The sequence below is a fragment of the Lottia gigantea genome (genome assembly GCF_000327385.1).
Source record: "Lottia gigantea unplaced genomic scaffold LOTGIsca_53, whole genome shotgun sequence".
Taxonomy (NCBI): domain Eukaryota; kingdom Metazoa; phylum Mollusca; class Gastropoda; family Lottiidae; genus Lottia; species Lottia gigantea.
Genome location: NW_008709815.1, coordinates 748,142 through 820,230, shown reverse-complemented (window position 1 = coordinate 820,230; position 72,089 = coordinate 748,142). Strand labels below are relative to the sequence as shown.

Here is a 72,089-nt window from a genome sequence, read left to right as displayed (position 1 = left end):
TGACGTAATCTCACCAATTCTGACACAAAACAGTCGCATCTCTCTAAATTTATTCTTGATAAGTCATGTCTCGGAAATAAGCGTCTAAACCCCCCCCTGAAATGCTTCAACATGTATTGGGTGTTTGTTCACGTCGGACAACAATTATCGTTGACATTTTTTTTAGATATCTTTTAAAATCTTTTAAAAATTTTACGAGTCCTTAAAGGTGCCTCTCGTCTCCCTACAACTGTGTGTTTTAGCTGCTGGTCTGGTTGTATAGCCCTTTCCTTGAAGGGCTTAGAATCTTAATTTTCAAATTGCTTTTACGTCGAAGCTGCTCTCATGCTAATTTGGAACAGTAGGTAGGTAGGTAGGTATAGAATAGGGACAGAATATTAGACTATATCAAGACGGTCCCAATACTCCGAGACGGATCAACCTAACAACGTTTCATTGAATTTTGAGCTATGAAGCAACCTTTGGTGTATATTCAAGAGACCTACAACTATTGGGTATTTGTATATTGAATAATAAATTGATTTGGTCGACTGGAAAGTCACAAAATATCATCAAATCTTCTCTCCTAGACATATTACCATCTCTATAGTGTCATTGTAAGTCAAGTTAAGTCTAGATCTTATCAGTAGATATCAGTCCAAACTTTATCAAGTTGTGGTGTACAGACAGAATTTGTAATTGGAAGAAGAGATCCAGAATTGAATATGATGATGCGCTTTGCTCTCTTAGCATAAAGGTGTGATTTTACTGTTACAAGAATATTACGCGACAAGGGCAACAAATTCTAAACTTTAAACAGATGCGAAACAAACTTTGGACGGATGCGAAATAACAGATAACCACTGAAGGTCCCCTGACAATTGGGAAATGTGTCTGTCTTCATTAGCCCAGTCAAGATTCATTTAGAAATCTGTAACCACCAAGATTATAGCATTGTAGATTGTTTCCGATATCAGAGAAACACTCATTGCGACGTTGTGGTTGCAAGATATAGGGAAATTTAATAACTATTGTAACACCTCTCAGTTTCGAGTATCTGGCGAATTTTCCAATAAAAATCTTGTGCTATACTTGGTTGAAACCGATACTTAGTTGGATGTTTTCCAGACGCTCTGTAATGAAATAATTGAATAAATATTGTAACAGAGAAAAACAAATAGCACAGAACAGGCAATTCATCAATCGGTTAATTGAGATAAAATGACTTGGTTTAACAGATATTCCACACGTCAGACGATGAGCATGTCCGAAAATTCCCTGGAAGTCAATTAGCATTTGCTACTCATGTTAGTATTTATAGCCCTTCTTATACGCGTACGTTGCTGCCGCGTAACCTCTGGCTCTCCGTAGGTTCGTCTGCCCATCCAAATCTTTTTGTAGTCACTGCAGTCATATGCCCCACATTTTCCTCCTTAAGTTAGTCGATCTGACGGATCAACGCCACCAAGAAACTTTGAATTTTCGTTGATGAATAAACATGTCAAAAAGAACATCGTCTTAACGTTTGCGAGTAGGGCAGTGAATTACTATGTAGTATGTTTGCTGATTGTAAGGCCTCATTCCCGTGGCAGGTAGTTTGAAGATTCTATATAGTAGACTAGGTTCTCGTAGGTGAAGCAACGATAAACATTTAAATATCAAAGAGTAGTCAAGCATTCAAAATATTATACCCGCTCCAAGTCGTTGTCACATCGCACTACTATCGTACGGAAGTACTTAGACATTTATAAATGATGATGAACGAATCTTCGTAACAAAGTATAAGGTCAACCACCGGTTCCACTCTTGTCTAACTTCCGAGTTTAATCACACCACTCGACACTTCATATAATTTTACATTAATCTTCGGATCTTTTATGATTTCGAGTGGTAACTTAAGTAGTGACATTTACTCAAAATACATGTATAACTATCAGCCTGCATCAATATCTTCTCGTCGTCTACGCGTAGTCGTAGCAGCCTGCATAGGGCCCCGTGCACTTCAAGCGACAGTTAGAAATCAAAAGAGAGTAGGCCTATGCTAATGCTGCTGTCTTCGCAAAAAGTCTCTCATTGCACATTACATGGCGTTATCTGTCTTAGTTAGCACAATTTAATGCAATTGAGTTGGACGTAAAACTGTATTCATTTCCCTTCATCTCACTTAGGCGCTCAACCCGGATGCATATACGTACAGGGTAGTGATTGCAAGAGTTGATGAATGAATGTTTGTCGTGTTAAATTGGTTGAAATGAAGAGATATTTTGATTGAATTGTCTATAGTGTGGATATAATATGTTTTATATATAGGAAACTGTAGTTTTATATTTAGTCATTTGTCTACAGGTTATTGATCGGAGTCCTTATAAAGTTGTTCAATCTTCTTAATGCCTGTGTGATTGTCATGCTTGTTCTTATATTGGTTTACTTTCAGTACAATCACAATGAAACGCCAATGAAATCCCATAAAAGATGTTCTGGTTAAGTGGTCATTTATAGAACCATGTTCGGATTCAAGCCACCGCTTCTCAAATATCGATGGACTTCTGTCGAGATTGTTTGAAAATGGTAATTTTACATTCCGGTGGAATTTTGAGAAACCGGAACTCGCCAGTGCACATTGTACTGGGGTAGAACGACAATGCTTTGACAGTATCTTTGGTCATTAAATGTCTGTTCTTGGTATATTATATGCTTTATATATTATATAAATACGGTATAAATTTTGCCAAACAACGCAATAATATTCACTTTGATGCGAACATTTGATGGTTTTTCTTGAATGATTTGAATAGTAAATCGACACTCGTGTCGGACATTCATTAGAATAACTACAGCTTGAACGTCTTGATTATACCATAATGGGCAGGAATACTGGCTCCCATCCATTTCCTGTTTAGACTGTTAACTGTTCTATATCCTTCCGAGCCGTAATTATAGTTCTGAACCTAACCATTTAGCAAGCTAGTCTAATATGTATCTCCTCATTATTCTGGCAAACCAATATGTTTCATGTAAACAATACGGTTAGATTGGACTATGATAAATGAGGCAATTTGATAAGTACTGTCTTTTCAGATTGATGATGGGTCAATTGGTGCTACAGCATATCACAAGGACAACTTATCCAGTGACGAGTAGGAGCCACAAGGTTTTTCAGAGAGATGTGAGAGTGTGTGTGTTTTGGGAGGGGTGAGGGGTATAGGAAATTCGTTCATAATTGTGTAAATAGATAAGTAATTTGAAAATTGAGGTGGGGGGTTGGGCTATTGATGAACAGGCCAGGACGGCAGCATTAACATATTCTGTTCGATTTCCAACGGTCCAGGTTCGATGTCATTAAGAGGTTACAATATATTGTAGGTCATTTTACATTGACCATGAATAATTAAATACCCTATTATCTACTGACATTATTGTGTAAACAGTTCTCCCTTGTGGTTAGAAAAACACTACAGGTTCAACAAATCTCGTACAAATCTCAACGACTTAATAAAGCGCTAAAATTCAGAAAAGTATCTGTCAAAACTTACAGTTCAAATGAATTATTGAATGTCTTAAGTGCTTCAGGTCGCTCTCGTGATAGAGGATCAAAGATCACTGAATAGTGTCTATGCAGTATACTGTGAAAATCCATTTGCCAAGAGAAAACTCAAGTGTTCTAGGCACAGGTGTTTGGTACGAATAACTAGAATTGCTATGTTAGTAATCTTCAGCTCTCGTCGTTGACTTTTCTACATACAACCCTCGTGTTCGTTTCATTTCGGACAATCGTCGTTAATCCAAGTCATTAATAAGATCTCCTTACGACGATGAAGCGTTTAAAACATCATCAACGACTTGTGTTTTGCCAAGAGGATCGAATACATGCTTTTAATTTAGAGTGATTTCTAAAGAAAAATCGTTCAAACAGCAGAAAACATTTGATATCTGATTTCTCACTGCTCAAACAAACTAATTCTATAGCTCAAGTTTCTCATCACAATACTATAATGATGTCTCAAGTTTCTCTACAGAGTTTTCAAGGAAATAAATAGATTCACATAACCTTTGGGCCAAATTGATTCTATTGCATAAAAAGGTTTATGTAGCAAAATACACGTCTTAATCTATTTTTGTGCAACTGAATTTCATAGCTGTAGGTATATGAGCTATATCGATGGATAGAAAGTCTTCTGACGGCACGATTTGTTTAATTATAGAATGGTTCAAAGTTCTTGATCATGGTTAGAATAACAAACGATTTTGTCACTTAAAGGATCTCGTATTACAGCACTGTATAGTATATGTTGAGAATAAAAGCATTGCCAGTCATATTCATTAAACAGAAGCAATATCTGTAAAACGAGCAATGTACTTGATCACGTTAGAAAGAACCTGCCCATCTCATACACATGTCCTTATATGTACTTACATATATGTATTTTGTGTATATATAGATTGTTAAATCGTGAGAGTTTGTACATCTTTTGTGGTCAATGTACTTGATCACAGCAGTCTGTGCATTTACTACACATGTACTTGTGTATTTGTTAAAAAGGTGGAGGTATCGTGTATTTTTTTTCTCATTCATTCATTATATTGTCCCCATGGTCTGAATGTTAGAAAGGACCATGTCCGTGTGTATTGGGCCTAATTCTGACCCATGTAAAATAAACAGTTTATAATTAGTATAGTCTTGTCTGCTACGCAGATGCACTTCAGTCTGTTCTGTAGAACAGAACACTTTACAGTAATTGCTGTGCTATTAAAGAATACTGCATATAAATAGCAATAAATGTCTTTCTGTAAATCTGTTCTGTATAACAAGAGCACTGTTTTGCAAAAAAAAGACGCACTAGTACTAGTATTCTTATCTGTATATAAATGCTATCATATTTTCATGTACAGATTATCAAAAGAACAGCATCTGAGTTGTCATATCTAACTAGAGGGTCATCTCGTATCTAAGTAGAGGGATATCACCAAAATGGCACCAAGACAAAAACTTCTGAGTTAATATTGAAGAGGTTTTCGGATGATTTCAGAAAGGAATTATAATTCAGTTCATTTAAATGAAACAGTCGATCACTCAAAATTCTTGATAGCCTTTATGAAATCAAACCGAGATAGACAAACAATTCTTAACGGGAAATTCCCATAGTCAAGAACTCTTCAATTCCTGGAGTGGCAAATAGTTCGATGGAAATAACGACGTCATTGGGTTCAGCAGAAGACAGAAAACAAACACTTGGATAACAGAAGTGGTTTTTGCTTCATATACCAGTGGAATTCGAAATGGTGAGAAACAATACACAGTTTGTATGCAGTCTTGAATAAATCTGATAATGGTCGAAATTCTAAGGTCTATTGGAAGGTTGATATTATGGTTTAACACTATTTTTACAACATCGTGCGGAGTCGTTCTTTCATAGTAGAAAGGCATAAAATCTGGACTGAACTAAGAGACTTAAGTACTGAAGAGTGATTTCTAAGTAACTGTTTCATTTATCTAAAAGAGCCAAAAACCGTTGAAACTGATCAACTGAAAATCAGTGATCTAAGAAGTTTACACGAACAAAATTTACAGGATATTACTTAATAGTGTAAACTCGAGATATACAAATACAAAAAGGTTATTGCCATTTAATTTTCTCATTGCAGTCGTGAAAGAAGGTCTTCTAGCTGTTCAGTTATTTTTGTAGGGATCTGATAATGGACACCTTTATGCAGGTGATGCGAGCAAAAGGTTTGTGGATCATAACATGCACTATCTGAATTTCTAAATTTCTTTCTTATTTCATTACAAGCTTTTAAGGTTAAATAACTGCAGAATGGCGTAAAACCCACTTCGTTTCATTAATGTAATCTATAATCATTATACCAGAATACAAATTCAATCATTGTATTTAATTATGTCTGAAGACATCTTGTTATAGACACAATATCTGTCTGGGAATCAGGAATAGTGCCAATGTTAGTCGCAGACAAAAGTCTGTTCCATTTAATAAGTGTTTACATTGAGCCATTTACAAGTGAATATTACAATCGGAAAACGATCGTGGTATCCTCAAGATCGACATAATCCAAATAGTCACATAACAATAGATATTCTCCATACAAATCAATCTATACTTTCGATAAAGACGGCCACAGAAGCCAAATATTTTGATCAACTGAAACGAATAACTGTAGGTAAAGGCGAAGCAGGATAAGATTGCTCTCGGAAAACCAAGTATGGTATGAACAATCCTGTTTGGCGATACATACCATACCACATACAAGACCATGTCTCCCGATCATGTAGATTTTCAATCTGAAACCAATACTGACAGGCGAATATGAGCTCACCTGAATGCATCCAAGAACAAAAGTTAACATGTTAATTCATGATAAAAAGTATAATATACCAGCATAATGAAAATATGTTCCGAATTCGTGTCGTAGATATACAAAATACGACAAAGTATAAACAATGATTTATTATGGTTATCGTCTGGCTTACCAAATTTAGCGAAACCAAATACCCTCCTCCCTGCAGTACGATTGATAATCGACAAATAACCAGTCCATGGCTAATAACACACATAATTCCTTAAGACAACAGACCGATTGTATTTGGAATTACATATATCAATACTGTAATCAGATTGGCTTTTCTCTCGAAAGCTCAACAACATAGAAATCCTATACTATCCCCCGCTTCGATTAGATTTCGGAATATTGAAGCATTGGTTGGTTGGTTGTTGGTAGAAGACAAGATAACGTCTGCTTCCAGCAGATGGTGATATCGAAGACCTGAAACGCGATTCAGACATTCAGGTAAATATTTGTTCCAAGTTTCTACCAGTGAACGGTTCCTGATAATGCTTACTGGTGTAACACTTGCCATGACAAACATGGTAATTGTGAAGAACGTTTAGGACTTAAAATATCGTAACTGACTTATTATGGTCGACATGAAATAAGGCTTCGTATACTTCGATAAGATAAGCAGTAAGATAAGAACAATTGTAAGAAACGCCCACGGAAAGCATGTATCAGATAAAATTATAATGGCCGACACAAAAATCGTCATTAAACTTATACTATTAGTAATAAATGAACCAATATTACCGTTGAGGAAGTAAACAGTAAGAAACGTCCCTTAAAAGCAAGCAAGAGATATTCAGTAGTCCATTAAGTGGGCTTCTGATGAATCCACAAAAGACAAAAAAAGTAATGTAAATTTTAACAGAAGCTCCACAGTGTAATGGTTGATCACCAGTTTACGGTCTTCCAGGCTATGATCAAGTACAGTGTAATTTTATTACGCCTATAATAGAGTGATAGTATCATAAACTTAGATCAAATGATTAGCGAGATTTCTATAGGCGTTAAACCAGATCCGAATTTTAAACCGCCTTAATACTGGGTCACAAGTTTATAAAACTCATACAATCTAGGTCAAATGTGTAAAACTCTGCTAACTTGTACAAACTGGGTCACGAGTGTATAAAACTCATGTATTAATAGGTCAAAGTGTAAAACTATGTTATGAGTGACAGTTATGTGTAAACATTGTAGTGGATATAAGTCAAAAGTGTAAAATTATGTTATAAGTGTGGGTTGTTAGTAAAAACTTGGTCACAAGTGTATATAACTCATATATAAACTAGGTCACAAGTGTAAAACTATAGTATGGGTGTCATATCCAAAAACAAGGTCACAGGTGTTAAATTCTACATTGGTTTTGTTCCAACTCATATATTATAAAGGTAAAACTGTTATTGTTATATTTATTATATTATGATAAACCTATTGTTATACGTCAAAATCATCAGCAGCTCAAAGAATGCCCGTGGTATTGGTCGCATACAACCAACAAATAGTTCAGAAGGGTAACAAATTTTATCGTTGAGACAGTTCTACCATTTGGGTAAAAATATTATTTTTGGTGGAGGATGTGTGCATTGAACTAATATTTTACCCCTGAGATTTGGAAAGAGACAACTGTAACAAGATAAGATAAAGTCTACAAGCGTTAAATGGCTTCTGCAAATTAGCTCCGGGGAGTTTTATTATTCCAAATGACACATAAACTAAGTCAGAAGTGCAAAATGTAATTAGTTTAAGGCATATAGATTAGGCAAATATTTCACCAATTTTATTGTATATTGTTAGGAGCCCTATGCGTAACAATTATCGTTAAAGTTCCAAAGTTTTCATGAAAAAATATTTCTTTGCCAAAAGACATTTTCTTTAAGCACTTCTAATTCAATCTGATTGATAGTACGAAATCGAACACATTTCGAATTTCGTGCTTGACTTGAATAATCATGGAAGCTCTGAAAGCTATTATCGGACTGACACAATACGAAATCGGTCAAATTTCGATTTCTATGCCTTTGATCTTTACAATCTGTAATTCTAAAGACAGAGGATCCAAAGTATTAATCAATGAGGTATATAGTCAAATAAAACAATTTTCTATCATGATTGATCAGGCTATGTTATTTCGACAGGAATCCAGTTTGACAGTTTTCTAGACAAGGACAATAACTCAAGGGTAAAACTATCGATTTCTTGTCTTAAATAATCTTTCGTTTTCAATCTAAGATTATATAGCCGTTATTTTTCTTATCAAAAACAAATATTCTAAATTTAAGCGTGGATAAAATTGTGACAGAGTAACACTGGTATATATTTAGATCATTAAACAATCTTTCTTTTGGAAAAGAAAAATAATCTTTTATGTTGGCTTTCTGTTCTTTCGTTCATTCATATTTTGGAACCAATGAATCAAGCTCAACGCACTAAACCAACGGTAGTTGCAGCTGATTGCAAAGGCTCTAACGAAATTCCTTCAGTGATACCCATGGACTAAAAATATCAGCCAAAACGTGTTTTGTCGTATGGCATGAAGATATCGGTCTTTTGTCCGCGAATTTCAAAGATAGCCATGGTATGCATCATGCCAACCCTCTTGTCCTAGGTCAAGAATTTCTACAACGTTTCGTATATACGCTCCTACACATATTTCATTGCTACTCCATCAGATTCTTTAGTCCCCTATTGTAAGTATTGGTACAAGCTAGTACATAATACACAATGTTTTATTACTATCCATTCATTAAAAAACTGATTACAAAAATAAATAGTAATGTAGTTTTCTATTGAATTCCTATTCTTATGAAAATTGAATCAAGTACAATCTAATCAGTTGTATTGTATCATTCATTTTACTCTTTGTGTACATTTTTATAATGGATTACCATATAGACAAGCTTCTAGTTCATTCAAATACGTAGTTAATAGTTTAGGTGGCGCTCGAGTGTGGAGTTCTGAATCGGCACACGTGGAACGCATTCTAAACCCCGTTCCCAACATTGTTTTATTGAACCGGATGAGTTCATGAATTACAAATGTGCAGAGCTCGCCAATCGATCGCCCCTTGGTCTAAACGTATCGTTGAGTATGGTATGCCACTCGTCTACGAATTCCCAGCCAAAACACGAGCTAAATTAGTTTTTCGGTTTTTAACGAATGAGGGAACCACAGAGTGATGTTTTTTCTTGGAATTTTCCACGATCTAAGACTGAACAAGAGATTCGAGCAAATGATCTCTTCGACTCATTTCTCTTAAATCGATTGAATGCCAATAAAAAACGGACTTTTCTCCAACAAAAATATTATCAGAATAACGCCATGCATTTTCAATGCTGTTTTGCTAGGGAGGAAAACAAAAATCAAACGGAAACAAATAAGAGCTAAACACGCTGAAGGTACTGAGATCTGATCAAAGCAAGTTCCGTAAAACATGAAAATTGTTTCAAACTCAAACAAGAAAGTTATATAAATGCAAATATTACCAAGAATAAAAAATGTTATTCATTGAACTAGAAACAGACGTGTAATTGGCACATTTCACTGATATTGATAATCGATAGCTCTCTGATCAGATTTATCGGAAATCGATAATGGTTATGGTCTAATCAGTGGCATCAGAAGTCAGGGTAAAAACCTGAACGATTAACCTTCTGTCTAAAATGTCTATCTCAATATATCATTGAAGATCAAGGCAGGATCCATTAAACCTCATAAACTGTCTGTATATAAAATTGGCTGTAGCATATTTGAAGGATTCTTCTGACCATAAAGATTCTGACATTTGCCTTTATAATGGTGATGTTTTGTGGTATACTTTAAAGAAATCAGAGCTGGTTATAAGAAATTTATACTATATCGATGGTAATAGGCTCAATATAAAACAATCAAAATAAGATTACAATTTCGTTCCTTTTTTGTTTTCTGATAATTTGCATCTCCAATTTAATCTAACAAGTTTTCTAACACAGTTGCATTCTTGTCGTGGCATTTTCAACCAGGCAAAGCGTGTTATGTGGAACCCGTAGAACGAAATGTGGGTAGCAAAACCCAAAGAGACTGTCATATTGCTCTGAATAATCATGCCCCCCCCCCCCCCTCCAAAAAAGACAATTGTCCCCCCCCCCCACCCCCTCTCTCCAATAAAGGCAATTCTCATCCACCTGTCACTAGAGGGTACCTTTGTATTACGTTAATAACATTGTGTTGAACAATAGGATAAAAGACCATATCGTAGAAATTCAATTAATGGCAGATTATAGCTTCAAGTTATATTAGATTGATATATAAAAAAATCGTCTCGTCGTTCTGATGGGTCTATGGATCGAGATGACCTGTTTTATAGTCAATATACGATCCATAAACCAGACGGGTACGGCTGTCCTAGTAAAACAGTTTTGTCAATGTGACGTCTGTGGTTCAATTCCACTAAAACTTAGTGATAAACCATATTTTGCGATTAGTGACGTCATCAAAGATTTAGATTTAATTGAATTATAGGAACCACAGACGTCTAATGGAAAATTCTAATGATGCGAATTGATACTATCAGTGTCCCCGATATACACAGAAAATTTAGAAAAACTCTTTACAGTCCCTTGCAAAATAATAAGGTATGGTATAAATATAATATAGGCGATATATCCAATTGTACACTGCATGGCGTTGACAGTCAACATTAGACAAACATCCAAACCATTCATTACCGGCTGTACAGAAACCCGTCATAGTATAAATCATAGACGCCAATGTATTATTCATTATTGATAAACGACAAACAGATAAGAACAAATTGCGTGCATTAAGACCTGTATAACAAATCAATCACTGTACAACGAGATGTGCAATTTGAACTAATTAGTACAGAATCGAACTGACGATTTCTAATTTTCCATACCACATTTACATAATTTGGATTAATAACGCCGAATATTTTCTGAATGTCTGCCCTGTCCTTATTCTAAGCCAAATAATAGATATACGCATCAATGTATCATCTGCAGGTTCATTTGAAATGTTCAGCGCCTCACGACTCTCCATAACTACTTTTTATCTGCGGCATCAGTTTCTACGGCTGGAAGCCATCTACCACCGACATCAGAATCTAAGGTCAATTTAAGGAGCAAAGTAGAGTTAACCGTCCAATAAACACGACTACTTAGAAATGAATAAGCCATTTACACAACCCGCCAATGCACAGAAAAATAAGGAAAAAATTTGGCGGCAGCAATTAGAAGTCATGCGACAAAACCACTCAAATGCACTTCATTGGATGAAATATAAGTTAAATCAATCACCAAGTACGAATCAATGACATTTCAATTTCGAAAATTACTGAGAATAATGATTCTATTACATGACTTAAATGATTATCATTCTATATCATCAACTACATACATATATATATGTTTTTAATGGCTTTCAGAAACTCGCTAACTGTAATCTGCAGACAGAGTTCTGATGACGATTGACATTAGGCAGGGACTAAAGTCAGAAAATATAGTTCTAAATATGGAATGATTTATGAGTTATACTCTTAATTCTTTCTTAGTTCTATTGAATTAGAAAACGCATACTAATCGAAACATACTCTCGAGAATATTTGACTCGAACTAGATATGTGAATCACTTACAAGACTTTAATAGGACATACAGTGGGACAATGAAAGAAAGAAACAGGTATATTTTACAAGGATCCTTTCAACCAACTGTCCTTAGACAAACCTCATTGCATTGATCGTTCCGGACTGACGGTATTCACTTACTGCCGGATCGTCTGAAATTACGATTGAAGATGGTATAATCTAGGTCATAGAATTTTCCAACGCCGACCGATATTAGAACCCACGACCACCATTCGCTCGACGTACCCAAGCTAAGGATGTCATGTAAAGAACACTAACCGACTGTGCTGAAGGACCGGTGCACAACCAGTCCTAGACAAGCGTACAGCTGGTCCATTTGATTGCCTGTTAATGTTTATTGGTGAACTAATATAGTCAGATCACTGAAAAAAGTCTTTTCGATACGTTAATCTGGATCCGATACTTCTTAAATTATATCCCGCCCCCCTGTGGCATCCTTGAAAAATGTATTGTATTAAAAAAACAGTAACGTTTACGCTGCATGCACATGTGTTTGAATTGGCGTTCACATAAGATTTAAATAATCAAGAACTAGCTTGAAGTACACTCAATTTCCTGATTTCATTTGTTCCATTCGGCTTCTACAACCAAAACTAATAAAATTCTTGTCAGAATATAATAGAAAGAGCATCATAATTTAATCAAATTGTTCCAACAATCTGACGTCTTGAGTTCAATATCTGATCTGTATGGAATGTTTTATTTACTCTGAAAGATATTAGTATTCTCTTACACTACAATGTGCTAGGGTCAAAAGAAAAAGCACGTGAAGTCGATCTCAATCTCTATTGACAAAAGCTTCAGTTCTGATGGCTATTTTGATTAAAACTCGTATCCAACACAAGTGATGGCTCGCTGATACCCTTTAGCGTCTTCGATTCATCAATATTCGCCACACGCTAATTTCTGCTGACAAGGAGACTTACTCATCCTTTTGCTTTCTAATTAAGTTGGACAGTTATTATTTACAATATCTAGTGAACTTCGGGCCAACCATAACTATTCATATTAAATGATTATGTGAAGATTGGTGTGGCCGTGGACAAGCAAATCGTGGAAGCAGGAATTGAGATTGAGCTATGTATAATAGATATCAGATATAATTTGCCACGTTTACTCTTTATCGACGTTAGCATAGGGGACAATTATTATCGCACTGAGTCTGTCATATTTAACGCTGCCGCTCAAGAAGCATACCGTAAAAATACCCACATATTCTAGGTCATTTTCGTTTAACCGACGCCAACTGCAGTAATTTGATGGAATTCTAACTTCAAGATCAAAGAGTAGTGATTGTTAAGAAAAACAAAACACGAATCAAGAGCTATATAGAGGAACATCATACATATCCTTTAATAATTTGATGGTGATAGGTCCTAACAATTAATATACTAAATTAATAGAAAAATATTAGACCCTTGAAAATGCTGATTATTCAAATCCTAAAACTGAGTATTGTCGATGCTCATTCTTCTGTAAGACGTAATATCACTCTTCGACTTGGTTTTTTCAACCCGGCACCTCTTCCGCAGAGTACCAATATAGCTAATATCGTTTATTCGTTTGTCGAAAATAAGACCTTTGGAATGGACTTAAACTGTAGTGTGGTGTGGTGTAGAAGCTACGGACTTGAGTTCTTAAACTGGGAAATTCAGTGTTCTATAAAAGTGATGGATGTGATCTCTTTAACGTCATATGACATGAAACAGAAGTCATACATAAAACAGGAAAAAAGTGCACTATTCATGAGGCCATATTAATTCTGTTTTCTGTCGAAGCTAGTGAAGGCTTAAGGCATTATGTAATAGTGTAATATATCCCTTCGGATATAACTGACATCATGGAAACTGACAAAGAGCGTTTGTTGCCAAATCGAGACATAAGAGGGTTTATTGAATATATTGGCAAAGCCGTTTTTCCCTTTTCCATTGCAGCAATTGTATGCCTGTGTTCAATCCCCTAAAGAAGCTATGGTAAATCATTCATTCTGACGCTTGGATAATCATGATAAAAATAAGCAAACGAATTATGCAACCGCAACATGCTAAGAAGCATTACATACTATATTATGAATCCCACAATGTAATAAGTCTCTAACATGCATATCTTCCGTATTAATTGCCTATTGTCGGACATCTGCACGAATTGTACTTCTCTATTCAAAGATCCGGAACTGTACCGGAAATATTTTTCTCACATTGAGGTAAATAATGACACGAGAGCATAAACATTCATTAGCACTACGGTTCTGCAATTTTTCTTTAAGCCTTAGAAATCTTGGAAGAGACAACAATTGCTTTTGATTTCGATTCTCCACATTAATTTCTATAAATGGACTGGGAAATAGGAATTAAACCAACCAGCCTTCACTTTCGTCATGGCAGTTCGTTTTCATTTATCGTAATCTGCTCTTAGCCCGTAGCTTTTCGTAGTGAACCACAAGATGAGCTGGAAGAACGTCTCGCTTAAGATACCCACTACAATAGTTTTAGTATCTTTACAATGCCTGTTAGATAAACCTAACTATCGCGGATCTGAAATCAGCGTTTTACAGGAACTTCCTGATCACAGCTGATAAACATTTCATAGCGGAAATGAACCATCTGTTAACATCTAATCATTATAAAACTATTATTGGTATATTTAAAGTCACAGGCAACATCAGTCGTTGGACAGGAAGGTGCATTCACAGCAATTCACAGTTTCATAATACTGATTTGAGTAGATCCACTTGCCAATATTTAAAGGGTCGTATCATCAGGTTATGAAGGCTACGTTATGTTGGTCGGCGTTATATTTTTCTCATGAAAGATACGTATTATATAAAAAATGTCCATGGCCTTGAATGCCCTTGTGGGGGAAGAAACAGTTAATTAAGAGGTATAATGATCTTTTTTAATGTTTGTAGCTTCTATAAAGTCTTTACTCCCGGTGTAGACGCATTTCTTCTAGTACCGTGTATGGCATTTATCGCACGTGCAGTGGCGTATTATGGGTAAGGGGGTTTCCAATTTATTTTACTTTCATTGCCAAAATCGCGTTAGATTTTCTAATCAGCCTTCCACGGTTGAAGATAACCCCCCCCCCCCCCCCCCTTGATACCAACCATGTTTAGTGCCCTCATGTCAAGTGCCATGTCTCTCCCACCACCTGTCAATGAAAACGCCACTGCGCAAGTCAGTAATTCCCTGCGTGAAATGTGAGCTGAATAAAATCTCTACGAAATTAGTTACGTTGGTTACAAAAAAATATGCGAATATTATACACAGCCGACTAAATTAATTGTCTTAAAACAGGAGATGGTAATCGACATCAATTTGTTTGATTTCATTTATAAAAGCATTTTTATATCGATGTATACCTAATAACCCATTACATAGCTGTATTTTTATAAACTTTACATTTTTATTGAACGAATCATCGATAGTTTTTATTTAAAAGAGAATTGATCACATTAATAAACACGATCTTTATCACGCTGTGCTATCGAAGCTTATTGTTAGATAAGTGCATAATTTCTATTGAGTGAACAAAATGAGCTTGAAAAACATTTACTACTCAAGTACCATGTCTTCTATCTAAATGTTCAGTTACTGATTAGATCAAGGGTTTTCAACCTGGGGATAACTACCGCCAAGGGCGTAATTTTAAAAATGTTTGGGGGTAATTAGGCGCTTTGTAGTCTAGCATAAAATCATTAGACGATTACAAGTTAAATTCAGACAGCCTATATTCTCCGACATGAAAAAGTTAATCTAAGATGAAATCACGAAATAAAAAGGAATAATTAGGGGAATGGGTAAAACTGGATTAAATGCAATGTCGTTTGTCATGATTTTCAATTCAGGGTTTTAACTCCTTTCCTTAGTAATCGTCGAGATTCAGTGGCTTCTGTCAAGATTGTCAGTTAATGATCCTAGCTCTTGCCTTTTGTCAAGATTGTCAGATAATGATCCTAGCTCGTGCCTTTTGTCAAGATTTTCAGTTAATGATCCTAGCTCGTGCCTTCTGTCAAGATTTTCAGTTACTGATCCTAGCTCGTGCCTTCTGTCAAAATTTTCAGTTACTGATCCTAGCTCGTGCCTTCTGTCAAAATTTTCAGTTACTGATCCTAGCTCGTGCCTTCTGTCAAAATTTTCAGTTACTGATCCTAGCTCGTGCCTTTTGTCAAGAATTTCAGTTACTGATCCTAGCTCATTTTTAATGGTCCATTTCCAGTTACCTTCTGTCAAGATTTTCAGCTACATTTCACTACCACTGATTCGAAGATTCGAAGTCCTGACAAAGCATCACTATTTTCCAGTATGGGACAATATAGATCTGACGACTTGACGATAGAAAGATTGTCCATGAGACCATGCAATTTGATTACGATTTGGTATAATCTAACAAATGAGATTGAATAATTGAACCCTCATATGGCTATTTCAGCACGATACATTCGCTGGTCATTTCTGCAGCCGCATTTATGATATCGATGTGGATAGAGATATCACAGACTATGCCAAAAATCATTACACGTGAAATATCTCATCAAAGATTCATAAATAACATAACTACCTCTGGTTATTGAAAACAATTACTATTGATGAATGATTTAGTAATTGGTTATGAATGAATAAATCATAGTATTATTTTCAATTGTCAATCAATTCTATTATGAAATAATCACTGTTAACTATATTGTTCGACCACTGTGGTTTCTCAATGGAATTTGACAATGTTTTTATGAAATGAAAAATCAACTGTAAACTATTTTCAGAGTCAAAATCATAGAAATTTCATATTTTTTATTTTAAATTTCAAAATACGAATACCACGTCGTAATTGGCCATTGCGATTTTAGTGATGTTGCTTTTCAATCCTCCGATTTAGTCTTTTCCTATGATTGTGAAGCAAAACTCACCAAGCGTTGGATTGTTCACCCACCAACAGGGAATATGAGCTGTGTTTAGATTGTGCTTGAAAAAGACAGTGTTAGTCTTGTACCTTCGGACTTTGGAACCCGATTTCCCCAGCAGCCCAACACAGGTCGTAGGTGTTATTTTGTTCTTGTTGTGTCTTAAGGTTGTGTCTGTAGGTTAAATGGTACAATAAGTAATATGAAATGCAAAAAGAGTGGACTGATTCCAGTTTTGGGTGGTAAAACTACTCTTATATTAAATTGGACGTAAAACTCCGTTTCAATTTCAACTATTGGTCTAAGAAAGGAAATACTAACACGCTTTTAATTATGATTATGAAATAATTATGATTTCGCAATATAATTCGGATTACTTGTAAATAACCTAGACTAAATTAAGGACACCAAGCCTGTCCATGAATGTCAAATTATTCCCACACGCTAATGACCACAGTTGGTGGACGACCCATAGTCCGCTATGTTCCTTGTTCCAGATGACGGTCGAGAACAACTCGTTTGCAAAAGAACGTCCAATGTGAGACAAAAGAAAGGAAAGGATGTACATGGGCTGAGAGAGAATCGATTTTGTCACTTTGACATTGTCCACAATGGGATTCTGTCGATCTTCTGAACACAGACTTCGACGAACCATGGATATGGGGATGCTTAATTGGTAAGATACAAATTTTATCTAAAAGTGCATAGACATTCCCGTCATGATTGTCTTATATATTTAATAGTCTTTATCAATCACGTCTGATTCGTGTGACTTTTTCTAATTCTGATGATTCCTATTTCGATGATACCGTATGTATACCTCCATTGTTCACGATATATTTATGATATTTTAGGTATGAGCGACTGTCTATTTAAAAATAAAAATCTGTGCCGTCTCAATGATGTTGTTAACGTCAATGATGCCAGATCGAGATAATCTGAAGTCACGTTTCCGAGTTGACTGTCTTTAAATATATATTAATATATTATAGTCTGATAATCTTCGATTGTATAAAATTGTCGTTGCAGACCAAGTAATGGTATCGTCGAGTAGGCATCTTGAATTCAAATCTAATCAAATCAACTTGAACTCAATTTTGGCTAATATATTTGTCTACAACACAAATCTGATGCCAGTTGTACATTAATAAAAAGATAAGAATTATTTTATAATACGGATTTGGTGGAAGCATCGCTTGGACGTACGTAAAGTTACTCTATGTAGTCTAAGAGCTATTTCTGTTTTGCGGGGGTTGTACCGACACGGAATGCTATAGAAATAAGTATTTGATGTAAAGCCGCGAATTGGGGTACGGTGTTCGGTGCGGTACGGTGAGGAATAATAAATAAAAATGAAAGTAGAAGAAGTGAACACACGAGGTACGGGTCCGGACACGGTACGGACACATTCGTTTCTTCAATTTTTTTTGTATCGATAATCCCGATCCGGATACCGTACCTAGTCTATTCGCACCTTAAGGGTTTCTCATAAAATATTTGTCATTATACTAAAGAATAGCTTGTTACAACTCATTACAGATATCTCCTTATAAGAACATAATGATTATTTTAATCCACCTGAAAAATATGGGTTATAATAAGGCATTAATGTTCCTCATCTTGAAAATCATGTCTGTAATAACTATCTCAATGAATGTTCATCCATACCTAATAATCATTATAATGAATGTTCATCCATACCTAATAATCATTATAATGAATGTTCATCCATACCTAATAATCATTATAATGATGTAGGTAATTTTTTTTCGCGATACAGTCAAGATCTCATTATGGGATCATACTGATTACATGTATTGTAATCCAACTGTAAAATATGGTTTATTCACTTTTCAAAATTCCTTCGCGAAAACGAATTATCGTCGGAATGAAAAGTGCATGAATGTTCCATGATTATTTCTAATATGCAAATGATTACTTGATGAATGTTTGGAATATTGTAATGGTTTGTTTGACTGATTGTAATGAAAGTTGAATGTTCTGAATTAACCATTGGATTTCCCCAATGATTTGTACAGATAGCAAGTGACGACCACTATTAAAACAGTGAGACAGATTTTTAAATTAATTTTTCCATGTGAATTGTAATGTAGGCATTTACTGTAAATTCAAGACCAAAAGTGTCCCCCCCCCCCCCACAAACGACAAAAAAATCACACTATCTTCACCCCACATGTATGAAACTTGATCTTCAAATGTTTTTTCGAAATGCAGTGCAAATAGATTTGGTTCATGTGTATATTAACAATTTAGTGGGTATCCCCAATATCTGAATTTTCATTTTTATACAGAAACTAATTGTATATGTGTAACATGGTTTTATATTCTTTTTATTGTAGAAATGATTTAAATGGTATATTATAACATGTTCTTACCTCGTGCATTTTATTGGTAGAATATCCAGCAAGAGGTATCTGAAGTTCATCTAGGACAATGGACAAAACTTGAAGCTTCTCAGCTTTAGTAATCGCAACAACAACGTCGTATGACTTTAATCCGTAGGATAAGTAATCCAAGTTCGCTATCACTAGTACATCCGTTTTATTAAAAGTAATATGAGTTCCGAATCCACAACTGTCGTTAGTACCACTTATCCGATTCGGATCATATCCGGTTAAAAAATTATATTTTAAAAGCGCATTTTGACATCCTGGATACGAATCATCGTCACAATAGATCATAACTTTAAGATGACTGGAATCTGAAGTCATACTGGGTACAATAGATTGTACAACGAGGGCCATGATTAGTAGAAGCATGTCACCTATCCGGTAACAAGTTCCTCGATGGCCAATCCAAGGGACTCCAACCATTATACATGTACATTATCCAAAAGACATTACGATTTGAAGCTTTCAATATCATAACGTTAGGGTTTCAGTCCAATAACACTTCCGTCTGCTGACATAAGGTGTTCAGTGTTAGTGTTAATCAGCCATATGCTCAACTTCAGTCTTATCACACTAATCGAATGGTACGTGCACATTGTTTAATTAGTAGGTACTAGATGGCCGATGAATCGAACACATGGCTTATCACAAAACACACCTTGGCTAATAGTATCCGGAATCTGAACTCCCACTTGATTTGCCTATGTTTGGTAAATTCCTTTGTTACGACGAAATCGTACGACACTTTCAAATCTATATTTGGTAATTTTTTAGGAAAGCTTTACACCGACGATTGTACTGTGTTCGTCACGTTAATTTTTAATTATCCATATCAAAATCAGTCAAATTTACACAAACTGTAAGCAATTATTCTGGAAAACCTGATGCCACTCTGCGATTAACATTTCCAGACTTTACGTAACTAATAAAATTCTATAGATTTTTATTGACACTTTATCGACCTCGAATCAAAAATCGAATACACAATTGCGTTCCTTATGCCACTCTGCACTTGAGCCTTACAGTGTGACTTCACTTTCGGAGATTCTACGTAGCTAATTGAATCCTATATGGTCCATAATTAAACTACATAAAGATATCAGTACATTATCTAACTATATTCCTACTAACATGGGAACGAAGCCTGATAGAAACTTCTCTCAACAAGTCGATCTATATACATGTAATATACAAATAGGTTCTCGTCAGTAAGTTTCTTGCTTGCACACCTTCACTTGAAAGTTACATCATCGAACTCAAGAAGATATTAAGCACTAATATCGAATGCACACACACTCTGTTCACAGTAATATGAAGTTCCGGTTTTAATAAAATTCCACTCAGTCACTTGTCAGTTATTCTAAAAGGAATAACTAATATCACAAATAAGAAAAGTTTGTCGCACTCAACCGATTTACGCATTCGTTCAATTCTGTAATGAGAAAATCCAATACTGTTATGTCCACAGAGTAGTGGTCAAGTAATCATACACTTTACACGCTAGGACCAGTTCGTGATCTTCCAATAATGTCTGGAACCAATTCTTAATCTAAACAGTATGTCCAATAATCACACTGACTTGCTTTAGACGTATAGACCATTTCGTCTTTCTTTCCATAACAAGGTAAACACTGCATTTAAATTAACTTTGCTTTGAGAATAGAATATATGTTTCTATATCAATACGGACTAAAAGGATCTGTAAAACAACCAGTAGCGGCAGCAGTCTCCCAAAACTGGGGGTAGTACCAAAAGGGAACACCTGCCCAGTCTGAATTTAAAATGCAGCAACACTAAGAGGATTCGCCCCAAAATATTTTCGAAAAAATGAATTGATTTGGTGCATTCTGATACATATTTTGGTCCAAACACCTATAAAAATAATATTTTTGAACTTGTCAAAATAAAGTGGGAATACAATTGGGGATGTTAACCATTTTTCTATGGAGGGGGTGCCCTCGGCGTCGACGCCGAAATAACGTACAATAATACTCGATATATTCCATATATTTCAGTTTACTTACTTATGAAAAGGTTTCTTTCTATTGCGTCTTAATGCCAGGTCACGCTTTTGTTTAGTAACAAAAAAAATCAAAATGAACTGTTTACATGTTTTTAAATTTTAACGAAGTTGTTTTTCTATTGAGAAGAAAATCGACATGCTATTAATTGATAAGAATAAATAACTGAAACTCTATAATGAAATGTCCTTTCATCAATAACTATGCTAATTGTTTTCATGCTTCTTTAATGGCTACTGAACACGTCAGTAGATTTAGATGATATATGAATTCTGTCTGTCGTGTGCCCTTTCTTTCTAAGCAGTTATGAATCGAACATTTATTTATGTGTATTTACATGTTTCAATGGGTAAGGTTTAAAAACGACACCGGGACGAATTTTGGAAGCACCTTGGGATCAGAATTGTTCTTATATTGAAAAGGATTCGAACAGACGGCATTTCATCGCCTAGCAGACGACAATCCAACTCGCTACCGACTGAGCTATATTACGTCCTTTCAAATAAGCTGGAACTCTCGGCAGTGAAAGCAGGTTTTGTTTGGTTTCGGGGAAGGGAGGGTTTCATTCTTCCAAATGAGGAGTTCGTCTCAAATGATCTTGTTAGGGCTTGTTGTTGTGTTTTACAAAAACAACACAAAATATTCACTTTAACAGAAGAGTACATTCCAACATAGTTCGACTCAAGAGTTTAGGTATACTTATACATATATCTGTTTCCTAATCCCATAATTCACAAGGCTTACAATCTCATTTAGTACTTTACAATTTGTTGTTGTTGATACAACTAGTAGATTTCTTTTTTTCTCGTTTGATGAGGGCAATGGCTATATACTAATTCGCAATCAGAACATAAGGTAATCTGAAATGGTTTGATATTTATAAATATAGGAACCAATTCACCCTTTGAAATTGCTAACATTGTAAGGATTGTATTTGTTGCTTACGGAAAGTGGATGATTGGTTGAATATTTAATGACCTAGAACTCGTGATGTATAGATCATAGATTGGATGGAATGTTAGCTAAAGAAAAAAACACCCAAGGAATATCTAGATCAATCAAATTAGTCCAAAAGTGGTGAAACCTACAATTCATGTGCTAAATTTATTCAATTAATACTTTTAAAAAACCTTATTCATCCGATTCTATTACACTTGTGGCTTTATATAAATACTTACTTTAAATACATACTTTAAATACTTAATTCAAATACTTACTTTAAATGCTTACTATAAATCCTTAATTCAAATACTTAATTTGTCGAATAACGTCGATCAATGCAATCTATATATCACATGAGGTTAAGAACCTTGAGAATCAATTTGACATACTAGGTTGAAACAGTTTTTTCCGTCTGTATTGATGTATACAGTTTTCCCATCATGTATTTCTATTCAATCTGACTTTGTGTATTCCATTATATAGCCAATCGATCCAAAGAGATTAAACGCTGATTTATTCCCCCTACTTGTACAATTGGGACGATTGCTAGATCTTATCCTTGAACTACTTGCATGAAATGTAATTAAGGTTGCAATGTAAATATTTCTTTTATTTGTAGTTCATCTCTATAATGCTTAAAGATAGTTCCCTGTGGCGTTACATAAATCAGGAATTTTATAAATCTTTAAGTAGCAATGGTTTGAAGAGATGGTCGTGCCACGTAGATTAATGTGTACGAGTTGGAATTAATTAGAGGTAAAGGTCTGGATGCCAGTCGAGCATACATTATCCTCATCCACAATGTAAAGGGTCCTTCATATCGGAAATGACGTCATCATATGTAAGTTAATGGCGTCCGGCTAGCTTCTTTTTCATTTTGGAAACATGTCTCATCAATGGTATCAAAATATCATCTTGATCGATCATAAATTGTTACTGACACGATTCTGATCGACCTGTGAAGAGCTTTTGAATCAATTTGCAGAAACGTTTGTCATTCCCAACTCGTTGGTGATAATGTGCTCAACCCTGTCATGAGAGATTCCTACGACACTGGCAGAGTTGTACATCCACGATCAGCCATTACCATGTCATACACCCGGGTAATCTTTTCCGGAATTGTTGCTGTTGAAGACGGGTTAATGTTTTGATGATGATTTGTAACATTAGAACCAAACACCTCCATAACTAATTCAGTATTGGCCCACATTAAAATACTGAATAAGAGAAGTTATTTTCCTTAATTGTTTACAGCGATTCTGAAGGAAGCTTGAGCATATTTTCAACGGATTTTGATATATTTCTATATAACAAACATTCTTAAAATAAATAAACAAGTTTATCCGTCTTGCCAAAATAAACTGCACATAATATGAATACTAAATTATAGAAATTCTTTTTTCGAAATTTTCGAAATGAATACAGGTTTTACTTGAATACATGACAATGTTAAACTATATAATTTTTCTATTACAACCGAAAAGAAAAAATAATTGTGATAATACTGTTCATTATCGTATGTGAGTAAAAATAATCATGATAAGTAAAAATAATTATGATCAAAATAACCAACTGTTATATAACTTTTGCAGTTAATCATCTGATATTCACGGTTTGCAATCACAATTAGCATGTGTTTGGATATCACCTGGTAATAACTGGCATCGGCTATTTTCCACTATTCAATCTTGTTGAAAGCATATGTTGAAATTTGACATCGTCAAAAGTTTACTTGCTCATTTTCACAGTCAAGGGTGGCGCTGACTTGGCAACCTTCTGATCACAAACTATAGAGATTAGATTCACTTTTTGTTTTAATCTAAATTTCCAGGTACACCAGACTTTGGTTTTTTGATTAACAGTCAGGAATTGTTCATTGGTTTAATCAAGTAAGAATTTCGTCAGATCAATCATGATTAACAAGTCGACTCAACTCTGGAAAAAAAATGAAACAAAGCAATTTGATCTGAATTTTAATTAAATTCTGCTTCTGAGCTTTGGTTGTGTCAATACATGAATTCATCCAATATAGAGGCATGTTCTTTTAGCAAAGATGCTCGATGTTTATCACACCGTTGCTTTCACATCTTCATATTCTCGTCAATAATTTTGATTGAATGAAGCAAGGTTATTAGTCTCTAATGACGGGAGTATGGGTTGTGAAAGCAACGGTAAGGTGTGTTCAATATCGTACACCTTTGCCAAGGAAAATGCTACAAAGGGGAATCAAATATTACACAGACTTTATCTTCATTTACCGAAATCATGATTCCGTAACTATTGTATGTTTATTGTAGGTAAAAATAGTAGTAATAAAGCAATTGTTATTCTTAACGGTATAACTGGTAGAGTAACAATATCTTATATAACTTGATCTTTAGTGCTGACAGTGAGATCAAACCGAGCCACTCCTCCACAGTCACTGGTTATGCAGACCAACGGGCCTTATAAAAAAGAGTTGTCAAAACAGCTGCCCTGTACGAAATTGTCAGGTCGCGTTTGGAGGCTAGGCTTATGTCGTTCTATGGTGGTACCGTCAGTGCCATAGTCGTCATGAATTATAGACCAATCTCACAAAGATGACGGATCGCCGAAAGGAAGCAAAAGCATTGTTATTGTTGTACAGCGAATGGCGTAATGGTCACCAAGTTAATATGTGCGCATTTGCAAATAACCACCTGTCGTCCTTGAGCGATCTACAGCCTTGCAGCCTTCATGCAGACACAGTCATAACAGATCGCCGACTTCTGTAGGTTGGTGGACGCACGACTCATTGCATCTTCACAATGTCATGCTCTAGATGCACAGCGTATTAGTTTTACATTGTGAGGATATGGTCGCTGTAAAAGATACGAAAGAGCCCGAAAATTCCATTTTTAGTTATTCAAAAGAGACACGGTGATCTCTGGAACATTTTGGTGGGGGTAAAGGAAACAGAAACAGGAGATTTTTCGATGAAGCAAGTCTTAACTATGCATTAGCTTATAACATTATTATATCTTTTCGTTATAAGTGAAATATGTAGGTAGGTCCAATACACGTGTCAGATTCACACTGGAAAGTCTCACTGATAATGCGTACTGGTATAGAAGTCACACTGGGATGATATATAGACGTGGTTTATGGATAAAAGATAAGGATTGCTATATAAAATATTCATATTAATTATGCAGTGATAATATAACATTAATATAATCAATAACAATCTGTTAGTTTCTATCATACTTTTACACCTGCTGGAGCTTTAATAAATAGTTGAGTATAGTTTACCTGAAAATGATTACAAGTAACAATTAGACAGATGTTTTAAAGTTTCAAGGGAGAAGTTGCATGAAACGTGTTTTATGCTTATAGTGTTTAATTTCACTTAGCCTTTTTTCAAAATGCAAATCCGATGTGTGGCTCATCTACAATTAAATGAAAACTAAGTGACGATAGTTTTTGATCCATCATTAATTAATTCTTCAACACTTATCATTTTAATCATATTATGGTATTTAGACTTTTTTGTCATTAAAAGTGAAATATATGCATTATCAACTAAGCTCTATTTAAGAAATCCATACTATTTTCATAATAGAAATTCGACGTCAGGTTCTCCTTCAATTCATCAAAATCATACAGCACTTATGTAGACTATCGTTTTTTAAATTGTTACACCGACACCTATGACGTCATTATATCGGTAAAAACTTCACATGAGGAGATTATGAGAGTGTTAGCATACTATTTTTTCACATTCGCTAGTCATTGAATAATTTTCCTGAAAACTCGGTCAAAGGATGGCTTATACAATGCTCCCCAAGGTATTGTGTTTATTATGTGACTACAGATTGTTCTCTGTATTTAATTAAAATAATAAACCTCTCTGATATTATCCGGCGAAATAATCTCGCAATACATAGACTATGTAATTAAATATATTTCCCGCCAAACGGTTAAGCTCGGTGCACACTCGTATTACTGGATAATATTTCCTTCATCAGAGCTCAGTGGCGCATCTATCTTAGCCCGTAGCTAAGTCGATCCAGATTTGATTCTGGTTTGTGGATTGCGATAGGAATCCCAAAATGTGCACTTCGGACCACATTAGCGAAATGGGAATGTGATCCTCTGCCGCTTGTAGTCATGATGGCCTAAAAACTTTGTGAAAGACTCTTAAACAATTTGCAATAAATTGAAATAAGTTGTAAATCGCATTCTAACTCACTATAAGCCACTCAATCCAAAAATAACGATTGGTATTTGTCAGCTGTGGTCTAATTAGTGTTTGGTAAGAACTTTTTATAGAAGAAATATTATTGCTGATTGTAAGAATTATAGTAATTAAAAATTGAATTCATAAGGTTAAGTTACCATCACACCAATCTTTTCTAATCCGTTTAAATCTGACTATATACTTTTTCTTGATGGTATCTGCATTTTCTAAAGCTAGTGCTTTCAACAGCAAGCAAGCTCCAAAAAGAAAATCATTATGCCAAGCATGTCTATTCAAGCCATGTATAGACGATGAAAAGGGCGAGAAACCGAAGACAGTGAGAATAGTACTGGCCGCTATCGGCTTCTAAATCTCCGCTCCTTAATCACATTTACGAATGTTTTGAGAACTAGTTTGGTGTGGCGAGGGTATAATTTTTTATTTTACTCAGATTCTATTTACTGACAATATATCATAAGTTTGGACAGATTGTCGATAACTTGAAGAGTATGGTCGATGAACGATAAGGAAAGAGAAATGAAAAAGTGTATTAATGAGATTTAGTTTTTATTAAGTATGCGCAGTGAATGCTTGATTTACTTCTGAAAGAGAGACTTCAGTCACAGACTTTTGATCATAAATGAAGTGATGAAATCTTACTATGTATAGTCTACCGTTCGTGTTATTATTTCTTATTAAAAATAATAAAATCTCATTATGCCGACATAAAATCCTCACCAGGATATCTAGTTAAGGAAGGAGAGGGAGGTGGTGGGGGTGTCCTTTCCGAAATCAAGAATTTAGACATCTGATCTAAGCAAGAGAATTCACTGTACAGTAGTGAGAAATCATCAACAAGCACATTCTAGAGTATAAAAACTCTACATAACTTCTACATAATAGATATGAGCTCATCGAATGCTACTGGCACACGTTACAGAGCAGCTGAAGCGGGTTAACCTTCCAAAGGAATTCAGGCTTTGGCTTATAGGGAAAGCACATAATCATCCAAAACATACCGATTTTGAAACGATTACGTAAACGTAAGTTTTGGCGTTATAAAAGTTAGGGCGAGATAGATTTGGTTAAAACTCTTTGATACGTTAAGGGACACAATTCTCTAGAATTTGATGTATAGTTTCACCAATTTAAGCACCCAACTTTTTACTGAAAATCAGACTGTCCCTTTAAACCATAAATAAAGTCACAGTTGCGTTTTAAAATATAGATGATAATAAATCCCGTTTAATAATGTTAAATAACAGCATGGAATTGGTGTTATAAACCAGGAAATGACTAAGTGATAAATAAAGAAAGAAAGAGCCTGAAACATTGTTGTAATTTCCGGGTTGGCAGAAGGTAATTGATGTAGATAAACACATAGATCAATAATAATTACCTTTTTTACAACGATACAATTTGTTGTCATTGATATTGATAGTTTATTTCAATAAAACATTCTACATAACATAACACGAGGGTTGACTGAAAAGTTCTAAGCATATTTGGGATATCTCAATCGGCGTGAAACAAACTTTTGCCACCAACATGTATACTCATTTCATGATTCGTAGACACATGAATTGCAATTGAATGTTACTATTGTCTTTGAATCAAACCATCTTGTGAACCAACCCATCGAAATCACAACAAATGGACAAAAATGGCATTAGGGCAGTCTTCAATTACTTGCAACTGAAAGGACATTCGAAGCACGTATGATGACCCTACTGTAAGAGGTTGGCTGTAGAATTCTTACTTCAAGCTTGACAGACAAGGCCTTTAACAGGAACCATTCCGGAAAATATTACCCTGTTGTTTGGCTTGATGCTGCCAGTGTTGTGGCCATCTCTCATGAGAGGATAGAGTACATTATCACCAACGAATTGCGAATGACAAAAGTTTCTACAAGATCGGTGCTAAAGAAACGTGTCCCGTCGTCCCGTGTCGGTTTGAATTGTTGCTCCCTTTTGTAACCATGGATGAGACCTGTTTCCCAACTAAAAAATTTCATAATTGTAATAATTACGTCATTTGATTGACTCTTTTTGAGCATAGCTGAAGATAATTTCTATTTTACCGGCATCCAGGTGTTGCAGCACCGCTGGCTAAAGTTTGTAAACCTGTGTGAATAGTTTCCTTTTAGAAACCTTCACACCTTTGGAAAATGATAACAAAAAATATCTATTGTGTTTGCCATATTTTTTATCGACATTAATTTCCGATTATTAAAGACCGGGGAACATTAACAATATTTAGACTTATTAACCATACCTATATATTACGGTTCCGGACTAGTCAGTAGAAATATAGTATACGAGATATGAACTGTAAGCTGTATGTATAAGCTCGCCTCTAATTAGTTGATTATTAATTGCCATGTTGTGCCCATAAATCCTGGGAAACTTGATGATATTGACCCGAAAATGACAAATTGATCGAGACACAACTGTTTTAGTTGAACATTACCATTAACAAATTGCTCTGGATAATTGTAACATCATAAATCACTAAAGTAACAGAGATAGAGAATATCATACATCAAAACAACAGTAAATATAATTAATATATCATTATAGAAAAGGTCACTATTTATTTGGCATGGATGAACAACCGAAGTTGGATATACCATAGTTCTATGCTAGGTAGTCGCCGATATTCTAGCAAAGATCCTTTCTTACATACGCCGTACAACACCCACATGTATTATCCCCCACCCCCTCCCCCCCAAAAAAGTGCATCTTTTTTTTAAATCAACAAAATTATCTTACTTTAGTTTCCAATAGATCAAAGAACACAACTTCAATGTATTACTCTTAACGAGTTATGTAAAACACAACACCTACGTCAACAAAATTTTCAAAAAAACCTTACAGCTATGTGGATATCATATAGTTCTAAGAAAACATGAATACGACCTAAAAAAAAAACTAAGCAGACCGTTCTATCTTCATGTCGATCATTTTTTAAAAACAGTGGTATGATGATCCTTAGAGGGATATAATATTAATACGGATCTGTTTTAAGACTTGTTACAGACAGGGAAGTGATCAGTAAATTGCTAAAGGCAAAACGTAGTTTATTTTTCAGATCAATGAATATTGATTTTTTTCTTAATATTGCAAATATAAAAAAACAAACCACGTAGTCTGGAAACGATCTTAGCGCTAGGATGTCCTAGAAACAGTGGTAGAAGTAAGGATCCTATAAGCTTTTTGAGAATACGCCGACTGTATTGTAATAATGGTATAATAGGCTATGCACGGAATAAGATTAAGCCTAATTAAATTCTATTCTGCCCGAATAACATTAAACTTTTAATATTTTTAGTTAAAGTATTTTTAGCGAAGTTAATTTAAAAATAAAGTTACTCTGAATCAACTATAACTTCTTAATTCTATTTGTGAATCAGTAGAAATTTCTTTTGTCGATCTTAAGTGTTTCAAAATGGATGATTATTTAAACAAATTAGATTAACTTGTGACATTTACCGTAGAAATCCTGTATACCCCCTTTATATGGCTTTCGGAGGTGGTTTAAATCAAGGTTTGATTGAATACGAACTTGTTGTTGATAGTTTGCAAAATAAGCTGGAAACCCCAACTGAAATGGATTCCATATCAAATTTATTCAATCGTAGACGACTAAGGATATCATTTAATTCATCGACATATACTGCAGTGATAGAAATGTCACATGAGAAAGAAATGCCAATGTCAAATAAGAAAGAAATGTCAATGTCAAATAAGAAATATATCTTTGTAGCTATAAAGCATATGTTTATGTCTATATATGATTTGTGTGGTTCAAATGGAAAATGCCCGGCACAGGGCCTCAATGTTCAACATCTGACATTATCCATGGTCTATATTCATAATATCATTGATTTGTTGGTTTAAAATTCTACTAAAATATGGTCGTGTGGAAGAAATTGTAACATTTATAAACTGAATGAGATGGTTTTATGGCCAACCACAATAAAATAAAAACCAGTTATTTGATTAAATCAATGACTTTATTTTGTAGGGTAAAAAGTCAATAACTCGTCAACCATACTTTATTGCCAATTTTCATAGCCTATTGTTTTTACTTGTTTATTATATCACAAATCAGTTTGTTTGCCAATTTGCGGAACTACAGTTAAAGACTTTAAGGCGTAGAAAAGAAGAAATTTAGTGTGGCGCTGAAGTGTGAAGTTTGTCTGAAAAGTTATAGGTCTAAGCGATTGAAACAAACTTTTGCCACCAACAAGTACAATCATTTAATGAACCAAAGACTATAAGAACTGTGTTATTATTGACTTTGCACCAGACCATCTTGTTAACCTGCCCATCTGAAAGATCGGGTCTGAAACGTTTCATTTTCTTTGCGAAATCGTATTTGTTTATCGTGTTATTGATGTACGCCTATAAGCATATTTACATGGTATGGAAATAGTAAACATGACGATTACGAAATACACAAGTACGTAATTAATTATAGAGACCAGGCGATCGTGTTGCAAGTCTCATTATAATTTCACCTGAAGCTAATGACATCATATGTACTGCTAACTTGACATTTGATTCTTTAACTATGGTCTTAATTGGAATCATAACATGTTAACGTAATATTTATAATATACTTCAACGGTTCAACTGTTTGCGTCATTATTAATTTGCCAGCAAAATCATATCATATAGCGTATGATATATCATTATTCCGTAAAGTGAAAACCGAAGAGAGATTTTGACTTTTTATCTTTATTTTATATCCATCGTATCATGTCATATCATATGTATTGAGTTTTACGTCCTTCTTTTCGTATTCCCGCTGATGAAGTAAAACAATAGTGTGTAATTTGGGAATTTTCTCATGGCTATTCTCTTCTGTAGGGGGGGGGGGATTTTCAACGTTCAGATACTGTTACAGACATGGTATAGGTTTATTGTCCCTTCGAAAACCAAGATGATTTCATTGTTCTGTCCTAAAAGATCTTTTCCTGTCAGTGCAATTCCTAACGGTAGTGAGATCTTCAACGTTCAGATCCTTTATCAGTTTATTGTCTCAATCGAGTAACGAGACGATTTTATTGCTTAACCAATCAAATTTCTACACACTCCAGCGCTGGCACTTTGAGACGCGGTGTTTATCAGGTTAGGTCAAAGGGTTAATTTGACGAACGATCAAGAGGGCTGTCAATAGACCCTTTCTGAAGTGGTTATATTAAGAATAAAACCCAATAAAAAAAACCTCACGAAAGTCTGTTCTAATTTCAATTACTGGTAATAAGACAGATTACCATAAAACCAACCTGAACTTTGATTACCCTACCAGCAATAGTCTAATTCCACGCTAATAGTCGTGTAAACATTACGACCACAGCAGTTCACTATACAAATTCCTGTAGAACCGGAATAATTTCCTTCAACATGGACTGAATTACATAGTTGAGCAATCAAATGAAATGGAAGTCGAGGTCAGAAATGGATTAATTAATTTCAAGTGGCCAAAGATGACCGTTTGACTGCCAATTGATTGATGGACGCTATATGCTGTTCTGATCACGTCTTTGATGGATTTTGATGATAAGGAATGGTTGTTGGGGAAGTTAGCGATGAAAGAAAGCTATCAAGAAAGTCAACTGGAGCTGTGATAGATGGTTTGATTCTGTTTGATTATTATTCATCGAGTCTGTAGGACTAGAGCCATTTTTCATATCATCTGATCTGTAACTTGAATTCTTCTGGATAAATACAAGTAGATTTGGGAAGAAATTATTCTTAAATGATAGATCATTTGGAACCTGTCAGTAGTACTTCTAATTCTGATTTTTATAAACGATATAATATGCTTCTTTGCAGATGACACTAATATACAACTGTCTGTGAAAATCTCGACAACATGCAAAGAGACATTGTTAACCAATGGTGTTACGATGAAGGTATGTTAACGAACATCAACAAATCCAAAACCATTTTTATGAAACCGAAAAAACTGACAAAGTTTGATTCCTTTCATTTTTGGTCGTATTCACACTAGAGGTTTAAAGCGGATTGAATGCGCTTTAAAGCCTTAGAGTGCATCAGCGCGTTGCACTGAAACCGCTTTGAACCGATCTCAAATCGCTTTAACAAAACCACTTTTCTGAAGCACCACTGGGTTAAAGTTAGTTTAGAGTCATTAAATTAATCCATTTTTAAATATAACATTTTAAGATAATTCTATATGGTGTATACATATATATAAAAGTAAATGTTAATCAGGCAGAATAGAATTTAATTAGGCTTAATTTTATTTGGTTCTTATAGGCCAATGACTATTAATCATAAATAAACAGAATATCAGCTTATTGATGTTTCAAAGAGTGCTCTTGGTGTATCAAGATGCAGCAGATTTACTATAGATAAAAAACAGTAGAATGGGGAATCGGGAGTCTGAAAACAGGGCTTCATTTCAATGGGAAACAGTCGGTATTTCCGGTGGATGATGTCTTGAACTGCACATCGCTAAATCCCTTCAAATATACCTCAAACTAGAAATGTTTCTTTCTATTTCTATATTTGTCTTTTCGAAACGCGTATCAATCTGGAAACATGGATTTGGAGGCGCAAGTTTTGCTGCTGAGATGTGAACACTATTACTGATTAGCTTAGCTAAGAAAAGTTCTCTTCGAAGACTAAGGTACGATTGGTCAAACGGATGGCGAACGTGTCACTTTAATCGAGTCGTACAGAAATTTCTTTTTAAATTTATACACCCATTTTTATTTTTTTTTTATTTTAAATACATATTTTAAAAATATATTCACAACCGGAATCTTGAAACCAACCAAAAATTATAAATGATAATGGAATTTATTTCTACATGAATGGAATTCCTGATAATACAAGATGTTTTGTCTCAGACCATTCCCTGACATCTAATATATACAAATACATGATATGGAATCTTAGATTGATTATAAAGGTGTATCATAACAAACCAGGTTCATTAAGTAACATATTCTATCTTTTCAAAAATTTGAAATCAAAAAGAAGTCTTTCATTAGAACATAAATGAATAAACATTCTACGCTTTGATGACGCCCGTAGAGGTTCCGAGTTGACATGTCAAGGAACAAGGTGGTGTCTTGATTTCTGGACGTGGGTATCTTTTGAGTAACATTTAAAACGAAATTGAAATTGAGTTTTTATAAATGAGGTCATTTTTCAAATATAATTTATACTAGATCAACCTAAGGATGTTTTAAAATCGGCTGGATATATTTTGTAGCAATGAAAGTAGAAGTAGAAGACATATTTCACTACAATGTGGCGTTATTTCCAAAAACCAACCAGTCTTATGTAAACGTTTTAAATGGATTTGACGTTCTAAATAATGACAGTTATATATTTTTCTTAAAACTTCCAGATAAGCTTCGGGAGCAAATCAATCTTAATTTTGAATTACATTTCATTCATTTTAGAACTTAACTTTCCTTACTTACATAGAAGATAAAAATAAAATAATGTTACATTGTACTTTCATGACTCAGTTTAGATTTTGGATATTAACCCTATTTCGTGTTGTAAAATAGTGACACGATGTATAGATTGCAGACAGATATAGGACGACTTTATCCAAAATGGTGTCTCACTTGCTTACCTTAATGGCGATCTTCAAGCATTGATGATTATTGATGTACCACTTGTTTTACTTCTATGAAAATATGTCTACCAATGAGATTTTTATCAAAAACTATATAAGGCTAAAATACTGCCCAGGAAAAACGATCATTTGAGAATTTACAAAAGACAAAGATGTTTGTTTTTGGTCTGTGTTCGCTGATCTTGGTCACCTTGTTTGCGAGATGTAAGTTTCTTTAGTTTTATACTACAGGTAGTTCTTTTGATTTTTACTAGTGTCGATCGCTCTTCCATAGAGACTAGCACCAAGATTTTTAGAGGATCTTTGAACTGGACAAAAAGCTACGTTCAAAAAACCACAGCTTGTAGGCCCAGATATCTTTTTTTACCACAATGTCAGTTTTCTGTGGTCTGAATCATCTCTGTATAGTCGTTTGATTTCATGAGATGTTCACACAATGCCATATCAACCGGAAGTTGATAATAATTGCGCAAATATTGGTATTGCCAAAGTGTTTCAATATGTTTAAAATTCGTTGATAACAAACAAAAATTAAGTACAATAAGTATGAGCAAGTTCAGCAGTCTGCTTCATTTCGATGCGGTGGTGTGGTCGACCACTTTTCTCTTGCCTGGTCTCTATGTAACTGCTATGTTATAATAAATGACGATGCTTCTGCCGCTACACTAAGCATTATTATTTCTTTCAATATATATTTCAGCTTCGTGTGACATGGACAAAACTGAAGACTATCCAAAGGTTGCCATCATCAACACCATCTTTATGGGTCTGTACACAAGTATTGATGACGTAGACAACGAAGTGGAATGTGTTCAGGCTTGTAAGGAGCTTCCACATTGCTATAAGGTTCTTAGATACAACTGTGTAACAGGAACATGTACCTACAGAAAATACAGCATAGAGGATATCAACTACATTGATTCTACTGAATGTAAACAAATGTGTTCCAAGTACGATTATTGTTTGTCAGTTATCGAATTCCAAGGCAATTGTCATCTTTTTGACCGAATACTGCCGAAACAATGGATGCATGAAATAACAAACCACCCGGACGGAGACGTTTATTCATTTAAGCAATTGTAATTTCGAAATCACTCGTCAGTTGCTAACATATAAAGTTTGCTTCAAATCATTATCACCTTGTTTTTCAAAATGATTAAAATTTTCTTTGGCGAATTTGTTTGATTTTTATTTTTTTGGGGTAGGCCCTAGAAGTCAATTCAAGATCTGACAAGGTTCTGTCATAAATAAAGGTCAGCCGAATTATGACTGTATTGTAGCCCAGTACAGTCACTGTTTCCTTGGTTGAAGACCTCTTTATTGGCCCACACATATGTAAAAGAATCGGTTGATTCTTCTTCACGTAGAAAATTGAATACCTATAAAACAAATCCATATAAATCTATACTTATATGTGTTGACTATCATTTGTATGGACATTGAGTCCGCAAGGGTCGATGAGTTTATTGGTAATAATGAAGAGTTATTTCAAAACCGAAAAAATCCGTCATATCGCTCTACTTTGGGTTTTGCCATCACAATTTGTATATTTGAACGGGAAACGCTATGATTGGTTAAAGATAGCGTCAATAGAAAGCGATTATAGAACGATAGAAAACGTGTAGGAGTACAATGAAAACATAAAAGAAAACAAAAAAGTAAATTAATTTGAATTAGTTTGGTAATTGACAGTCGCAGCCATGTTCTGTGTATTCCTCATCGGCCCCATGTTTTGTAATAAAATAATGTTGTCCAGCAAAACCATTAAGATATTAACAAGTATATTATATCTCATTAGTGATGTTAATGAACAGATCGTGACAATAAGACATGCATATGTTTGTGGTGCAAGAAAAAATATAATTGGAACAAAACCGTTCGTATCTTACATCAGAGGCGGTATCTGTCTAAATATGATTCAGTGTGGGGTCGCTTATTTCGTAAGGAGCCCATAGATACTATGTGCAGCTAAGGTCATTAAATTGTAATTTTCCAGTTTGTCAGATAGATGAACAGCGTCATAAAATATTTAAAAAAAAAAGGCATCGTGTATCTCATATCCGTCGGATGTAGAATATTAAGACACCGACAAAAGGCAAATGTTCATGAAACTTCGTCAGGTCAGGTCTGATCCTTGTTTCTTTCTTCAGTCAAAAAGTCGAAGATGTCACAGAATGGTAATTTCAGCTGAAAGGCGTATATCAGTCCACCGCCTTCGGCGTAGTATAATATCATCTCTAATTAACCTCTCGTCGATGACATTATATACTGGATGATCTTGACATTCCTTTCCTGCTCAATAGCCTATTTGAACTTCCTCGCCAATGTCATCTAAAGATAGTGGACCACAGCCATATACGTCCACCACGGCATGCGGATGGTAAAAACGAAACATTCATTTTAAGTTTTATCAAAATCGGTTGAAAACTAAAAGAGTAAGAGCATATTCAAGAATTTGTGGCAAGGGCAATAACTCTGCTTCTAGCGGTCAAAATAGCTCAAATTCGAACTTGATCTTCGTTTTATGAATATGAATACACATACCGAATTTCATTTGATACCGTCAAAAAATCTAGTTTTAGAGCGTTTACAAGCAAAGGTTGACGGACGGACAGGGGTGCCGACAATATACGTCCACATAGAGAGATGTGGGCGTATAAAAATGAATTCAACATCATATGATGTTATAAAGAATTTCTAGTCCGGAAAACAATGCTCTGCTTAAGGCTATAAGATCGGTCATCTGATCGTTTCTATTCTTGTTATGTCTCTAAATGAAGTTCTTGGAAGCCTATTCCGTTTAACCCGTTATTCTGTATTTCTAATGTCTGAAGGTTTTAGAAATTGGTCATATTTACAAGTGGTTGATGTCCTAATTCGATCGAGTTTCCCAGGAACCTGAACCACCAGAAAAAAATTGAAATTAAAAGTTTCCGAGATAAACAGTAAAGTATATAGCTGCTTTAATACTTCCTTCCCTTTTCAGAATAGAAATCAGACGTATGTATGATCTGTTATTTCAGTAATACCGTAGTAATGGTAGTATCATGCAGGCATCAGTGCCGTTATATTCCTTAGTGAGTAGATTGTCATTGTCAGGTAATATATCAAATTTTATGGTCGACATCCCATTATCATGGACAAATTTCAGATTTGTTAAAAAGATTTTATAGCGACCTAACTATATTCCTGGTGTGTTTGAATTTTTCATACCAACCTACTTTCTGATTTATATTGTTTGGAAACAAATTATTTTGGCCCTAGCAAACGTTAAATCGTATTTTTTGTACAACGTTGAACACTTCTTAATGGTGGGACAACGCCGCGTTGATGACGTTTCATATAAAAACGTTATATAACTCTTATGGTACCCATCCTTTTTGGGACCAAAATGATATATAGGGAATCCCGTACAGTACAAAAACTGTTGCAAGGGAAATAACTCTTTTTTGTATTCAACTTTATTGTTACCGACCACAATAATTTTAATGTTAAATTGATTGTCCTAATTTATCAAATGATTAGCTTAACATTTTCATTTACGACCAGCTTCCCATATCCAGTTTTATCGGTAACTGGGGTAAGGTCAGAAGTCGTGACGCAATTCAATTTTTGACACGGAACCCGTATACTAATGCTTCATTCGTGCTTTGAACAAACTTTGAATTTGCCACTAAGCCTTCAGAATATTTGTCAGAAACATTCCCGATTGATTGCTCTGCCTTTGAGAATTGGGACAAAACCACTTATGTTCAAATTAAATAGGACATGTAATCTATTCAAAACAAGCTATACAGTCAAAATTCTTCTTTCCCTTCTACAGAAAGTTTGAGTAACCTGTATGTGATAAGCTTATTGATACTTAACACAAAGCAAGAATTGTCAAAGTAAAACATGTTATATTTTTCATTTTTTTTTATTTTTCAAGAATCAGATCATCTTGATATTTAAGCATCAGCAATGGTGACTTCTACTGCTACTCCTGGTTCAATGCTTATAGATGTCTAGTACAATGTTAAGGACACAATGAATACACAAAATACATAACCAGTTCACACAATTTGACCCTTTTTGAAGATTTTACAATGCACAAGAATAACTGAATATTTCTGTGTATAGCAATCCTGGCTTTCACATACTTGTGATATGCATTTGATTTTCAATTCAGATAAAATTTTCACAAGTTCTAGGAATTGCCAATTATCTTACTAAACCAATTTGAGGTTTTTATGCCAATTTAAAGGTAGGCTACGTTTTGTGCCATTTTCTTTTTTACCAACCATGCTTAAGTATCAGAAACGGATTTTTTATTTTTATCTAAGCCTTGAGCCTTCAAAATGGCTTACCTCTTCCTTTAAAGTGTTATATTCAAATTTGTAAAGTATAATAAAGGATACAATTTGCTTCACAATTTCAGATGGTGAGTGAAGATCAATGATTCTTTTGTGGATTCTCATCTGAAATCTATCCCAGGTCTTGGAACCCTCACCACAAGGTGTCTTTCGGGTTGTTATTCTCAGGATTCTGGTTGGCATCCTAACTGGTCCACGAACTTTCAATTGCTTATCTTTAGCTCCAGAAATCAGGTCAGAGCAAACTAAAATATTTAAGTTTTATGAATTAATAAGGTAATGTCAAGCCAAACAAAAATATCTAGCAAGACACTCACTTCAGGTGAAACATATATACACAACAGCTGGTAAAGAAATTAGTGAACTCAATTTCATGGAAACATAAAGAATGTCCTTTATTATGCTCTATTAATCATGGATATAACTTATAAAATCCCCAAACCGGGGATTAATTAACAATTAACACTCTTTAAGTGACCAAATGTAAGCTTTAGCTATGATTATCTTGTGAAAGCTGCTGCAATATAACCATACCTTTTTCAAGACTTTTCACATTTCTGCTGGTCAAGGTAATCCTAATCCTGTGATTTTTTACTTGTTCGGCTGGAGGAGCCTTGGAGGTTTCTTTAGCATAAGACTAAAATAAATATGAGTACAAAATTGCAATCAAGTTATGACTAAGGCAACCCTACATTTGAAATTGAAGTGAAGCTTTTGACTAGAGGCCTAACCCTGCTGCCCCAGCATCCCACTAGATTGAGAGCATGTGACCAACCAAGTGCATTGGTATTTACTCTGACCATTTGAACTTTCAATTTCTTTCGCTTAGAAACGGCGATAAAATGGGGTTATTTACATCTTACTCTTCTCATTCAGCACTGGTCCTGTTCACTTCGTCTTCAGTGTTATTAGTTAGGATAGATAGATGCAGACTTAGACCTAGTGCCATCATGAAGTATGTTATAATGGAAATTTAAGGGGAAAATCATATCAAAGCAAACAGAAAAATGTACCATTTTAATAACTGGCCGACGTAATCAAAGTTTATAGACCTTTGAACAGCGGTGAGCCAGACAGCTTCTAACCACCACGAGGTTTACAAAAAGAAAGAAATGGCGGAGCGGAAATTGACGCTGTGGATCAACGTATTTTTTAAAGGGGCCAAAGGAAAGGGAACCTTTCATCTCAAAGATCAAAAATGTCGAAATCGTTTAATTTTAGAATTTCATCGGAAAACGTTATTGTATGATACATTGATAAACTTAAAGTGACCGAAGCATAATGCTTTTTGCGCTTGATATGCAAAATTAAGCATTATAATGTTTTACATTAACCCATCTGAAAAATGGGCCTTTCCAAATTTTAACTGTCTGAACAAAATAAACGAAATATTAATATTTAGTTAAAAATCAGAAGAAAACTTCTATATGTTACAAGGAATAAATGAAAATAAGATATGATTTCGTGTATCGTCAAAAAATAAAAATATCAGGTATAGTTTTCTTTCGTTTCTGTTTTTTTATCGTACGCGCACCAGTCGGTCGTGACGTCATACCAAGTTCCACGTTCAATCAACATGGCGTCGGTGGTTTGTATCTTTTTATGTTGTCATGTTCATTAATATGAATTCTTTCTAGATGTACGATTTGTTAGGCGTTACAATCTGTAGGGAACTTTCAAACAATATTTGATGATTTAATTTGCAGCATTGAAAATTTTACAAATCTGTGAAGCGAGGTTGGCTAGATCAGAAACTTTTTTCTACTGCTTTGCTGAATGACTGAACGTAAAATTATATTGACATTGTTTGTTGTGACGTTGTGTCAATTTCTGATTAAACTATAGTCACAGGGTTACATTCAAATGTGTTTTCTCGACAATGATTTTTATAATCTTGTTACAACGTTCTCTTAGTGATGATGCATAATCACAGTAAATTATTAGGTCAAAATTGTTTATTTTTCTACTCATTTCAAGGATTTTAAATATACAACTTTCAACTGCATGCTATTTGTCTAAAATGTGTTCTGGTCTGTGTATAAGCTTAGATAATATAACTGTCAGGGATTTCCTTAAGCATTTTGAGCTGCAAATTCTCTGCCGTGAAATATTGAAATTGGACTGATACATGAACAATGTAAGAAAACAGTGGGCAAGAAATTCTACTGTAATTGGATTTTAAAATCCATGACACACAATTGATTAGAGCTCATAATATGCAGCCTACAAATGTTTCGAATTCAACATCATAATCAGGACGAAAATAGGGGATAACATCCCCAACCTAAGGGCTAAAATGTTTACCTGTTCTTTGATTATTTTATTTTGCAGATACACAAAATGAATCATCAAGTGTTGTTTAGTTGTTGTATTATATTATTATTTAAATCTATAGAATGTTTCTATGTCCCTGGTGTGGCACCAGTAATCTTTAAAAAAGATGACATAGTGGAGGTCAAGGTAGGTCTTTATTCCTTTCTTAACTTGTCAGTGTATTTTTAAGATTTTTTTGTAATGATTTTTGCTGACTGAGCCAAAGATGTAAGTTTAGCTCCAAATACTCAGTTTTTGATTAATTTGTGTTTGGTTTCTTAGGTCATACCCAAATAAAGAATTTGCTTTAGCTATGAAATAACCAAATTTGTGTTAATATTCTCTTTCCCCTTGAATGCAGTTTGATAAATTTTTTGTAAACACTGTGAACTTGTTATTTTTTTTTATTCTAATGAATGTAATCTTTACATGTTTATATTATTGATTGGAGTATCTTAGTTTTATTTTTTTTAATGAGCTTGAATTTTGAGGCAGATAGATGAGTTTCATCTTAATTAGTCATTATTAAAGGGATTGTGAAGAGGTTTTCTGAAAAAAATTATGTGTTTAAGGGACACTGATAGCATCAATTTGCATTCTTCCAATTTTTAATCAGGATTCTGTGGTTCTTGCAATGCCACTTCAACTAGCATTTAATGATGTCACTATAGCAAAGGTCTTTATATTAGTAGGTTTTGCGATATTGACGACATAAAACAGTCTATTTTAGAAAACCTCTTTTCAATCCATTTAGATCAAGTCAAAAATTCATTTTCTGGTGTTAATATTAAAGAAGTATCAAACAGAAATGCCGAAAAATCATTAAGCCATTATTCGTATTACATCATAGAAGTGAGTAGTCAATATAGTTTGGCCTGTTTAAAATCAATTTTTTCATTTAGGCTGTAAAATTATCCAGTATTAAAACACAGTTACCATATGAATATTATTCTTTACCATTCTGCAAACCTAAAGTTATAGAACGTAAAACAGAGAATTTAGGTAACTATACTATTAATTGAACTGATTTTTATATTTTATAAGTTACCAATCATTATATTAAATACTGTTAATTATGATATAAATTATGACATATCTATACATAGATTTCAAAAATTGTATTAATATAGATAACAAAATCAGCCATTTAAAGCTATCTATAAGCTTATAGCCTAAGGCAATGTATACATGTTTGGAAAAACGTTATCATTGTTTATCTGAAATGATTAGGTTATCCCTATGGGCAGTGAAATTGCTATTAGGAATTTAGATTGTTGACCTTATATTACTGTCCTCTTTCATTGAATTATGCTTAGGAGCAATGTCTCTCAGTAGGTCCGCTTGCAGTCAGTCGTTTTAACAAGTACTACTAAACACTCAAAAAGGCACAATTTCACTAGATATTATGAAAATGCTTATTTGCCACCCTAAAAAAGCCTTTGAATTAAATAGCAAAATTAATGAGTTATTGCCCTTGTTCTGTGAAACCTGTTTAACCCTTTGAAAACTTCTTTTAACTAAGTATGTATATTTTGTGGACAAATTTGTAAATCTTTATGCAAGCTATTATTGATATGCATTGTTGTAGTGGAAACTAATCTGTACATTTCCTTATAAATGATTTGATACATATTTTAGGTGAAGTTTTGAGAGGTGATAGGATTGTCAACACTCCATATGTTGTAAGTCATTATGTTCTATCAACTCTCAATTTTGCTGAATTTATAGTAATGAGCATAGACTTAGAAATGCTAATATTTATATGAATGGAAAATAGAGGTGTTTTAATGACTTGGAAAAATACCAGTTTGTCTCACATGGTCATAATTAATTCATAATTAGAAGAGAATAACCAACAGAATTCCAATGAGTGACCGATTAAGAAAGGTCAAAAAGTCTGTTTTTGTTTATCCAGAATGTAAATACATGGACATTTATGATTGGTTCTAACTCATATTTATATGCAATAAGAACATAATGATATAAATAAGAATATATGATTCATTAGAAACACCAATTAATCAAATAGTTTGCTTAATTTGACACTAAGAAAATAAGGAAATCCATCTTTAATGAGTCTAATGAATTTTGTTGGTACAAAAGCATTACTCTACCGTTTTCTTCAATACCCAACTGTCAAAAAATCTTTCAGATACACAGCTTGAAAGGGTTTGGACAATATTTTCTTCAATACTAGTGTATGACTTCTTAAATAATTTTTATACTCTAGGTGAATATGTTAAATAGAGTAACATGTAAATCAGAATGTGAGAATCCTACAAAACCACAAGTTTTAACTGATGCTCAATCTAAGCTTGTCATTGATAGAATTAAACACAACTATTATGTCAACTTGTAAGTACAACTTTGTTTAACTTTAGATACCTTGCCGGGAACTTTACTTAATCTAGATCTGACAAGATATGTTATAACACGCCATGACATGCAAATTTCATAGACTTTACATACTGACCATGGCACTGTTTCGTGTCCGATTGGCTATATAAAGACCTTGAGGAACGATATTTTTAGGGATACAGATTGGACAAGTGTCAGAAAAGCAAGTAGCACAATATTTTAGGGGTTTAAGTCCAAATTTTTTAACATTGCTTGTATAGATCTTATCATTTTATAAACATTTTTACGTCATTGTCGAAAGAAACCTTATGTTGCTTAGTATTTTCAAATACCTTGCACATCCTCTACATTATTTCAGATTAGTTGATAACTTACCATGTGCTACTAAGTTTGAATTGTTAGATTCTAAAGATTCACAATATGAAAGAGGCTACAGATTGGGATATGAAGCTAATGGTGAAGTAAGTATAAATGGCTTCAATTCTTCTCAGTATATTTTTTGCTGTTATGTACTTATGTAAAGGTGAAATGTGGTCCATATCCAACATTATAGATAAACTTACTGTGCTGCTCATCTGGATGAACTGGAATATGAAAATATTTTCAACAATAGTTAGGAAGTATATATATTCAACATCTATCCATTGAGAATATAAAATGATTTGCCGTTTCTTGAAGATATATAAACTATCAGAGAAATATATACTGTTAGTTCTTTATTTTATGAATTACGCTGCTTAATCAAGGGAGGTGTTAAGTATTTGATTTTTACATCAGTAACTGTTCACACAGAAACAATGCCAAATATCTTGTTGTGCTATATCATCTTTTGATAATGTAATTTGTGAAATCAAAATTTAACCAAAACAACAATGGAATATTTTGACTCTTCAAGAGCCACATGATGTTCTACACATTCTCAGCCTTTGGGAGCTGAAGATCTTTCACAGGTTATGACTATGAATCTCTGAAAATCTTTGTGTTGTTGATCACGATGCAAGTTGTAATTTTTTTTTTGTAGGTGTATATCAACAATCATTTAAGATTAGTGCTTCAATACCATACAGATGACAAGTAAGAAGAATTTTATCATATTTCTATTCATTCCATAGCAACGTGTGAATCAGAGATTGTTCAGTTCCTAGCTAACTATCAGGCAATTTGTACTGGCTCAGCTATGATAGATCTAGTTCTTTGAATAAGGATGTGATCTTTGCTTTCAAAATTTTAACAATTCCCGATTTCAGTTCCGTTTAAAGGCTGTAAAAATAAAGCTTCTATTGAGTGTTACATAGAGATAGAAAAATGTCTTTTAGGATACTTTTGTCCATCTGCATTTTCCATCAGTATGAATACCGAGCTGTCTTTGTTAGCACGCTGGACTCCTAAAGATATGCTTACATGTAAATGTATCTTAAGGTATTAAATGATTTACAGGATTATTTGTTATATATTTATAGTATAGAACATAGAGTAGTTGGCTGTGAAGTCAAAGCCACAAGGTAAGAATAATACTTTTTGAAGGAATTATGTGATTTTCAAACATTTCTAGTACTTTTGAAGACTATTTACATTTATTGAAGACTCAAATAGTCAAAAAACCTATCCCCTTAAAACTGCTCATTTACAGACAAATAAATCATCAATAAACTTTTCACTGAAATTGTGTTACAAAAAATTCTATATGGACAACCTCAAAATTGTAATATTTCGCAGATATCTGTGTACTTGTTTGAACATTACTGATTGCTTTTCTGTTTGTAGTTATGCTTTTGGAGAATTAGATATACAGGCTGACGGAGGTTGTAAACTAAAGAACCCATCTAAAATAGCTCCTCAGAAAATGAACCCAGGTGGTGAAACCAATATGATCTTTACATATGAAGTAGATTGGACTAGCAGTAATATACAATGGGCTTCAAGATGGGATATATTTCTATCTAATAGTGATGTACAGATACATTGGTTCTCTATTGTCAACTCTGTAGTGGTTATCTTCTTTTTGTCAGGTACTTTATTGATTCATTAGTATGAATGGTGTAAGAGGCAGGCAATACTCAACCCTTGATGTAATAATCCAAGTTCAAGTAAATGTTGATAATAAATACCCCAGAATTCATCAGACGCAGTGGTAATCGATTCCTAAACAGAACATTTGATTGGTTAGATTTGTAAACACTTGCACTCCTCTTAAATGTTTTAAAGAGATTGTAAAGAGGTTTTCTAAACTTTTATGTGAATCAGTGACACTGATAACATCAATTTGCACCATACTATTCATTGCAAGAGCCACATACACCTTACTTAAACAGGAATGGTGCAAATTGATGTTATCAGTGTCCCTTATACACAAAAAATATTGACAAAACCTCTTAAGATCCTAGTTCCTGTATGGAATGAAAAAGTTGTATATTCAGATTATATTTGATATGTTTCTAGGTATTTTAACTATGATTATGGTAAGAACATTAAGAAGAGATATTGCTAAATATAACAGAGAGGATGAGGTATGATTCTTGTTACTTTTCAAATTCCACAAATTTAATTCCAATACTGCTTTTTAGCAATTTACTGATAACATTGGATTTTACTTGAATGTAGGCAATAAACTTTTGATCCAAATTGGTTGTTTAAAGGGATGTTTCTTATGAAAAATGTAGTTTGATTCAGTCTAATATTAAAGTCAAAGTTGACGTGCACTTTGAAGGGCTCAAGTGTAAGAATTTGTATTATACGTTTTGTAGGATGAAACTATAGAAGAAACAGGATGGAAGTTAGTACATGGTGATGTATTTAGACCACCTAGATACTCTAGATTATTAACAGCATTGACTGGTGCTGGTATACAGTTATTATTGATGTCACTAGTCACTATTTGTAAGTATACAATTATTATTGATTTCTCTAGTCACTGTCTGTAAGTATACAATTATTACTGAGGTCTCTAGTCATTATCTGTAAGTATACAATTTTTACTGATGTCACTATCTGTATTATACAACTATTATTGATGTCACTATCTGTAAATATACAATTTTAACTGATGTCACTAGCTGGAAGTATACAATTGTTACTGATGTCACTATCTGTTAGTATACAATTATTACTGATGTCTCTTGTCACTATCTGTAAGTATACAATTATTACTGTCACTATCTGTAAGTATAAAATTATAACTGATGTCACTGGTCAATATCTCTAAGTATACTATTATTATATACAAATATATCTGATGTCACTATCTGAAAGTATAAAATTATAGCTGATGTCACTAATCACTATCTGTCATATATCATTATTGCTGGATCACTATCAGTATATTGTTAATAATTTATATTTTTTGTTTCAGTTTTTGCTATGTTAGGTATGTTATCACCCTCATCAAGAGGTGCCTTGATGACAGCTGCTATATTACTCTACATGTTTATGGGGTAAGATTGTCTTTTTCTATTCAATATTTTGTATGAAACAAGTTTTATGAAAATTTTGTTCCATGTAAACAACCATCAAATAGAGCTGAATGTTAAAATAATGCTCAATGCATCAGTTATAGAGTTATAGAGAAATACCACTGTTAAATGGCTTAATACATCAATTGTAGAGAGATATTGAACAAGAACTCTGTCGTTATATTAATGAATATTTATATTACAGAATTATATCTGGTTATTTCTGTGCCAGATTATATAAAACTATAGAATATATAACTCCATGGTTACATTAATGTATAAATATATTACAGAATTATATCTGGTTATTTCTGTGCCAGATTATATAAAACTATGAAAGGTATACAATGGAAGAGTGCAGCATTCCAAACGGCCATGTTTTATCCAGGAATGGTGTTTGGTGTTTGTTTCTTGATCAATTTCTTCCTCTGGGGCAAACATTCATCTGGAGCAGTAAGTATTTGACCTGAATGTTAAAAAATCTATGTGTAATCCAAAGCTGACAGTCCAGTTTTTAAATGGCTAATGACATGCTCTATAATCCGAGCATAGGTTGAGATAACAACACCTTTTGATTTTTCAACCCAGTTTCTCCCTGTCAGTGGGAGGTCTAATGGCTGACATGAGAAAAGTGTCTCCATGTGTTTGTTACAGGCTGTGCACTTCAAAGATTCCTGAGTTAGAAATCAAAAAAATGTAAGCCAATACCACAAATTTGCCCTCATTGTACCCTTGCATGGTGTTGCCTGTCTTGATTAGGTGCAGAAAGGCAGAGCATAAAACTTCATTCATTTCATTTGGCATTGTATTTAAATTAAATATTGTAATTATTTTAGGTACCATTTACAACTATGTTAGCTCTACTATGTTTATGGTTTGGTATTTCCACACCATTGGTATATCTGGGATTTTATTTTGGTTTTAGGAAACAGGTATGCTTTTCATTCATAATTTTTGACTGGGGCTATGTTAAATACTTACTGTACCCATGGGCATCATAGCGACAAATGGGGTCACTTTGATGTTCAAGCTCTGGTTGAACTTTGATGTGCAATAATTACAGGGCAGTTGTTTAGAACCTTCAGGTTTTGATTGATAGCTTTGTTTTCTTTCAAGCCTTATCAACATCCAGTACGAACAAACCAGATTCCAAGACAAGTTCCAGAACAAACTTGGTATATGAGTCCAACATTGGGGTATGTATGAACAATAACTGAATTTTTAAATGAAAGTTTTTAGTTGATACCCGTCATTGCTGAAGTTTGCTATGTATTTTACAAGATAGTGATCTTAATACAACCAGAATATACAGTTTCAATATGATAGGTCATGAACCATGTCAGACATATATTGAAAGGACTGTTACAAATCTAAAAGCATGTGTGCATTAATTAATTTCGACAAATTAATTTCAGGACTTTGATGGCTGGTATTTTGCCATTTGGTGCCATGTTTATAGAACTTTTCTTTATTTTTACTGTAAGTAATTTTAGTCTTTTATTCTTTGAATGTCTAGTTCCAAACTAGCCATTAAATGATAAATATTGTTTGTGGTGATAATTGTGTTGATGGGGCAAAAAACTGAGGCCTTTATGATATTTACAAACCAAAAGAATTTTTTGAACAGGAGAAAATTGTGTTTATTTTTTCTATTTCAGGCAATATGGGAGAACCAGTTTTATTATTTATTTGGTTTTCTGTTTCTTGTATTTATAATATTAGTTATATCTGTATCTCAAATCTCCATTGTCATGGTATACTTTCAACTGTGTGGTGAGGTAGGAACATTATGAAAACTAATTTTAAGACTGTCATTTCATGAGTGAAATTAGAATTATTCGTAAAATACAAAAATTTTCAATGAACTGAAAAATAAAGTAAAAGGAAAAGTTGGAAACCAGATGCATGAAAGTTGGTTATCAGGAAAACAAATGATTTCTTGATATTACACAGAAATTTTAACATAAAAGGTCATTGAAAGGTAAAAAATGGAGAATGTTATTATTTTCAGGATTATCATTGGTGGTGGAGATCTTTTATAGTCTCTGGTGGATCAGCTTTCTATGTATTTGCTTACTCAATATTTTACTTTGTTACCAAGGTATGTTCTATATATTTGTTAAACTAGCTAACAATGCTCAATTTCAGTCATCTGTATTACTTGTCAGAATTAACATCTTGTGCACAGTTCTCCTACAATTCACTTCCATTCTCAAGTAATGACATCATTGATCATGTTACTAGTGAATTCAGCTCAGAAAAGCAGCAATACCTGCAATAGGGTTCTATTTGCTCTAAGACAAATGCAAGAAATCAAAATTCTAAAGCATTGCTCTTATCTTAATATGGGAATAGTATTCTTGATCAAAATATATTTCACATCACAAGATGCTGTCTTCAGTTTCCATAAATGTGGTGTACATACATTGAAATATTCTTATACAATATTACACGATACAGTTCAGAGTAGTAAAATAAAAATTCCATTTCATAATTGGTGACGTTCTTTGTTGTTTTTTTTCAGCTGGAAATAACAGAATTCATTCCAACATTAGTATACTTTACTTACACGTTATTAATGGTGTTTACCTTCTGGGTTTTAACAGGCACTGTAGGCTTCTTCGCTGCTTACTGGTTCATCTGTAAAATCTATTCAGCTATAAAAATTGACTGAACCAATTTAGGCCAAATCTATGTATTTTCTTAATCCTCTAGCGATATTTAGGGGTAGAGATCACATTACATAACGAACACAATTTTATCTTCACCTGAAGATGACAATGTAGATTGTTGAAACATAGTGTAATAAAACTAAGGAGTAGTATACCATAGAATTGTGTCCGTTATTTAATGTATTTTCTTGTTTTACGCTTTTTTCTCATGAATAAAAAGGTCAAGGCAGGAGCGAAAAAAAAAAAGATGGAATTTATGTGAATGCCAGGGCTGGTAAATTGAGGTGGGATCTGTAAAACAAGAAAATAAATTGGTTTTTGACTTATATTATTTATATAAAGCTAAAATTACTCAAATGAAATAAGAAGTTTGAAGCCAAATCAATGGTCGGTCAAAATATTTTTTTGGTCTGTGAAAGGACCTGAATGCAATTTGTGTTGTGTTCATTAGAAAAATTGAATTGAATTAAATAGAATTTGTTGAGAAATTTGTAAAGGGACTGATGATTGAACTTTTCGAGTGATATTCAGTTGTAAACCCTTGAACTTTAATAACGAAAATACGCATAATGTGATGATTTGGCTGATGTTGTTCATTAACTATGTTTCTACTTCTATGGACAGTAGAAGCTAGCTTTTTCCTAAATTTATACAACATGGTCGGACACCAGCTGTAAGCCATCTCCTCTTTCCAATGTACAATTGAAACATTAGTTATCATTAGAACTTATATTTCAACTTATCAGAATCTCACTGTTGTATTAGTATTTAACTAGTGTTATCTTGACAGTGTTATCGGTTGTACAACCAGATAAGTAATAGTTCATTAGTGCCTATCAAAGTGTTACCATATAGATTTTATTAATATAATTTTTATGTGTTTCTGGTATTGAACCTTCATCAGTAATAGTGGTGATTGATAGTGTGATCATGGGTTTTTTTTTTTTTTGAATAATTTTAGCTTTGATCTTTTTTGATTTAAATGTTATATGCCCTGCGTTGAGTTAGCAACCCATTACAAAATCTTGGTGTTCAATCATCTTACATAATGATGTGATGTGTTTTGAGGAAAAGACATCTGAACGCAGGGCAAGTTATGTGTTGAAAAATACATAAATGGGATAATTTGCTGGTTTTCTTTAAATGTGGACCTGTTGTTTTAACTTCATTATATTTATGTGTGAGAGGTTGTTTTCATTTAAATTGGCTTAGAATAGGAGTTATTTACTTGATTTATAGAATATTTATAAAAATATACCAAAACAAATACTGGTATTAGCTGTGTGAACTCTCCAAATAGAACGCTTAGTTGACAGATTGACATTAGATTCTATAGAAGGGTGTGCGAAATCTGCATTTCTAGCAACATCTGCGATAGTTGGTATTGTAATAGACTTCTACTATATTACTTGGCATTAAGAATATATGAAATAGTCCTTGTTATCATTATTGTATATAGAAAGAAGGATCACTTGTAAATATGCAAATAATATATCTTATAAACAAATCCATTTCTTATTTATATTAACATTGACTATCTCACTTAATCATTAACATATTGACAAAGTAGTAATAAGTTCTCTCTATGTGAATATTTCTAGTGGTTGAAGAAGAATATATAGGCCTACTTGAATAATTAAAAATAATCGTTACTTTTAATTTGTTAGGTAAACTGTAAAGTTGTGTATGTATGAAAAATTATTGGAATTCCTTATCATTTTTTACATCTGCCAATTTCAAAACAATTTAAACTGGATTCAGCTCAAATATAAGTTATTGAATTTCATGTAGGGTCTAATCATGACATTTGTTTTTAATTTATAAATATGTATATTTTGTTCATTGGCTTCATAGTTTATCCCTTTATAACTGTTCTGTATATCACTTCTGTACATTATTTTAAGCTTAAAGAGATCCAGTCCTAAAATTAATTTCTCTTATCTTTGATTATAACTTATTTTTGTTTCCATGTCTTGTCAAAATTTAAACTTGCATCAGGTTTGTATGTGATCAAATGAAAAGAAAACTAAAATGAGGTACAAAAGTAATGACTGTGTGACAGTTAAGAAGATTGTATGAAGGTTAATGTAAAGCCACGATAAACTGAACAAATTTTAATACTATCTATTGTATATAATAGATTGTGAAATCATTTGTGGGGCTCAGAATTTCATGAGCATCTAATCCAAAAACCACTGAGTTATTTAATTTTCGCAGATTAATGTCAAACATTTTTCAAGGTTATCTAAATTATCCGTATCCATGAAGATATGTTCCCAAGAGTAAGTATTTAAATTTTTATATCTTATAATATTTAAAAATTTTACCTAATTAACTTTGAATACAAGTACCACATCTCTAGATAGTGCTAGACTTTGCATAATCTTCATGATAATATAAATATTACAACTTAAAATAATTTTGAATGTACATTTTCTTTTATTATAAGCATTTCGAGCCTAAACCATCTGGATTTTCTGTACACATGGTATAACTTGTAAGCCTGTGTTAGCTAATATATAAAAAAAACAGATGTTTAAATGCAATTACACTAGAAGGAAGATACATTAGAAGGAATTATGTGCATAGAAAATCTAAGCCCTAATCCATGCATCTTTGATTATTTGGATTAGCAGAAAGCCTATCTGGTCTTTGAAACAGATTATATGTATCATTTGTGTATATAATTATTATTTGAGATCCATGTAATAAGACATTTTCTTAACTGAGGGTGAAAATAAATGTATTTTGTTAAGAAATGTTTTTCTTTCTCTTCTTCTCTTATCTGGAACTTAGCATTTTGTTTTGTCTAATTGGATCCAGATGTTGGTTCAGATTGAGATAGTATCTTATGATTTTAAATACTTGTGCGCCCTTCATGTTTACTAATGCTGACATGAAAAAAGCTAAGAGTTTCTCGAATGGTACCCATTTATGAGGTGCATTCTGGGTCCACATGAACAGTGAGGCTGAAAGAAAAATACCCCAAAATACACATAAATAACAGAAATATAAAAGAATAATATTATTTATTTATATCGTTAAAGTAAAATGTATAAGTTTCATTTTTGTTTAGATCACATGAAAAATGGTCTGAAAATCAAACAATAAAATATATAGTCAAATATATTTCAGTCCACTTTACTTGTAGGTCGTGTAAGTAGTAATTAACACAATGTAAGTTTAATCCGTACAGTTTCAATAACTATTTATTCTACCTGCAAATAAAATGAACTGCTTGTGTTTATGTTTAATATCAGACCCAGATGAGCAAAAATACCTTTGCTATACTATACTAGATATAATTCTGAAATCTCTTGAATGTCAATCTTGACTAGATGATCGTGTAAAAAGAGAATTTAAATATTGGTCAAAGCAGATATTTGACGAGAGGTTTGAAGGATGAAATACACTTGTGACAGACAAATTTTCGCAATGGCTTATGCAAAATATCACCACCACACATACAAACCAGAAGGTAAACCAACACAAAATGAGAGTAAACACAAACGTGTGACCTCCGAATGCTCAGGATCTGTTAACAACGTGATAAACAATAGCTCTCTGATTGCATATAACAATTTAGCAAAATTCTGCCTCAACCATAATATCACATGCACATTTTCACAAGCTTCAATCACCGTGACACTCTGCCACACTGACACTAGTGCATGACCGCCAATTCATTTTCATTGAAACATCAAAATGCGACGATCTTTTAGCAGTTCCTGTGAAACCATGTCGGATGCGTTTTTTTCACATGGTTACATCTGGAATCTGTTTGAACCTAGAGATAGACAATTGCCCTAATTATTACACTGTGAAATGTCATATTGTTTACTTATTTATTTTAAGTCCATTATTTCAACATAATATACATAAATGATGATCAACAAATTGAAGGCCTCCACAAAATAAAAATATAAAAAATATGGTTAATAAACAATACAAAAAGCACTTTCTATCTCGGGCCATTTTCAGATTAAAAATTTGTATTGTAAGGTATTACTGGTCAATTTATCCTTTTAATTAAAAACATTGAAAATTATACATGAAAATATTTGTGAAATATACTATTTAATACTAGGTATTTACTTGATCAAACTGAATTGTTTAAAAAGGGTTAAACTTTTTATGTTAGAATCATGATATTATCAAGCCTGTTGGAATATTTTTGTATTAAATTGCTTGAGATTTTAAATCTTAAAAGTGACACAGATTGTTCCTCATTCAGTGTATCAAATATTCCTTTTATAATCATCATTCTAGTGAACAAAATTTTACCATCTATATAAAATCAAATCTACCATCATTGCAGTTTATTTGATACTAATGACTAATGATAATTTTCAATAATTAGACCAAGTAAGCCAGTAACTCTTTGAACACTGATTGTACATAAAAAACCTCATATACCCTGAACTCCCAACTGATATAACTAAAAGCATATGATCTTGAATTTTGAGGCATGATGGCTGCTTGAGTATCTCATGATTAGGGGTTGACAAGCAGTAGTGTAAACCATGTCAGGTTTTAATAACTTAAATAGTACTTAACTGAATTGAATCTTTCGTTTTTTGCAGAAAAACATACCGTAACGGACAAATATTCATAATCGATAAGCTTAAGAACACAGTTTAACTATAGATTTAAGAAAATTGAGTAAAGAAAAATCAAAATAAGAATGTCGACTATCTGACAGTGATGACATTCCCAAATTTCTGATTGGTAATACTTGAAAAAATTTTACTTAACTTATTTCAAGTTAATGTACTAAACCTATTTCAAATCAATGTACTTAACTTATTTCAAATTAATGTAAACATTAAACAGAAAAAAATGCTAATCTTCATCCAGTGTCAGTTCCATATTGGCTTAAATCCAAAATAAAAATGTCCACCATATTCTAATATAATAAGATGAAAGTGGTGTTTAATGAGATCTATAATGATGATTGGAAAGTTTTCATAGAAATATAATAATTCTATTTTGTACATATAATACAAGATGGATAACAACTGGTTTACAGAACAAAAAAACTGGAAGGATTTGAAACAATGTGAGTAATATTCTAAGTTGTAACTATGCAAATTTCAGAATTGCATTTTTTCCAGTTATTTTTGTATGATAACATTTTTTCTGGCACAAGGAATAAAATAAATTGTAAACGCCCTATTTTGCACCAACCAAAAAGATTCGGCTCATAACTAAGATAAGACAGGAGTTGTCATGTATTGGATTACGATACAGCTATCTAAAGGAAGGCCCTGCCTTAAACATAATATCTACTTGATTAAACAGATAAAAATTTGCCATGATATCAGAGTGTTCATAACATAACTTCACTGATTCTATATGATATTTTTACATGACAACTAGGATAAATAACAATATAATTTGTGCACAGTTCTCTTTACAAGAGTGTCACAATTTAGAAGTAGAAATATATTTAACAACATATCAAAATTCATTCCAGATTTAAACCAAAAATCAATTTATCAGCAGTTACACTTCAATTTACACAAAACTCCAATTTAAGGTCCACAATCTCATCAAGGAAGCTTTTTTTCTCCTCTTTAGATCTTCCTCAGGTGAAGCAAAGATTGTAATCATACAACTACATGTGTTGTTTTATATCTTCATTTCAAATCAAACAAATGTATTAATGATAGAATGTCTCTCAAAAGCTTCAGATTAACAATTCATTAACATTGGCAAAAGGCCTATTGTTTATTGATTTTGAGTATCGGTAGTCTAATTTGCTTACTTTCTTTCACTTTCACTTTCACATGGTAAAACCTTCTCCTCAGGGACACCCAACCCCTTCACAATTATCATCAGGACAATGCCACAAAACACAATTTCCTACACAACTGTAGCAGATGAGAAACACGGCCGCCAGGAAAACAAGGCTGCAAATTGTACATGGTTTTCTGACTAGAAAAAAACTGGTCAAATACAGCACAATAAACATGGCATGATTGTATATCAGTGCTGGGTTTAGTGGCTTCGGTATGAGAAGAACTGGAATCAACCACTGTAGACAATACATGGCGACTTATTTTACACTTTATCCGGGGCACATCTCTTCATAGAACCAAAATTAAATATTAAAACGTCAAAACATTTCCACTTGCACTTACTTTACCCGAAATGATGTATGCAAATATTTGTGTTAGCAGTTTCGTATCCAACTGATTTTGACTTCTTCCACACAAATAAGCCAATTTCTGATTAAATTTATAAGATATCGGATAGAAATGACATGGACTATTATTCAAATTAAATATGTGTTCAATTATTTTGTAAGAAAAAAATAAAAAGTTAGTTATACCAAATTGTATGATACAGCTCTGCATTAAAAGGTGAAGGTCGTTAGCCACATGTAAACAATATCACGTAATGAAGATGAAATGGAATGAATGATCCACAGATTGACTTATTACCAAGATTCCATTACAAGGATCATTAAATTTTATCACTTAAAGTTGGTAACCTGGATGATACCAAAATGGTAAAAGCAAAGAAAAAAGGTGAGACAACGATCTAATTCTTACATCAGGTGCCTTTATTTTGAAATAGATTCACAGTGGTGTTGGTCCAAGTTCTACCAGTCTTCACGACTTCAGTTCTAATCATTAGCCTAGGCCTGTTTGGATTTATGATAATCATGCTGTAAAGTGGAGTGTACTCTTCTTGTTTTATGAACTACGTATGGCTATTACTTTTTCAAAACAGCTTCTTACTAATATCTACCTCAACCCATGATATAATTCAAAATTATAACACATATTATTGCATAGTGAATAATCTGAAAGATTAATAAGTAAGATTGACTAGAACTACCTATATTGGAATATTTGAAAACGATAAGATTTATTTCAGTTCCCACTGCTTCTAAAGAAGAGTTGATGATGATGACAGTCTCAGAAATTGTCAATGAATTAATTAAAGCAGATCAAGAAGGCAAAGATGTCAACTTGAACAAGTCAGTTGTTTTTTTAATAATGTTAGCTCTAAATGCCAATTAACCAATTAATTTGAGCAGTCTATAGGAAACAATCATCATTTTTTTGCAATACTCTATATGCTCTGATTGTTTGGGAATTGTTTAAAAAACAAATCATAGTTGTAAATAGTAATAAAGGTTGATTATTGTTTTGATGATGTCTATGGTTTATCTCTGTTCTTCTTTTACTAGAGTGAAGACGAGAATATCCAGTAAATATGGTTTACCTAGTCAACCTAGATTAGTAGATATTATAGCTGCTGTACCACAGCAATATAAAAAGGTAACTTGATTTTTATGGGAATTTGAGAAACTATCATTTAGTTGTGGGAATTTATCAACCACCACCTTGGTATTGTAAATTATCCTTTTGTTGTGGAAAGATGAACTTCTTAAATTTCTTCCAGGCATTGGTTCCTAAATTAAAAGCGAAACCAGTGAGAACAGCTAGTGGAGTAAGTCTTTGTTATTTATTAGATCACTAGGATGAATGGAGCTAAACAATACCCAGCAAGTTTGAATCTGGATGTGTCAATTTTAAGTTGGCTGACAAATTTATGTCATTGATATGGTGTCAGATGTTTACGTCCTTAAGAAATACCACAATTATGCAAAAGCTTATCTTATAATATAAAAAAGAAACCAATAAAATATTTGACAGTTAGACTCGGTTTGAAGGCATGCTGCTACTTCTGAAACACCTGATGCCACAGGGGTTGACCGTTTTAGAGACCTCAACGTTTGAGTTCCCTTTTTTTTTCAATAGATAGCTGTAGTAGCAGTTATGTGTAAACCTCATCGTTGTCCTCATATAGCTATGACTGGTAATATCTGTGTGTAAGTATATAAAATATATCTAATTCACCTCTTGATTTAATTTTTATTACTCCAGTTCGCTGTGTTCTTACATCCCTGTATATAACTCTTTATCTGTGAATTATGCCTATTTAGATAATGAATTATGCCTATTTAGATAATGAACAAAATGACATGAAAATACAAGTGACAATACAGTTAAAACAACAGCCCTGATAATCTTTCAAAGGCATATTAGAAGCACAGGTTATAGGTAAATAATACAATTTATGGATAGATACTTCTAGAATATTTATTACTTCAACGTCATCAGGAATATAATATTCAGCCCTGATGTTTTGTTATTTTAAATTGTTTATGTTTATTTAAGATATTGTCCTGGTGGTCCAGATTCAGATTTTGAATATTCTACACAGTCATATACTGGTTATGAAGTATGTTGTTATTTTCTTATTTCCTCCTTTAACACTTTAAACCCTGAGTGTAAATGAAATATAATGTCATATACCTTGAACTCCAAGTATTATAAGTAAAAGTGTTTGATGTTAACATTGTGTAATGTCACTTAGTAATGGTCAGTTTACCTGCTGCTCAGGTATATATTGTGAAAGGGTGAAAGTGTTAAAATCTTAAAAGTAATCTGTAACTCAACAACTTGATGTGCTTGCTTGCTTTAAACATGAAGGTTCCAGGTTTCGATCTGGGCTTATATTTTTCAAGGTTACTGAATATGTGTTGTTGCTTTTTTTGTTTATTTTGCAAAGGCTTATCTGCTATGTATTGTGATAAAACAAGGCCTGTATGATTTTACTTCCACATGAAATTCTTTTCATTTCTTTCCTTGACCTACTTAACAATTCAATCAAAATGTAATTTTGGGAAAGATTTTTGAAATGTTTTGTTTGATTTCAGCCCACATCAATGAGAGCTATTAGAGCAAGATATAATCCATATTTACAAACCAGACATAGAGTAGAACAGGTACATATATATATGTTAAAAAGGGACACTTTCATTCTTTGTGACTTAAGACATTTCTATAATAGATCAATTTGTATTGACCCATCAATAATTAAAAAGTATACCAATTAGTTAAAGGAACAGGATTACCATCCATTTGACCAATTGAACATTATTTTCTGAAACAGGCCTATTTAGCTTAGGCTAATCAGTAATAATGTTCAGAGCTCACCGTTGAAATTTGAGTTTTCAAATCCATGTGTGTTCAGAATTCCCTGCATTTGAAAGACTACTTGTCTTTTTCACCATATATAGAAAGTGTAATTTTTAGTTTGAAGTATACATGAAGGGGTTATGCAACTATTTACATATATTCAAGACCCAAATCAACCCCTGAAAATGGTAAACCATGGCCTTAAAGCATATCCAGTGGTTTCACAGCATTGCAGTGTGTCTCTCCTTGCAATTTCACATCATTGTTTGTAATCCCAATCAGTTACAGAAAGCTGGAATGTATGATTTTTATTTTGTTTTCGTTACTATAGTTACAACAACTAGGACATAGTGTAGATAAAGTAGAGTTTATAGTAATGGGAGGTACGTTTATGAGTTTACCTGAAGATTATCGAGATTATTTTATACGTAATTTACATGATGCTCTATCTGGTCATACTAGCTGTAATGTCAATGAAGCTGTCAAGTAAGTATATTGCTGTACTGTTTATTAAAGGGACATGGTCGCCATTTGTTTGACCAATCATACTTCAGTCTCAGCTAATCAGCAATAGCAATCCATATGTTCAGAATTATCTGTGTCTGTATGTTGAAATGATGATTCGTCATTTCTTGAGACTCTGCCATATATAGAAAAGACATATATAGAAAAAAGAAGTGAAATTCCTAGTTTGAGATATTTTTGAAGGAATTGTTTGTGCAATTTTTGTACATTTCTAGTACTTCTGAAGACTATTTATATATATTTAAGACCCAAACCAACCCCCCGAAAAATGGCAAACCTGTCCCTTTAAACCAAATTAAACATAGGCTCTGTGCAATAGAAAGTAAGAAAGAATATACCCTAATACCAATTTACTTTTTGTAATATCTTAGGTTCTCGAGGTCCTTGGCTAAACCTTTTTCCTCAATGTTCTGTACAATAATTAGGAAGGTGAATTAATCAAGGTCACCAGACTTTCGAAAGCTGTCCAAGATTAGAATCCAATCCATAACCTGTCGGATGTAACCTAGCAAATGACCCATGTACAGATTTCAGCGCTCTAAACATCTGTACTATGAAACCCCTCATTCATGTCAGGGCATGACCAGTCCTGTCTTGATTTACCCACTGGAGCAAAAAATAAGGATTTTTGTTACTTTTAAGGTTTTCTGAAAAGAGCACAACAAAATGTATTGGCATCACCATAGAAACCAGACCAGATTATTGTCTGAAAAAACATCTGAGGTATGGTACCATATTTTATATACTCAGAGCCATTTCTGTTAGTGGGTCAAATAAAATTTGGCAAAATCGGAAAGGAGAATTTTTGAAATCAGAAAAGATCAGGATTGATAATCCTTGTTGCCGGGCAAGATGTCTTAGATCTCGCACTGAAATTATGTCATTATAATTTGATGAAAATATAACCTATTTAGAATAGGAAGAATGTTCACCAAAAATGGAAAGAATGAATTCCAAATATATGTACTTGTATTTTTGTGAGTTAACAGTAAACAGTATTAATGAGAAAGTGATATTTTTTGTAGTGATATGTTAAATTATGGCTGTACTAGATTAGAAATTGGTGTACAAAGTGTTTATGAAGATATTGCTAGAGATACCAATAGGTACTGTCTCTTTAAAGATGGGTTTCCTTGTTTTGTAGTGCCATATTAAGCTAACTATTTGATGAATTGGTGTTTTTAATGAATAATCATGTATTCTTAATCATATCATTATGTTCTTATCGCATAAATTAAGAGTTTTAACCAATCATAAATGTCCATGTATGTACAATCTGGATAAACAAAAAAAGACTTTTTGACCTTTCTTGATCGGTCTCTCATTGGAATTCTGCTGGTAATTCTTTTCTAATTTAGCTAATTATGAATTAATTATGGAGATGTGAGACAAACTGGTATTTTTCAAAGTCATTAGAACACCTCTACTTTCTATTCATATAAATATTAGCATTTTTATTTTCATAAATGAAAATAAGGGAACCCATCTTTAATATAACATCATCCAAAAGAATTCATTAGTTTGCTAGATTTTACCCTATGTGATCACTGGCCTTGTATTTCTCTTCTTACACATCATTATTGAGGCAACAATGTTAAGGATATTTGTTTATTGTTCTAAATTTAGGTATATGTGATGAGATAGGATACTAAAATTTTAATTCTAACTTGTATTTTATCAGGGGTCATACAGTAAAAGCTACGTGTGAATCTTTTCAAATGTCCAAAGATGCTGGGTTTAAAGTGGTGTCACATATGATGCCTGATTTACCTAATATCGGGTGGGAGAGAGATATAGAACAATTTATTGTAAGTAGTCGTTAATAGAATTGTCATGATAGTAGACCTGTCCTTAAAGATACAGAGTGGTATCAGGTGTTTGGAAGGGTCAGTTGTCTGGCTAGTGGCAGCCACCTTAATCATCATTGTTGAGAAACTTTTGTAAAAAATAAAATATGGAAGATAAGTTTTGATTTACTTCTTGCGAAATCATTTTTTTAACCTGAAATAATTTAAAGTGTAATTCTTTATTCTGTTTTTTTTTTCAGGAATTTTTCGAAAATCCTGCTTTCAGAGCAGACGGGTTAAAAATTTATCCTACATTGGTGATAAGAGGTACAGGTAGGTAACCTTGAAAGATTTCTTACCTTTTCTGTACCTGACAGCAATGAACCGTGATAGTCAAAATAAAAACTCACAAAATAGCCCACAAAAGAAAAGTCCTCTATCAGGTACCCTTTTTTTGGATGATGACCATTTATTAATAAAATAATGAATAAATAGAAAAAAGATATGAAATAAATAATAATGTTTCTATGGTTACAGGATTATATGAGCTATGGAAGACAGGTAGATATAAGAGTTATCCTCCCAGTGTACTGATAGATCTGGTAGCTAGAATATTAGCCCTAGTACCACCCTGGACTAGAATCTACAGAGTTCAAAGGTCAGACTTCATACTTTAAATTCTGATATTATTCGAAAGGTTTTAGTTGTTGAGTAGATTAAGGTCACTGCTGTTTTTAATAACTAAAAAATAACAGTAATGCCTTTTTGAAATATCGTTAATTTTATATTTTCAATCTGTATTCAAGTGGAATAGCTCAGTTGGTAGCAAGTTTGTTGTCTTGTAGGCAATTAGGCACCCTTGAAGGATAGAGAAATTCTGATGCCATGGCAAATGCTTCTGAAAGTCAGCCAAGTATCAGCTTTCAACCCTTATCACCTAATGATATACTGCAGTGTTTATAGGACATAACATTGTATCCAATTTCATTTCATTAACATTATAGAGATATACCAATGCCTTTAGTAACATCTGGTGTGGAACATGGTAATCTGAGAGAGTTAGCTCTAGCTCGTATGAAAGATCTGGGCACACAATGTAGAGATGTTCGGACTAGAGAAGTGGGTATTCAGGAAATACATCATAAAGTCAAACCCTATGAGGTAAATAACGTTAAAATTAAGTCCTCATGTTCAGAAGATTTGATCAATCAAGACACACCCTTCTTCTTCTGAGACAAAAGCTTAGATTCTTTGTATATTTTGGCTGTGCATGCAAAAGAATTTCAGATTAATTTGAAATTCAATAAGAATTGGTATAATGCAGGATCTCAATCATTTTTTGCTGTGTATTTTATGATTCACTAACGGTTATAAACCCAGAAGGAGTGGACTAATGCTGGTGGTCTTATAAAATTTCCCATATTGTACACTGCATGGTATTTCTTTTCTTTTGCATAAACATCTTTTGAATTGTTACCTTTCATTCCATATTAGGCTGAACTAATAAGAAGAGATTATGTAGCTAATGGTGGCTGGGAGACATTTTTATCATATGAAGATCCGGAACAAGATATATTAATAGGGTTGCTACGGTTACGCAAGTGTTCAGAAGAGACTTTTAGACCAGAGTTAGTGGGGGGATGTTCAGTTGTACGAGAATTACATGTTTATGGTAGTGTGGTTCCTGTTCACGCTAGAGATCCTACTAAATTTCAACATCAGGTTAGTCTTTATTTTAATGTTTTACAAATGGCTGTTCTACAAGAAATATTCCTTCCTTCCAAGAAATAAAAGCAAGAATTATGAATGCCACCTGCCTCTCAACAATCTAACATGTTCCTTTAGTAATGTATTGTGTATGCTGGGATTTTGTGATGCAAACAAATGGTACATTCTAAGAAGCATTTGACACTGAATGTACCTTTTGTTCGAGTCACAAAATCCCAGTGTTGGAGAGGGCAGAAAATGTTATAAAGGGCTGTCTTTAGACACTAAATGAAGTGGTTTCATGGATAATAAAAGTTGATTAGAAACAGAATGATAGTTTGACCTAATTAAATTTTTCACACGTGCCCATTCCACATTCTGATATTCTTATCATTGATTTGATTGGTAGAGAATTTACTTCCAGACCAATAAGATTCTTTCAAACAATTATTGTGGAAAAGGGTTTGAATAACCACAGGCAATATTTCTAGTAGCAAATTCACTTATTGTGGAAATTGCCTAAATCTGACAAAACCTTGAATTAGTTTTTTTTATTTTTTTCAGGGATTTGGTATGTTATTAATGGAGGAAGCTGAAAGAATAGCTAAAGAAGAACATGGTTCGTGGAAAATAGGTGTCATATCAGGTATAGTCAAATCATTGTATCAATCCTACACATTTAAAACTGTTAAATCAAAGTAATAAAGTCGTTGCTCAAACAGCTGATAGAGCTGGGGATAAGGTAAAAGTTCCAGGTTTCTTTTTTGTGGAATTGCAGAAAATAATCGAAATGAATGGAGGTTAATATCCTAGTCTGCACCTAATTGAGCCAATGAAGGCAGGCAACACTTTGAAGTTTGCAATAAGGGAAAATTTGCCAGCATTAATTTTCTTTGATTTCAAACTGTTGAGGTTTCTTTAACGTGCACAGCCTGTAGCAAACATCTGAACAACTAGATGCTTTGAATTAAGAGAACAAATCTTGAGAGAGGCAAGTTTTAACATAAATTTTGTATTCTGTAGGTGTTGGAACCAGAAATTACTACAGAAAAATTGGTTATGAATTAGAAGGACCTTATATGACTAAAATACTGGGAGACAAAACTGAGGAATGATGGACAAGGGAATTAAACTGATTAACTCGAATCTACTTCCAAAGCTTTAGAAACTGTGCTTGAACAGCCCAAATAGTGTCAGTTTCCCTCGACCAGTGCTTCTATAAGAGATTATCTCCTATACAACTTTACACTCAGAGACAAATATATGAAAAAATTGAAAATTGTTAAAAGTTCGATAAAAAGAAATGAAGTTTTTAAATCTTATGTTCTGTCTCTTCATTTGGCAATGTCATGCAGTATACAATGAGGGAAATTTATATATATCTCTGAAGTCTGGTACTTCTATAGCGATTGTCGTGTAGTTGAATTACTTAATTGTCGTTAAGGTAGCTCGATTTATTTGTGGTCTGAAATATTTTGACGGCAGTTATTTCCCTTTAACTAACTTTCTTCAGTCCAAATATAATTTATTGCGACTTAAAAAATGAAAAACTCAGTGTATAGATGTCAATGCGACATACCTGTCTTATGCTAATTATGAAATTGTTATATAACAATGTATGTATAAAATGTTGAATATAAAGTGCTAAAAAGGTATACTAATAATATTTATTGCTTTCAAACAAGGAAGAAACTCTTACAAATTTTTATGTTTATAATTCCCAAGTAAAATAGCCCAGCCAGTGGATTTAGAAGCGCAGTGAAGTACTCCAAAAAGAAATAATATATGTATAGCAAAAATGATTTCACTTTTTATAAGATTGAAATAAAGTTGCTAAATTATGCATTATTCTCATCTTGGCGCATTGTGGGTGTTTCATTGGCATTTCTACAAGAAAGACGGGACCAGCCTGGACCCCCCTCCCCCCACTTCGACTTTCAAAATTCTTATCACATAGTGAAGGGATTGCCCGTGCGCCCTCTACTCGGCCCCGTCGCCAAAATTTTCATAGAAACGCCGCTGGTTTGATCAAGCTAAAAAAATCAAAACAGTTCTGTAAAGGTAATCATCTTTTAATTCCTCTCTATAGAATCACCTCTAATTGCAGAACAGAAAATAGATGCACACATTTCACAAGCAATACAACAGTTATAGATGACAATAGAGGTATAAATGTTAAATACAGCCTGATTTAATCGGCGGTAATCTAATGGGGCGAAACAAGGTCATTTGATAATAATATTATTGTTTGTTAGTCGTAGGCCCTAGCGAAATCAGGTAAATATTTCAAAATCGTGATGGTCTGACGTCAGAGTTTCCGGGTTGCTAGAGGGGAAAGCAGGAAAGCCCTTGAAATTATGTGTCAGAGTTTGGACACGTTATATTCTGGTGGCCTTTGTTACTATATTTAGTACATTTGATACAACTAGCATGTTATGGTATGATGTTTATAGTGGTCTGACAGGTTGATTCATTTCCTTAATCGTGTACAAAAGATTTGGAAAGTATTTCGGGACATTTACTTTTTAAGGCTTGAAAACTTAGGTTTTTCCTTATTATTAGTGCCCCTGACCCCATGTTCTTAACCGCACTGTTAGAGGGGTTGTTAAGGGGTTTTCTAAACTGTTTATTTGTATTGGGATCATATAATATGCATCCTTACTATTCAGATGTTTGTTGTTCTTGCAATTATAGAAATGCTTTACCATATATCATAATCGCAAAAGTATTAGATTCTTTTAAGAAAATTGGAATGGTGCAATCGATACTATCAGTGTCCCCGATACATATAAAAGATTTTGAAAACAACTTTACACAATCCTAAACCGATTAATTCTTTGTATTTTTAGAGGGCGAGTTTTTTATTTTTTTCAGGGATGATATTTCTGATTCAAAACATGTTTGACAAAGGGATAGCCCAGGTGAGAAACACCTTTTGTTATCGTAAATTGCACTTGGCGGACTTACAAATTTTGGGGCTCGGTTATCTTTTGAGCCCATCCTGGCTTCAAGGAATAACCTACCCCAAATATATTCTTATCTGAAATATTGTTTCGAGTCATCATACATTGTTTTAACTGATCTGCTTTAATTTTACGTCTGCTGTTCTTTGGATTTGAGCCCAACTTTTCAATCTTTGGGCTCCTCGTACCCCTTTTTTACATTTAGATGTACCTTGTAGGCCTACCTCTTACCCACCATGGGCAAACTGAAAGTCACCAAAAGTTTCGAGTTATTCACCGAATCCCTGCTAATATTGTTTAGCACTTTTATTTGATTAAGTATTAAGTTCTGATATTTTAAATTGAAATAACCAATTTTACACAGAAAAACAAACACTTCCTCAAAAAGGTTCATTTTCCGTGTTTTGTAACCAATCAATGAATTTATTTTGCGAAAATTTTTACTTGGAAACAAGACAGTCCTAGCAACACAATAATTACTGCAGGGTGCGAGTCAAGGAATTCCCCTAGTTACACAGAAATACTCTCTGATTGGATGAAGACATATTCTCGGTTAAATCGATAACCCACGTTTCCGAGGTGTTTTTCCGAGATGTCCGTTGTAATCCACAACGACCATGACTCATTAGGTTGTTGATGTTTTGATAGACTTGTGACAAATAGGCCTACACTATAATTGGGAGGTTAATCTAGGGTCTGCTACACGTAATCCTAGACTTTGATAAACAAGATGACGAAAAATCGTTTATAGATTTTTTACTCATCAGTCATCATTTGGTTATCACAATTAATGTTGTTGAGATAACCCAATTGGAATGGATTTCACGTCCCTTGGCACATCACTGACTTAATGTCGACGGATTATGCTTTTCAATTGGCAGACAAGAAAACAAATTGCGTCAAACAGTGACCATAGTGCCTTTTTCGATTTCCAGCGTGCATAACTTATCGCCCTTGGTTTAGTGTCTCATCACATGAAGAGTTTGCAACCCCTGTTTCTTTTAACATTTAGATTTGTATTGCTAATGTCGACAACTCTTGTGATATGTTATTTTCTCAAATTGATTGACAAAATCAAGCTTCTAAGCCATGTCATTGCATGTTGTTTATTTTGTTTTGGCTCAAATAATTATTGTTAAATCTCAGGACTAAATAGTTTAATCTTGACGCTAAAGCTATCTACATTAATATTATCTTTACTTTTGAAGGCTCTTTCAATTACAGGTGTACGCCTTAATTCTCTCTTGACGCTATATCTTTCTCAACCTTCAAGACAAACTTTATCATACTAGTACTAAAATAGTCAATAGTATGTCTTAAAATAGTAGGCTTGGCTAAAAATATCAGTCATGACTGTATTAGAGTTAATTGGGTGATATCCTCGCCTGGTATAAATAGGGTTAAGTATTGACTTGACGTAGGCGTAGTTAGACTTGACAATAAGGTTACGCCAAAGGTAGATTCTTCTTAAGTCATGTTATGCAAACATACTCCACAATTACACTATATCCCCGCCTAGACTGATAATTCGGTACGGCATTGATTTTACCAGCGCATTCTGGCCACCATCTTCATAATGGTCAATTAATTTATCAAGCAAAGTACATACATACTATAGCTCTTAAGCTTCAGCCGATGGTCCATGTTAAATTTTCAGTGAATTCCATAAGACGAGCTAGGGATTTGAAAAAAAGAACCGTTCGTTGACCTGTGAAATGTGAAAATGTAACAGAAGGCTACAAGTAGCCCGTTGAACTTTAATTGTCTTTTATGATAATATCGCCTTTCATTTTGCACTCGAACTGTTAAATACAAAGACAAAGTTAACGGGCACATTGTCTGAAATCTGCTCAATCCCTTAATAAAAGATACCCCTATCTCGTTGCTATGGATACTATTTTTAACTCTCAGCTGAAGAGCCAAAATGAGACACCTGTCGGCACGTGCTTAATTTGAATAAAGCTGTTACCTGATCCCTGATGGTTGATTCTCTTTATTAAGCCCGAACCATGACCCCGAATGACCCTATACACGCGACAACTGACAATATGATTATTGTTTCCAGCACCAGTCAGGGGTGGCGGTGTATCAGTAATTAAGGCGCAAGTGACCACAGTAGCCTAATTCGTTGTGAACGGAATCTAGCCCTTCATGGAAAATATCAGGCTACTTAAGCGCAACCAAATTCCGATAATGCATGAAATAAATAGATAATAGTCCTTTATTTCCTACCGCATGACCACATTTTCAAAGAATGAGAGTTCGGGAAATATTTTATCGGTCTTATGAGAAAAACATGTCGTCGTTTCGATTCTTGTTCATTCCTGACATGAACGACGACAAATATTTTAGACATGTGAATTAATATAACCATATAAGGGACTATTAGTAACAACTGTGAGCATATTCAATTAGTAACGACAACTGCAATTATTGTTGCATTAAAGTTGACTAAACCCAGTGGACTAAACCCAGCGACCGACCAGTTTCTCATCTATGCCATTCATTTCTAGCAGTCGTTGAGAATACAGTTGAATTATGCTAGTCACAACGTTGGCCTTAGCCCCTATTAGTCGATCAGGTATATCGAAGTTCGGTTGTCCACCGTCATTCATCAAGTCGAAATTGATAAATATCAACGGAGCAGAACGAGATTACGTGAAATGGGTATAAGGTGTTTTAAACATGATATATCAAGTCTGCCAGATTTAACTTTTAAAGGGTTTAAATATCTATTTAATGTGAAATTTTGACAAAACTGCGACGGGTATCAACATGATATTTGACTATGTCATGTGTCTCTATTTAACTAGTTTCTTCAATGAAAGTGCATTCAAAGACGAAGAGTCAAGGTTTAATCCTCAACTGATTATCTGAATGGTTTGGCGGCTATCCACCCGTCCGATCACATTGCTTGTAAAACATTGTTGAATCTTAGAGAGTAACAGACCATCGGCACAATACTGGGTCCGCCCCTCCGTCTACAATACAATACAAATATTTGAGTAAGGTGGCACACAAAATTTCTATTTGACTCGCTACACTGCGTTGAGTACAGCGACTCGCTACACTGCGTTGGGGACGGTGGCTTGCTACACGGCATGGAGTACAGTGACTCGCTACACGGCATTGAGTACAGTGGCTTGCTACACGGCATTGAGTACAGTGGCTTGCTACACTGCGTTGAGTAGGCTACATTGACTTGCTACACGGCATTGCGTACAGTGACTCGCTACACGGCATTGGTTAAAGTGGCTTGCTACACAGCGTTGTTTACAGTGACTAGTTATAACGGGGGACACAAGAAAAAGTGCGCATCTAAATGTTTATAAAAAAAGTCTGTAAGATAAAATATATTCTAATGAATTTTAGAATCAATAAATGTTTGATTTACTATCAGTGTTGCAATAATTGACTATATATATATTTTGATTAAGACACATATATCCTATCCATGACAAGATACCATAAATATTAAAAAAAAAATTAGAAAACATGTCTGCAGTGTTTATAAATAAATGGTGTTTTTAATTCACAAGTCAATGAACAAATAATCACAAAATGAGGAGCTTTACGTCCTACGTTTATGTAATGTGCAAAAAGGAACCCTTTTTCGAGGCGGTGCTGTCACCTCGAGAGGAGATTTTTCTCAAACGGTGGAGACATCCCTCATCATATTATGCCAACGATTGTTGAAAAATTAAACCCCACCCACCCTTTTTCCAAAATGAATTATCTCGGTTTTCGTACATCATTGCTATGCCGTCTGGTTTGTCAGAATGACACGTATTTTGTATTTGAGCTAAGATGACCATTGTCTCAGTCTAGTTACTGTCATTATTCTGAATTTATGGCATGAATGTGGACTATATATCTATATGGGAACTTTTAATTGAGTCTAGAACAACACACTTTCAATCAAAAGGATTATTTATATGGAGATAAGTACTAAGATTGTATCCAAGAAGCTCTAAAAGTGTTGTTTAACTAATAATTCATTTCAGGCAGATCCACGTCAGGTCAACTATGCAGTAACAAGATTATTGTTACTTGGAAGCATTTTGGTACCTTCAAGGTTGGCAGGCATTCTCTTTGCACTGAGCACGTCTAGAATCCATCTTGGGCATGGTGACCCAGTGAGTTGACGGTTCCATGCTTTGTAAACATGTCAGTGACACACAAACTTTTAAAGATATCTCGAAAGTTGGAAATGAAATTAAATGAAATGAATGGAGTTTTACGTCCTACTTTTCTGCACCATGTGGGCTAATGAAGACGGGCAACGCCATGCAGAGTGCGATGAGGGAAATTTTGCCAGGACAGCGGCATTAGCCTGCTCTTTTTCGATTTCCAACTGTCGAGGGATCTTTAACGTGCATAGCCTGTAGCACACGGGGCCTCGGTTTATTGTCCCATCCGAACGACTAGACGCTTTTTCCATGTCAGCCCCTCTTATGTGCATCACTGACAAGGGGTCGAAAGTTGGAAGCCGAAAAAAAAACTAGGTATGCTTAGTGCTGCTGCCCTGTCCAGTCTGTCTCCTTAAGCCCCGTCAAGTGCAGCAGAGTGGGACGCAAAACTCAATCGCGATTACTGGGATCTCTATTACCGTATTGCATTGGAGAAGAGCATGGACACACTGATGGAATATTGTTGTGATTCTAACCTGGTACCCGTTGGGCAGCTTGAACGTATTTCATCGATGTCGTCACAACTCCGTGTGGTCATTCTTAGAATACTAGTCCGCGTGTGGTGAACACATTGAACCTGGTATATGACTTTCTTATCAAGTAATAGTCAAGAACCAACTCGACGACATATGACGTACAACCATGTACCATAAACAACGTTCTCCGACCAGATAAGAACACCATCACGAGTCTTTGTAGGTTCGTTGGATATTGAAAATCGCATGCCGAAATGTACTTTATCAAAATGCAAAATAAGAGATTTGAAAATAAGTATTCGTCCCGTTGAATTTCATAAAGCATAGCATAACATTATCAATGGCCACGCAATCGTTTAGTGAAGACGAATTGAAATCCCAAGCACAGTAGGCCTACCTGGAAAAAAACCCCTTAAATTTAGGATATGTTTAAAAGTCTTTTTAACCTTGAAAGATATCAAGGAAATTTAAACAGTAGAGTTATTGATCTAATAACGAGTTGTTACATGAATAAAATTCGAGTATTCACACCCACCATACTGTTAACAAGTTACCACATAGCTTTCATATCTCAGCTGATAGATACGGTTGGTGAAATATGCTTAAATTCTCTATGGTCCATTAGTATGAACAAGAGGTTATTCTTAAAGGCAACCTGATAGGAAACTAATAACATCCACTTGGAATGGACATACTGTCTACATTTGGAGTCGTCGGAGCATTTTTTTCATGCCTTGAGGATTCGAACCCACGACACCTATTTGCATAGCAGAGGACAATCCAACTAGCTTCGTATTGCGTTTTCCCTCTGTCTTTACCCCAGAAAAGACACATAAAAAACGTAAACAAAGTTGACTAGTTCCACTTTGAATGAAAATGAAATGAAATTAATTGAGTTTTACGTCCTACTTTTCTGCACCATGTGGGCTAATGAAGACGGGCAACGCCATGCAGGGTGCAATGAGGGGAATTTTGCCAGGACAGCGGCATTAGCCTGCTCTTTTTCGATTTCCAACTATCAAGGGATCTTTAATGTGCACAGCCTGTAGCACACGGGGCCTCGGTTTGTTGTCCCATCCGAACGACTAGACACTTTTTCGATGTCAGCCCCTCCCACCTGCGTCACTGGCAGGGGGAAACCGGGTTGAAAAATCCGAAGGTATTATCTCGACCTATGCCGGGAAAATCTTGCGAATCTAGAGACATTCAGTCATGATTTGAACAAAAGGCTAATCACACCAGCCATACTGTATAACCTCAATGTATGTAAAGAATTTGATATTACATACCGCATGATCTAATCATTTTACCTCACCTTAAAGGGTCACTTAGTTACATGTATTTTCTTATAATTTGTACTTAACAATTGCACTGACAAACGAGGGAGGTTAGCTCTGGATTGCTATCTGCTATCAAAACTAACATCTCTATCCGTCTCGAGTGCTTTTTCGAAAGGCATCTAAAGTCACACACGGACTACACATTGAAAACTAACTTTGATCTGTGCATAGCAAAAACTATGTGCAGTAACATCGTGCACTCGATTCCGGTTCAGATCCGAACTAATGTTTCATTTAATATAAGGATCCAATTTTTTGAAATTTTTCATGAAAGATCTTGACAGTGTGTTTTTCAGTTTGATAACATCTCGTATAATGGGGCATGAAAACGCTTTAATTATATGTGGAAAAATCCCTGTCAAGTTCTCCGCCCTCACAAACCGCCCCCCCCCCCCACCTCTTTCTTCCTCCTTACAAACAATCTTGTCAATATCTTACCGACAACGTACCCAGCTTTCAAGGTCGTTTACAATCAAAACCTCATATTGCATACCAGTGTAATATTTTACAATGAACATTTCATGGAAAAGGCTGGTATATAATAATTCTTCGAAAACTCATTCAAGAAGACTGCGGGGATTTTATATATCACACCTTGCTTTATCACAAGAGGTGACCGATTTATTTGAAATCTGATTATGCAGCGGTAAAAGGGTATCCCAACGTATGACATATTATAATATCTTATGGGTGTCTCTCACAGACAATCCTAGAGAATTCAATCCCAGTGATATGCCAAGAGCCCTTTCAGAATGACACATAAAGAATAAACTTATTACTGTATATATGTGGACTCTCTTAGAAGGTTCAAAACTATTCGCAAAGCAGCTTTCTGTATTGCTGACTATTGCAAAACTATCCCAGCCTCTCACATATTTTAACATTCTT

General features: G+C 33.9%; 6 protein-coding genes across 6 annotated transcripts; 3 read left to right on the top strand and 3 right to left on the bottom strand.

Annotated features, from left to right (window-relative positions):
* Positions 1-18,438: 18,438 nt before the first annotated feature.
* On the bottom strand, positions 18,439-19,634 carry LOTGIDRAFT_165751 (hypothetical protein; the record flags this gene model as incomplete). Its single annotated transcript, XM_009062775.1, has 2 exons — positions 18,439-18,447; positions 19,266-19,634. The coding sequence occupies 2 exons, from the start codon at positions 19,632-19,634 to the stop codon at positions 18,439-18,441; spliced, it is 378 nt and encodes a 125-aa protein (XP_009061023.1).
* A 14,588-nt stretch (positions 19,635-34,222) lies between these two features.
* Positions 34,223-35,153, top strand: LOTGIDRAFT_165750 (hypothetical protein; the record flags this gene model as incomplete). Its single annotated transcript, XM_009062774.1, has 2 exons — positions 34,223-34,274; positions 34,771-35,153. The coding sequence occupies 2 exons, from the start codon at positions 34,223-34,225 to the stop codon at positions 35,151-35,153; spliced, it is 435 nt and encodes a 144-aa protein (XP_009061022.1).
* A 2,386-nt stretch (positions 35,154-37,539) lies between these two features.
* Positions 37,540-39,518, bottom strand: LOTGIDRAFT_219397 (hypothetical protein). Its single transcript, XM_009062773.1, has 4 exons — positions 39,436-39,518; positions 38,957-39,059; positions 38,468-38,667; positions 37,540-38,074 (listed from the first exon to the last, which is right to left on the bottom strand). Exons 1-4 carry the CDS (start codon positions 39,436-39,438, stop codon positions 38,018-38,020), a joined length of 363 nt encoding a protein of 120 aa, XP_009061021.1. The 5' UTR covers positions 39,439-39,518; the 3' UTR covers positions 37,540-38,017.
* Positions 39,519-40,762: 1,244 nt separating this feature from the next.
* On the top strand, positions 40,763-49,216 carry LOTGIDRAFT_126388 (hypothetical protein; the record flags this gene model as incomplete). Its single annotated transcript, XM_009062772.1, has 18 exons — positions 40,763-40,882; positions 41,638-41,737; positions 42,374-42,417; positions 42,966-43,090; positions 43,452-43,554; positions 44,115-44,167; positions 44,554-44,595; positions 44,858-45,102; positions 45,533-45,600; positions 45,838-45,970; positions 46,443-46,524; positions 46,836-46,995; positions 47,379-47,474; positions 47,659-47,738; positions 47,958-48,021; positions 48,201-48,320; positions 48,554-48,643; positions 49,067-49,216. The coding sequence occupies 18 exons, from the start codon at positions 40,763-40,765 to the stop codon at positions 49,214-49,216; spliced, it is 1,875 nt and encodes a 624-aa protein (XP_009061020.1).
* Positions 49,217-54,528: 5,312 nt separating this feature from the next.
* Positions 54,529-55,357, bottom strand: LOTGIDRAFT_193584 (hypothetical protein). The gene has a single exon (XM_009062771.1). The coding sequence runs from the start codon at positions 55,264-55,266 to the stop codon at positions 55,021-55,023; it is 246 nt and encodes an 81-aa protein (XP_009061019.1). The 5' UTR covers positions 55,267-55,357; the 3' UTR covers positions 54,529-55,020.
* A 225-nt stretch (positions 55,358-55,582) lies between these two features.
* LOTGIDRAFT_193581 (hypothetical protein) lies at positions 55,583-63,886 on the top strand. Its single transcript, XM_009062770.1, has 17 exons — positions 55,583-55,747; positions 56,100-56,202; positions 56,416-56,506; positions 56,631-56,678; positions 56,990-57,060; positions 57,410-57,473; positions 57,952-58,020; positions 58,545-58,699; positions 59,381-59,461; positions 59,764-59,844; positions 60,420-60,546; positions 60,786-60,858; positions 61,063-61,183; positions 61,530-61,686; positions 62,020-62,247; positions 62,797-62,878; positions 63,256-63,886. Exons 1-17 carry the CDS (start codon positions 55,726-55,728, stop codon positions 63,345-63,347), a joined length of 1,665 nt encoding a protein of 554 aa, XP_009061018.1. The 5' UTR covers positions 55,583-55,725; the 3' UTR covers positions 63,348-63,886.
* The last annotated feature ends 8,203 nt before the right edge of the window (positions 63,887-72,089 follow it).

What these genes read in the sequence shown, in the direction of transcription:
- LOTGIDRAFT_193584 (XM_009062771.1), bottom strand. Translation starts at nt 55,266, where the DNA reads ATGTATTGTCTACAGTGGTTGATTCCAGTTCTTCTCATACCGAAGCCA.
- LOTGIDRAFT_193581 (XM_009062770.1), top strand. Translation starts at nt 55,726, where the DNA reads ATGGTAAAAGCAAAGAAAAAAG. An exon ending in TACCACAGCAATATAAAAAG is followed by an intron (nt 56,507 to 56,630) that starts GTAACTTGATTT and finishes AATTTCTTCCAG; the next exon opens with GCATTGGTTCCTAAATTAAA. An exon ending in TGTCTGAAAAAACATCTGAG is followed by an intron (nt 59,462 to 59,763) that starts GTATGGTACCAT and finishes TATTTTTTGTAG; the next exon opens with TGATATGTTAAATTATGGCT.
- LOTGIDRAFT_219397 (XM_009062773.1), bottom strand. An exon ending in TGTGAAAAGTCTTGAAAAAG is followed by an intron (nt 38,668 to 38,956) that starts GTATGGTTATAT and finishes TAAATATTTTAG; the next exon opens with TTTGCTCTGACCTGATTTCT. An exon ending in CTGAAATTGTGAAGCAAATT is followed by an intron (nt 38,075 to 38,467) that starts GTATCCTTTATT and finishes ACATTGTACTAG; the next exon opens with ACATCTATAAGCATTGAACC.